The following is a 72089-nucleotide window of genomic DNA, read 5'->3' on the forward strand; positions in this document are numbered from 1 at the left end:
CGAATCGAAAAGCTTTTAGTGGCGAGGGTTAAGTTTATCATAAATTAATACCAAATGTGCATAAGCATCATAACCAAAAACAATAAAAACTTTTACTAAAGCAAAACCAATCAATAAATAATCCAAAACAGAAAATATACGAGTCTAAAAAGTATTCATCCAAATCCAGCCAGTATAACAGATTAGCCATTCATAATAATTGATGAAACACAGATAAAATAATTATTATGTTTTATTATAAAAGAAATTAAATTAATTGAGCTACTAACTTGTTTAAATTAATTGAGTTGGCTGTCTGTTTCTTTTTCTTTTTTATGTCTTCGAGCCCTGACTTTGAGAGCTGCCTGGCTGCTTATTTTTTTCTTCTTATGAACGGCAGCAGTCCAAAGGGGTGGACCCCCCCCCTCCCCCCCCCCCCCCCCCCCCCTTTTTACGTTCTTGATTGCCCAATTCCACGGCAACCCCTGGTTATCTCCTTTTTGCTCCTTTAGGTCATCTATTAAATTTTATTGTTAGTCGGTGGAAACCAAAACTCATGTGGGCCCTCATCTCTTCTAGGCCGAAACACAATTTATGTAAGAATAATATAAGGCGTGCAACATGAATCCTTCACCACTGTGCTTGTATGAGATGCTTTGGTGGAATGGTGGCCTATATGAATATCACATGCTATACCAACGTTAGTCAACATTTAGATAAATTAATGCATTCATACATATGATTTATTAATTTATACATTAATGCATTATATCACATCCAGACATCAATTTACATATATATAAGAAAATCAAAATATATAAATTTAGTAAAGGAATTACTCATCTCTAACCTTTTTAAAACAATTCATTTAGCTCGTTCAATCATGAAACAATTAAATTTAAATATGAACCAATTAGGCCAATCATTCAATAAAAACACTTCAAAAGTTACTTAAAAGTGTAAGAAATAGTTATAATAAATAGATATATTAAGCCCATCCAAAAAGGAAAGAGTAAAAAAGGGTTTGAAGACTGAAAAGTCTAAGAACCCATCAAAAACAAATATGAAAAGAGATCCTAACACTGCATTCTCGGGTTTTATTATACAAGGAAAAGAAATGATAAGATTGGATAAGGGAAGATAAGAAAAGAAATTATATACTTAAAAGACATTCTCAAGTTAAAATAAAAGAAAAAAAAAAGAAAGTGTTAATTACATTCTTGAGTTAGAATAGGAAGGAAAAGATAAGAAAAAAAAATTGTAACTTTACAATTATGCCTCATTCTTGAGTTTAATAGGAAGGAAAAGATAGGTAAATTAGTAATAAATAAACTTTTCCTTCACAATCCGGTCATATTTGGCAGGAAAGTTTTGGAGGAAAAAATGCGTAACTTTTCTTTCCATTCTCTTTCTTTCTTTTAACAAAAAAACTCAAGAATGAAACAGAAAAAATTTTCTTATTTTTTCTTTTCTAAACCCTTAAATAAAAAACTCAAAAATGCAATGTAAAGTAGAAATACCAGAGGATTTTGTTTGAAAATAAAAAGGAGACGGTCCAACAAATCTTCTAAAAACAAGAAACATGCTTTTGCATGGACTCCTAAAGACTGTTCTTCTGACCCTGAATCATCACATCACTTCATAATTTCAGAAAATAACATAACATTTGGTGATTTTTTCGTTAACCTTCCCTAGACAATTAAGTCTCGGGAAACCATGTTGTAACACCCGACCTTTGGCGTAATATGCCGGGGCGGAATTTGTCGGGGCGGTATGTACAGATTGCTCACAAGCTAATGACACTATTAATGTGATAAATATAATTACTTCATTTCATTAAATCACAAGTTTACAATTTGGCACTAATCAAATAACAATCAATAACTTTGAATTTCATTATAACATGTTTCTAAAAAACCTAATGGTCCAAATATCTGTTATTCAATCTTCAAATAAACTCAACCTGCAACACGCTTAAAATAATATATTTGTCAACAATAATGTTGGTGGGAATTCACAAAGTTTTGGCATATGTATATAATACAAAAAGTGTAAAATTCACAAGTCAAGATGTAATGTCTCAATCATAAAGTAAAAGAAAAGTAAATTGTAAGGCCCCGGATCCCGGGTTCCCTACTTTCACGCGGGTTGGATGTGACATTCGTCATTTGTCGTTTCAATAAATGTATTTGTTTATTATCCGTTTGTAATCAGATTTTCATAATTAATACGAAACGTCGAATTTATTTTTATTTTTATCTCTATCACGTCACTCGCATTTTGTCATTTGTTTACGAGGCCTTCAAGTATTGGTTATATATAAATTAACCCCTACAACAAAGATTTTACTTCTTCTAACCAACAACCAAACACAAAGGACCAAATTGCAAAATAACAAAACCTTTTTCCCTCCCTTTCTCCCTTCCCCCGTCATCACCGGCGACCCCCCCCCCCCCTTCCATTTTTCGCTTCGTTTGACCCGTTAAAATCAGTAGTTGTTGACGCTTAACCTCCACGCAATCGTCCTTATGGAACTAACGAGTAATTACCAACTAATCGAATCAATTATAATCAAATTCTTTAACTCGAGCCGCGGACTGAAATTCAACTTGTTAGCCTATAAATACTCGGTTTATAACGCAATTAACTTGTACCTCACACATTTCTAGCCCTTGTGAACCTAAGCCCCATCCTAATTGCAGCGTTTGAATCAGTTTCTGAACTCGTTTGATATCGCGTCGTTGTCCGAAACCCTAGTTCGTTGATCTCCTTCAATTCCTGCTTGTAATAGGTAATTAGTATATGGGTTAGGGTCAGATTTTGATGATTATTAAAACCCCTCTGTCAATTTTAATCGACAGAGGGTACAAGACCTTAATTGGGATTTTTTATATGAATTGGGGATTTTGTTTAAACTAATGGTTAAATATATTCGTTTCTGTTTCTGTAAACAAGGTAAGGTGCTGGTCCAGTGGCCAGTACACATGATGCCAACGTCAAACCCGGCCAGGGGCGCAGGTTCGAACCCCCTGGTCCAGTTTTATGCTTTTATTTCGAACCCCCTGGTCCAGTTTTTATGCTTTTATTTATTTGGTGTTATTTTATTAAAACCATACTAACTGGACTTGTATTGGTATTAAAAACTTATATGTACGCTCGTTTAAACGAACCGAAACCTAATAAAGTCCTAAAATAATTTTTTTTTCATATACAATTATATTTATATACATATATAAAAATATTTAATCATTTATATATCTATACTCTTTATACAACAACAACAATAATAATAATAATAATAATAATAAGTAGTAATAATAACAATAAAAAATGTGTTACTTCTCTTTGTTAAAACTATTAAAATGGATTACATTAAAATGTTTTTCGTATAGATAAATCGACATTTATATTATAATGGTTTTTACTTCAATAATCAAATTTGACGTTTCATTCTTTCCTAATAATTAATAAAATTTAATTACACTTTTATCAACATTCTATAAAATGTAACTAATACGTTAACAACCCCAAACCCGTTATAAACCCATTCCTTTGTGTCTTGCTCGTTACCTTAGTTTAAGTATTTATTTTATTTATGCCTTAATAATTAGGACAAATTGTCGGGAATTCTCGCGAGAACAACTAGTTTGCTCTAATCTTAATCGTCTTCTCGTTACCGTATTCCGCATTTCATATGAGTTCTTCATAACCCCATTTTAATGTTTTATATATTTTGGGGGTAGCACGTTACAAGTTTTTCTTTTGTTAGTTATGTGATTGTTTACAAACCGATTCACTTATATTGTACATGTTAATATTATTCATGCATATTGTTTATGATTATGCGTGAACTTGCTTGCAGTGTGTTTATTGTTTTTATGGTGGAAGTTACGCAAACGCAGACGCATACACATAGTGGGAGAGTCCTACGGGACGTACCCGCGCCGTCTAACGTTACGACTTCGGTTGTTTACGTAAGGTGGTTCTCATTTCCCCGACTTCAACGGCTTCGGCTAAATGAATGGGAGGACGACACTATTTGATTTCATTTACTTTACGCTTGAATACTTATTGCATTACGATTGTTGGATCGCGAGTTTTATATATATATGTATACGCAAAAACTTATGAAAACTCACCAACTTAATTGTTGACAAAATATATTATTTTCAACGTGTTATAGGTTGAACCGATGATGTGCTAAGGACGAAGATCATTAGTTTGCCTTAGGATATTTGAAATAAAGAACTTGTTTACTTTTTCGATGAAGTGTTATTGTTTTTCTTTTATTTATAAACAGTGTGTATTTTTTGATGATATGAAATGAATTAAATATAAATTAATGTCGCTTTAATAGCGTTACGAGCTATGAATGATCTGTACATTACACCCGGGCGTATTCCGCTTAAAGCCAGTGTGTTACATTGGATTTACTCATTCACATAATTCAGAAATCAGAGTTAATTAAAACAATTCGCGGAATATAAAGGCAACCATTTTTACATAATGTAAGTACTTGTTTAAATAAAGTAACATAAGTCTTAAATATTAAACATAATAACACGTGAATTTCTTCATAACGATGTCAGTCTTCATTTAATTGCCACGTGTCTTCATCAAGCAACCTGCCTCATCCTATTCACCTGCGTGCATACTAAAAGTCAGCTACGCTGAGTGAGTTCTAGTTAATCAATTAACATACATTACATTTACGTTCATACTTATACGCGTCCGAGAAGATACGTATTTCGTACTTTACTTACTATTTCTCATTCATACATATTTTACATACATACATACGTACTTACCTACTTTCGTTCATACTTTCCTATGGTATACCATGACTATCCTACTTCTACTGTCTCAGATATTATTAGGGCATGGCCCCTTTATCTCAGATATTTTCAGGGTCTGGTCCCTTCTATCTCAGATATTATTAGGGTCCGGTCCCTCTTTTCTCAGATATTATTAGGGTCTGGTTCCTCTTGCCCTCGATCTCAGATATTATTTAGGTCTGGTCCCTTCTATCTCAGATATTATTAGGGTCTGGTCCCTCATATATCAGATATATAAGGGTCTGGTCCCTTTATCTCGCATAACCATACAACCATCCATATCCCGTCAATCGTCCCTACATTTATGTCATACATTTCATATCTTTTAACTGCATATATAATTATATATATACGCACATTCACACAACATTCTATAGTAATAACATTCAATAACTAATCACACACATTATCATACACTTATCACTTAGGATAAGTGTATTAACTATCACATAGGTGTATGTGCACAGCCCCGAAAAACGTCACAGAAAAAGGGGCTAGAAACTCACCTGTAGACGATTCCTTTCTGAGTTAATCGTAATGCCTTTCTTCAACTGAGCTCGACTAACTGTTTATTAAATAGTGTACATGTATTAAATTTCTATTTTTAAGCTTCTTTATTTTCCTAAGTTAACGGAACCGAACGTATAAATTCCTTAAACCGATTATATTAGTTTAATGTACTTAACTTTATTTTATTAAGGAACTGACTTCATTAGTTACCATTCTTAGTGCTTTTATGAGTTAATGTTTCCTTAAGCGAGTTCGGGTTGCGGGTGTGTCGGGTTATATTTGATTCATGCTCGGTTTAAATTTCTCATATATATATATATATATATAATATATATATATATATTTGATTCATGCTCGGTTTAAGTTCTCATATATTTATATATATATATATATATATAGGGAGAGGATCAAGAGAAAACTCACCTTTAGAGAGAAAACTTAAAAACTCCTAAAGAATTATTTTTAATTAAAAATAAAAAAATATTTTCAAAATTCTGTTTTAACCATTATTCTTATATTTTCTTATATTTCACTCTAAAAATAAAAAAAAACCCGCTGTAATGCACATACGTATTACTGTGCGATACCGTTGTATTACACATGTGTATTACTATGTATTTTTGAGTTTAATAGTGTTTTATTGAATATATTCAATATTTGTATATGTGTAGTAGTGTTGTATTATATGGAAAAAAAATAATAATAAAATAAAAGTCGATGTGGTGCACATGTGCGTTAATGTTGTGTTACACATACGTACTAATGTGTATTCGATGTGTGTATTAGTCTTATATTGCATATATACAATAGTGTGTATCAAATATGTGCAATAGTGTTGTATTCTATGCAATACAAACACTTTTGCATATATGCAATGCACACTATACCGACGAGGTTACCGACAGGGTTTTTTTTGAACCAATAACGACATATAAGAATAATGGAAAAAAAAAAGAAACTTCAACAAAATATTTAAAAAAAAGTTAAAAATAGTTTTTTAATAGTTTTTAAGTTTTCTCTTTAAGAGGAGTTTTCACTAGATCCCACCCCTATATATATATATATATATATATATATATATATATAAGGTAAGGATCCTAAGAGAACCATTGGCAAATTGAGAACTTTGAGAACCATTTTGGACCACTAAAAAAACCCTCTAAAAAATATTAAAAAAATTATAAAACAAACAAAACGAAAATTTTAAAAAAGTAAAAAAACTAAAATTCTTATATTTCATTCCGGTTTCATTAAAAAAAACCGAATTTTTTTTTTTCTTTTTAATTCGTATGTATACCTATACACATATGTATACTTTTATTTAATCTCTAGTTACGTAATATACACATATGTACATTATCATTACCTTAAATTATACATATGTGTATAGGAAAAAACATGTGTGTACATATTATACATATATGTATAATAAAAAAAAACCAATTTTTTTTTCTTTTTAATTCATATTATATCTATACACATATGTATACTTTCATTTAATCTCTAGTTATGTAATGTACACATATGTACATTATCATTTATCTTAAATTATACATATGTGTATAGGAAAAAAACATGTGTGTACATATATGTACATATTATACATATATGTATAATTTAGCTAAACCGAGAATTTTTTTTTACGTTTTTTTTAGAAACCGGGATGATAAATAAGAACTTTGATTTTTTACTTTTTTTATTTTTGTGTTTTTTTTGTTTTATGATTTTTTTTATTTTTGGGTTTTTTGTGATCCAAAATGGTTCTCAATTCCCAAAAAGTTCTCACATGATCCTGATCCTATATATATATACTATATATATATATAGGATCCAATCGAGTTTAGTACACATCTGGATTTCGAGCCGATTCATCTAGTTCACTCGAGTTGGTGATTCCAATCGAGTGCTGCACTAGCTGAGCCAATGGCAGGGGTTTCAATCGAGTCTATCTATTTTTTATTAAAGACTCGAGCCGTTCCTCGTTTATCTCCACTCAACCGCCGCGGGACTCGAACCCTCTTCCCTTCTCAAGTCAAACGGGACTCGAATCCTTTGCTCAACCGATTGAAATCTGAGCCGAGCTCACTTCCAACCTTCACGTTTAGGGCTAACCCGACTTGAGTCGGGTCTCGTGGCCTTGCTTGAGCCGGTTTGGGTTCCATTTAAGTTTGGTTCAATTTGAGTACAACTTTAGCCATCCCGTTTATACACACGTCACAACGTTTTAAACCACAAATCCATGTTTACTACTTGGTTCCAAATAGAACTTATTGAGTCGGTTCGGTTCATTACGGGTTTAACTTTCCATATCCAATTGTTCATTTATTATAAGAACAAAATGAAAAGGATAACTTTTAAATCTTAAAACATACCTTATGGATTTGTTAGCCTAGATCTCGATTCCTTATAATCCTAGATGAGTTCCTAACGATGGGTGAATAAGAATCAACTTGTAGCTTTCTTAGATCTTGGATGAGACATGAGCAGGAAGGAATGCTTGTGTGTGCATAAGAGGGTGAAGAGCACGAATCTCTGAGGAAGATGATGAAATGAGATATTTTAGGGTTTAGAAGAGGTTTATGTCCTTAAATACTTTAGGCCCATAAGCTTAAGCCCATAATTATTCTTAAGCTCATATTAATCCTATCCCTATCCATTCATTTCATTTTATAATATTAATTCCATTAATATTATGCGACACAATAAATAAAATAAAACTCTCATTACTTTATTTATTTATTTATTCTTAAAATGAGGACGTTACAAGTCTTCCCTCCTTAAAAAGGTTTCGTCCCCGAAGCCTATCTATTACAAAAATAACTAAGGATAGAACTTCGCATTTCTTCCTCCACTTCCCACGTTGCATCCGCTCCTTTACGGTATTTTCAAATCACCTTTACTAACAGAATGACCTTGTGACGGAGTTGTTTATCCTTACGGTCAATGATTTCAACTAGCTGCTCGATGCAATTCAGTCGTTCATCTACCTCTATGTCCATTCACGGCACGTGAGACGTGTCGTCCACGAGACATTTCCTTAAGTGAGAAACACGAAAGGTAGAGTGAATCCCTTCCAGTTCTGCAGATAAATCGAGCTTATAAGCCACTTCTTCTACACGTGCTACGATTTTGAACGGTCCAATATATCTTGGACTCAACTTTCCTTTCTTCCTAAAACGAATAATACCTTTCCACTGCGAGACCTTAAGCATCACGTTGTCGCCAATGTTAAACTCGACCGGTCGTTGCTTGTCGGCATACGAATTCTGACGGTCTTGAGTAGCTTTCATCCTTGCCTTGATTTGATCAAACCTCGAGGAGGTTTCTTGCACCACTTCCAAACTACCGATCTCTTTCTGGCCAATCTCTCCCCAACATACTGGAGTTCTGCAACGTCTACCATACAACATTTCGAACGGAGGCATACCGATACTTGAATGATAGCTGTTGTTGTAAGAAAACTTTGCTAAGTGAAGATGATCATCCCAACTTCCTCCAAAATCCAACTCACAAGCACGTAACATATCCTCAAGGGTTTGGATAGTCCACTCAGACTGTCCGTTTGTTTGAGGATGATACGCCGTACTGATATTCAATCTCATTCCCATTGCTTCATGGAACCTCTTCCAAAATCTGGAAGTAAAGCGGGTATCTCTATCGGATACGATCGACAACGGCACCCCGTGCTTCATTACAACTTCCTTAATGAACACATTTGCTAACGTTTCTGACGAGATGGCTTCTCGTATAGGCAGAAAATGAGCACTTATAGTTAAACGGTCCACAATCACCCAGATGGTATCATGATTCTTAGCTGTACACGGTAGCTTAGTTATGAAATCCATAGTGATATGTTCCTAGTTCCACCCGGGTATTTCCAAAGGTTGCATCTTCCCATACGGTTTCTGGTGCTCTGCTTTGACCTGTAAACAAGTTAAACACTTGCTGACATAATCAACCACTTCGTTCTTCATACCCGGCCGCCGATAGTCTTTCTTTAAGTCCTGATACATTTTGGTGGATCCAGGATGAATCGAATATCGAGATTTTTGAGCCTCGTCTAGAATTCGACTTCTGAGATTCCCATGGCGCGGAATCCACATCCGATCGAATCTGATCTTTACACCCTGTGTATTATCAATCAACCCAGTCTGCTGCCCATAAATCCTTTCTTTCTTCATTAACCCTTCATCTGCAAGCACTTTTGTCTGAACCTTGCTGATTTCCTTAAAGAAATCTGAGCTGATAATCAGCTTGTAAGACTTCACTATCGCTATCACTTCTTCGTTCTTCCGGCTTAAGGCGTCAGCAACCACATTAGCCTTTCCCAGGTAATACTTGATATCACAGTCATAGTCTTTAATCAACTCTAACCATCTTCTCTGTCTCATATTCAACTCTTTCTGCTCGAAGAAGTATTTCAAACTCTTATGATTTGTATAGATAGTACACTTAGTACCATACAAGTAATGTCTCCAGATCTTAAGAGCATGCACTACAGCTGCTAACTCTAGATCATGTGTTGGGTACGTACTTTCGTGAGTCTTTAATTGTCTGGACGCATATGCTATAACCTTTAGTCGTTGCATTAACATGCAACCTAACCCTTGATGCGAAGCGTCAGCACAAACTACCAAATCCTCGTTACCATCGGGTAAAACAAGAATTGGAGCCTGCATGAGCCTCTTCTTCAATTCTTCAAACGCCTCTTCCTGATACTAACCCCAATTGAACACCACAGTCTTTCGGGTCATACCGGTCAACGGTGCGGCTATCTTGAAGAAACCTTGAATAAATCTCCTAAAATAACCAGCCAACCCTAAGAAAATGTGTATCTCAGTCGGGTTTTGCGGCGTCTTCCAATTCTTTATCGCCTCAATCTTAGCTGGGTCCACAGTAATCCCCTCGGGATTGATTGTGTGACCTAGAAACTGCACTTCACGCAACCGGAACGCGCATTTCGAGAACTTGGCGTACAGTTTCTCGTCTTTCAAAACTTCTAACACTTCTCTCATATGCTTAGCATGATCAGACTCGCTTTTCAAATAAATCAGTATATCGTCGATGAAAACGATAACCGACTTATCTAACATCGGCCAACATACCCTATTCATCATGTCCATAAACGCTGCGGGAGAATTCGTTAAACCGAACGACATCACGAGGAACCCGTAGTGTCCATACCGCATCTGAAATGCTATCTTAGGGATGTCTGCCTCTTTCACTTTCAACTGATGATAGCCCGATCGAAGGTCTATCCGCGAGAACCAGCTAGCACCTTGTAATTGTGACATTGGACCAAGGGGTTGGATTGTGACATCCCACATCGGTTGGGGAGGAGAACGAAGTCTTCTTTTTAAGAAGACAAATACCTTTCCCATCATAACGCATTTTAGGCACTTAATGGTAGTAGATGAGAGGAGAGCTCCACAGTTAAGCGTGCTCAGGTGGGGATAGTATCAGGATGGGTGACTTCCTAGGAAGTCTTCACCCGGGCAACCAAAAACAAATCCGTGAGGTGATGGTGGTACGTCCCGGCCAAAGCGGACAATATTATGATACGGCGGTAGCTGGGCTGTTACATCTGGACTCTCCTTCTCTCCAAACCTCTCACACATACAATATAAAACCGGCTACGAATCCAGATCTGCAAACAAGACGAGCTCCAAGAAACTTTATTTTCTTGAATCTTCAAACCTTATTTCCTAACACCAAACTTTATTTCCAAAACTTCAACAGATCTTCAAAACTTCAAGATATTAACGTCTCGGTTCGGGTAATCATGGAATTAGAACCCGAATATCAAGAAAAAAGTTGAATCAGTTAATTCAAACCCGCTCTGATCTAAGTGTAGGTCCCAAAACCGGATCTGACAAAAGAATGGATTTTGTTCTTGATAAGCGATCGAGACGGGTGCGGTGAAATCAAACGATCGAACGAAAATAAATAAAGATAATATAAACGAACAATCTCGTTATCGGATAAAAGATTTATAATATTAAACGGACCGATCCCCACCCAAGGTGAGCTCCTTTTGGGCATGTGAAAACACCATACAAAACATACATAAAAGTAAACAAATGTTCCCTATATATATATCTAAACAAAAATCTTCTAGAAGATTTCTCCCGTTGAAGTTCAGCGCGTGCATCGAAGCTCTCGTCTCGGGTCCAGAATTCAAGCTCACTTTAATTATTGACTTGACTATAAAATATTTAACGGGTTTCGTTCTTTTGATATCGTAAGTCACATTATGGTCAAAAGAACGAAATGAGCCTTAAAATGAACGGATCTTGTCTAAAGATCAGTCAAAAGACAAAGGAAAAAAACTAGTCGGCTTAAAAACGTCAACAAAGAAAATTAGATATCGACCACCGCATATGATGTTTTTAAAATTTGTTGTAACGATCCTTCCCAGAAAATAAGATTGAAATTCAAGTATACAAGAATGGAAAATAAAGAATTGTCCAAGTTCAATCTCGTTCAAGCTCTTGGATCAAGACAAGTACTAAATTTCAAGAAATAAAGATGAAACAAAGAACTTGATAAAGGTGACTCGACATACTCAATCTTCGAGGGAGATTTTAGGGTTAATATTCTATATTATTATTAGGATTGTGTATGTCTTTCAGTTTGCTTATAGTCGGTTTATTTCGTACTCAGTACGCTTATTTTTCACGGTAAAAGCCTATTGGGTAAGCCCACTTGGGCCCACAAAAGGAAAACCTAGGAGACATGGGGACCCTATAAAAGGGTCCACTTTTACTCAATCTCCATACAACTACTTACATAAAAACTTCATCTTTTTCTCTCCTATGTGATTGCAAAACTAAGATCCGAGTGATGCTAGTGATTTCCGCTAACTAACAACACATGTGAAAGCGTTATTGAGCCTAAGATCTAGTCGCAAATCGATACGTTAAGATCGTGTTCATTCAATACGTTAATGGAACAATACATTAGGCCTAGAGAGAATCCGGCATGGTAACGTTACATAAACATAAATATGGCACAGATCTCTATGCAAACTAACTATGGAAGGCCTATTTATAGGCAGGGACTCATTCGTTATATTGTATTAACGAATGAGGCCACTCATTCTTTAACTGTACTAACAAATAAGTCTTTCCATAGCCCCATTCGCTAAACCCTTAGCGAATGGGTATACCTTAACGAATAAGCCACCATTCGTTACATTGTAGTAACGAATGGGCATTACATTAACGAATAGCCTAGTCTCTAACGAATGAGGCCTCATCCGCTAAACATGCTTATCGAATGAGCGTTTATACATTAATATAAAGACTAAACTACCCCTAGCCTATTCGAACAGCTGCGGACACCAAATCCGTGCACTTACAGACCCCCTTGTCCGTAGCTGTCGAATGCTTTCCAATACTTTAGTCTTCAATACTTTAGCATCGAATACTTTAGCGACAAATACGTTAGCGTTGAATACGTTAAAGTTGAATACTTTAACCGTGAATACTTTATCTGCATATCATCAGCCGTACAACCAACCTCCCCCTTGACTGATGATTCTTGGGCTTGTGCAATCAGGCAAAATATAACTCTTTTCAAGCAAACCAACAACTTGTAGCTATTCGTATCAGATCTCCCCCTCAACTAAGCATCTCCAGGTGATCATTCCGATCATCCAACTAGCATATGATATGGTTCGATCATACGAATCAATTAGCAGCAAGTCATCGGCTATCTGTCACACCGGTAAAGTAAAAATATCTTTACGTTTAACCTCGTCACACATCTTCATGAACAACCCGATCACTCAATATCTTTCACTTAGGTCTTCACTCTCTCGATAACGTCTATCCTAAAATATAACTCTTTGAAGCTCTTCAACAGCCAATACGCTTGGATGCGATAATGCTTTGGGCATATTGATGTGCCTAAAAGTGGTATAAAAATAATGCAATAAATCAACCTAGCACAACGAGTAATAAAAACCTAGAATACCCTAAACCAAACCACTAACAACAGGCAAGTGAACCTATCGAGTGTAGAATAGCTATGGAAAGTCCGGGAATATCGAACCCTAGAGACACTAATTAAATTAACGAAACTAGATTCTATAAGCTAATATTAATAATTAATAAAATGATTATTTTTGGATTTTTTTATTATTTTTTATTTATTTTATTTTTAAACTAATAATTAATTAAACTAATTAATTAAGCTAAAGTGAACTAATAAATTAAACTTAAAATTCTAAGACTTGGATGAAAACCATTAATGAGAAAGACGTTACCTAGGTTTGAAATCCTATTTGTAAATCTTGGATGCTTATCGGCTATGGAAATTGTGATGGAACAGGGATCTAAAGGTACGACGCCCTAGACATCCTAGTGGATCCCTGATCATTCTCTGGGTGTCACCTAAAAGGAATACCTAAGGGGCGTATGATGCAAACCGGTTGGTTGGATTACCTCTCAGTCTCTCCAACAATATTAAAGTACTCTAATGACTAGATCACCTCTCAGTCTCACTAATCACAATACATCCGGGAGTGTAAGGGACGTAAGGAGTAACCTAAAGATGCTTAAAAAGACTTAGGATAGCAAAAATCAAAAGACAATAAGGGGGAAATCCACTCTCGTGTAATCTATACCCAAACCGCCTAATGAATAAGACAACCCCAACTATCTATTACCTCTCAGTCTCAAGATAGGTAGAACACTTAAAATCTCTAAACCCTCAAATAATAGTTCCTATGGATTATGTCGACTATAAACCATAAACTAGTTACGAACACACAGTAGGTAACCTAATATGCGTCTACACATGAAAGACTTTCACAAAGACACATATGGAACTATTAAATAAAAGTAATTTAATATTAACCATGCATATTCATCTTAAAAACATCAAAAAGTCTATTACAATAATATTAGTCCAACACCAATAACCCAATACCGACAAGCAAACCAAAAGTCAACAAATATTCATTCAAAGCCTAGGCAACTAAAAAGGGTTTAGCCAATAATCATGTTCAAAATAATAATAAAATAAATAAGTTCAATACCCAAGTTCATAATAAGATTTAAAAACAAGAGAACCGTATTTGAATGAGTAGGTATGAACCCGAACACCTTTAAAAGAAATTGACTTGTGGCTGCTTTCAAAACCCAAACAAATATAATAATATGAACGATGTCTGCTGCTGTGTACTTTGTTCCAAGTCTCACGAAAATAACACAAATTCTTCAATGGACTTCCGAATCCCAAAGCTCCTCCCGAAAAGAATAATAATATGTATTTGTCGACTGTCCTCTATAATGAATATATATGTGCAGTGGTTGCCGTGTCCTATTTCTTCTGCTCCACGAAAGAATCTCTCTTTTTTTATTAGGGTTCTCCACTCATGAACATATATCTTAGAAAGTGAATTAATTTCATATTTTCACAATAGCTCCTTCATGTTTCCTTTCATATTTATGTAGCTCCCAAAGTACTTTCCATTAATAGTTTCGTATGACCACTTTAATATGCGCACTGAGCAACGGCGTTTACGAGAATTTGGGGCGTTACAACACCAAGCTTCAATCATGTATCTTTAATGCTCCATAACCTGAAATTCAAAAGCATGCTTAAAGTACTCACTTTCTTACTAGTAAACTAAAAGAGCTAAATACAAAAATTATGCATGACTTATTCATTCGTTGGTTTCAAGTTTATTAAAAAAATTGTTTCATTTTAGCTCATAGTCTCTAGAAACCATTAAACTCGCATGTGAACCAAATATTAATAATATTCAATAAAAACTTGGCTCAAAAGCACTTAAAAGTAGGGAATATTCATATAATAATATGTATATTTTAGACCACATCACATATGATTTAGAGTTCCAACCTTCGTCAATCAACACCGAACAATCATATTCTTCAATCTGATAACAAGACCCGTATATTCTTTAATCAAATCAACCCATTCAATAATTGTCCCCTTCAACAGAAGCAATCCGCCGAATACTCGTAGCCAACATAGTTAGGATCAAAGTCCCTCAAAAAGAAGTAATCGGACAGACACTCGTATCCCACATAGTCAGGTTTCAATCTTGAACAAATCAATCCACAATCGAAGAACAATTGCAGTCTTGGACTCGGTCAAACGTAGCTTTCCAGTCACGTATTACCACCCGAATTGCAGTAATTTTTCAAGAAACACTTGCGAAGGTAGGAAGATAACGATCAAATAAACTCTTTAAAGTTTTTTCTCCTCATTTTCTTGACAAATTAGGCAAGATCTTGAACAAATCTTCAAGAAAATTCTCGTTAACTTAGTCGGTTACTCCCCCTCGGCCCCTCGATATGCGTGAAAAGTCGGCCGGAAAATATATCACCAAAATTTGCCAGAAGAGTGTCCCGCACATTTGAAATATCCTCGAAAAATGTCGTTTAAGAAAATATTCCGAAAATACTCTTTTTTTTTTAAATCCTCATACGTTATCCTGGTCTTCATTCGCTACAACAGTAACACATTCGTCCAGCAACCATCGACATTCGTTACTCATGAACGAATACGTCTCATTCGTTAAACCCCATAACGAATGGCTTATACATTAAACCCACATTCGTTAAATTTCTTAACGAATGTCTCATATGTTAATCACCCTTACATTCGTATGAACAGTACACGAATGATGTCTCATTCGTTATGTCACCAATTCACCATTATTAGCCATCATACTACATCACGAAGCTTCGGATTTTAATCAGGACCATGAATATGTCATCAATTTCATCATTCATCCCATAATTCTTCCAAAATCCGTTCAAACAGTAAATTACCATGAAGAACACGAACGAACGTATCACAAGCAACCTCCGGCTTTGATACCAATTGTGAATACGTTATTACGAGCCAGGAATCTAGCCGTAAATCAATACGTTAAAGGTCGTGTTCATACATTAACATAATACTTTATTGATCATGGATGATGAATACATTAGGTGAGGAGAGAATCTGGCAACATAACGTTACAGGTGATAAATATGGCACAGATCTCTAACACTATGGAAGGCCTATTTATAGGCATGCCTCATTCGTTATAACCGTAGTAACAAATGAGACCTCTCATTCGTTAACAAGGTTAACGAATAAGGTCTTTCCATAGCCCCATTTGCTAAACACCGTTAGCGAATGGGTATACATTAACGAATAAGCCATCATTCGTTACAATGTAGTAACGAATGGGCTCCTAACTTAACGGATAAGTCTAGTCTTTAACGAATGAGGCCTCATTCGCTAAACATGCTTAGCGAATGAGCCTTTATACATTAAGTATAAAGACTAAACTACCCCTAGCCTATTCGAACAGCTGCGGACACCAAATCCGTACACTTACAACACATATTATCCGAGTAAAGTTGTTAGATCCGTTAAATATGACCTACAAACAGTAACGGGAATTAGAGTTACTTATGAAGTTAGATACTCGCTACATGAAGATGATTCGGTTTTAAATTACTAAAATAATCATTATTAGATGAAACATTTTTATAAATCCAACATTTTGGTAATTAAAATCCGAAGAACTTTTGTAAATAAATATTATATTTTAAATAAAGTTTTCCGCTAAAAACAATCTTCAACTCTGGTATATTTACAAAATAGATACTCACTATTGATCACACACCTAGCTAGGCCCATATATGAAGCCGGAAGTGACAAGACATAATGACGGAAAAAAGACACAATTACATAATTTTTGTTTAATTTTAACATAACAAAGTCATACTAAAATTAAAGATAAAAGAACACTTGTTACTATGGTAACATTTGTTTTTTACAAAAAATATCTTATAAAAAAGTTATAGAAATTTAAAATGATAGAGTAATTGTCATGTTACTGACATGTGAAAGAAAAAAAATATATACTATTACTTTTGTTTCATTACCCCTTTGTTCTCCACAACATTTTTATAAATAAATATACTAGTTCCATGATTTCTCAAGTGTGTACTTGATATTCCAACACTCTCTATTTATTTATTTATTTATTTATTTTTTATTATAGTGTTTCTATTTTCTTCTCAAGTGTATAACAAATAACCCTAGCTTTTCGGGAATTGAAACTTAAAAACTGATTAACATTCCTTACAAACTAGTCATTATTACATCAACTACTAATAATTGTTTAGGCCACAGAAATCACAATGGGGCTCTTCACATGTAAAAACTTGCCATTAGACCATACTAGTTCTCCAAAAGCATGACCTCTAACTACACTTGTACCATCAGCTTTCATGGTCAGCTCAAACTTCTGTTCTTCACCCTTTTTCCCAAATGCAAGAATGTTTGGTTTCACATCCACTGATATCCCAGCCGGGCTCTTAACATGAACTGTGTATGTACCGGGTAGGCCCACATTCGTCAATCTTCTTGTTACGGTGACAGTACCATTAAGTTTATGGACAGCTATGGAAGGGTAGTTGAAGTGTAAGAGACTGCTCTTTCTAGGACATTTGTAAGGTTGACCCGAAAACTTCTGGATTATGGTTTTATTGTATCCTCTAGTGCATAGGAAGTCAAGATAATCATTTACAGTTAGATTGTAAACTAGTCCTGGATTTATGGCACGATCTGGATTAATCTCTCCAGCTCCACGGGTAAACGGATCTGCCTCATTTTTAGTTTCATCCATCATCGGGTACCCCCTATTGTCTCTTATACTTGCTGTACAAATACACCGCAATATATTAATTTTACTACTATATTAAAGCAAAATAATGTGAACGCATGACATTTTTCTAAAGTGTCCACATAGGATGACACATAAGTTATTTTTAAAATTAAACCTTATTTAAATCTATTAAATTAATTTGCTACATTTATTATTATTTTTTTTAACTTCCTATATTAAATTTTCATTAATTCTTATTTAATGTGATTTCCAGAAATAAGAAAACATTTAAAGTTTATTTTTTTATTACGTCTTTTAAACTAAATTTTTAAATACTTTATTTAAAAATATTATTATTATAAAGATCCTTTTAATTTGCGTAAAACAACTAACATATGCCTAAACTATCAAATGTCTCTTTTCGAACGTGTGTACACCTAGATACCTAGAATTTGCCTCATGTAAAAATTTAGTTAAACTTGGCTTGACTTTTGATTAATTATTTTATCATTTTAAAACTTTAAAGTTATCCTTTCATACCATTGAATAATTAATATAGGAAAACCACAATTGTTGTGTAGTGTACAGTGAGATATTTGAAGGTTTTATGAACAATTTTTGTATTTAATCTTTTTTCAAATTTATATATCTAACTTTATACTATTAAAGCAATATGATTTTTTCACATGACATTATTATAGGGCCTTTACATAGGATGACACGTAGATGCCATGCGAGTGGTTTCCTATTTTATCAAGCCAATCAATTATGTTATATTTGGAAATCCCAAAAAATAAGTTATAGAAATATTCTAGATGCCTTAATACATTTCATTAAATATCCTATTAGTATGTTATAAGTTAACATTTGTTTACGTTTAAATATAATGATCTTAACATTTCTCTTAATCGCACGGGTCATTATCCAATGTTGTATTTAAAGAGTTTTTTAGAGATTTATAATTTGTAAAATTTTATTTATCATTATTTATATCTTATTAATTCATAGAGTATGTTATTATGTATATTACTAAATTTAACTTTTTTCTTGTATTTTTTAAACCATCCGTGTATCACATGGGCTCTATCATAGTTAGTTATTAAACTAACATATCAAAGACTGATAATAACTAAGACATATGATCATTGTGAACTTCACCCGTGGTCATGATGGCAGATTTGATGGCTGCAGGGCTCCAGTCAGGGTGGACACTTTTGAGGAGACCACCAACTCCAGCAACATGTGGGCAAGCCATTGAAGTGCCTGATAATATATTATATGGTAATAATTTTTTTTATACGGAAATGCTGCTTGTACATCTTCGGAGAATGCTGCAATAATATTGACTCCAGGTGCTGTAATATCAGGCTGCACATTTTTATAAAATTAATGTAGTTAGTTTTCAACTAATACCCTGGAAAGATAAGTATCATTTGATAGATCAAACACCTTAAGAATCTCTGGTGTGATTGAATTCGGCCCCTTAGAAGAGAAGTAGGCCACAAATGGAGCTGGCTCTATGTCAATAACAGGTACAGGATGGGTTATGTACCCCAATGCAAATCTGTCAGTGACATATCATGTCAGAAAAGGGGGAAATATAGAGGTGGCAAAATGGGTAGGGTCGAGCCATGTTGAGTTGAAGATAGTTACTTGGTAGAGTTAAGGTAGGCATAGAGACGAAGCCCGTCAGCATATGTAATATGTATTGTGGGCAGCTCATAAGAATCAGCTATTATGTTGTCGGCACTTTCTTCATCATTGCAAACAATCATGCCAGCAGCACCAGCAAGTATAGCATTTAAGACTTTGGCAGGCGTCTCCACACGTCCACTCAGGCACACCAAGATCTTCCCTTTAACCTTTTGTGGGTCAAGTGTATCTTGATCGCAAAGCATTCTACACGCACACGCACATATATTAACCATCAGTATTTCAATAGAAAACCAAGAGAAACTAGGAAAATGTTTAAGGAAAATAAAAGTCCGTACGCATCCATCATTGTGGCGTTTATTACTTTAGCATTTGCAGCATTAATTAGAGTATAAAATCCAGAATGTGTCAAGGGTTTGGGCATGCTTAACCCCTGTTATTATAACACATAAAAACTAGATGTTATAAAGAAAACATGAAGGTAACTGGTAAAGTTAAGAGAATGGGTATGTAATTAACCTTCAAGTGAAGTCCATTAGCAAGGTGAAGAAAAGATCGAAACTCACGGTCGATTGTGCTAGCCCCTACGGTAATAACCCAAGGAGCCACATTAGAGACTGTTCCTTGTTTAGGTCCATAATTCCCGGCAGAAAACACAACAGTGATTCCTTTCATGACAGCATGGAATGAGGCAATGGCTAGACTATCATACATGTAATCAGTAGGCTCTCCACCAAGAGATGCTGAAATTACATCAACACCATCATGGATGGCGGTTTCAAACCCTTTCATTATATCTACCATGTCGCATTGAGCTCCTGAAGAGGAAGGTGGCCAGCAGACCTTGTAAGCAGCCACTCGGGCATGTGGTGAACCGCCTTTGGCAGTTCCCATCCGGACTCCATTGAAACTCACATTTGGAACAAAGTTACCACCAGCAATTGATAATGTATGGCTGCCATGGCCCATATAGTCACGTGCGCTATTCATTGAAGAATTTAATTTTCCATATGAGGCCTGATAACCTTTGTTATAGTACTTGGCACCAATAAGTTTACTGCAAACGTACACCATCAACATATAACTAATAATCTATCTTTTTTTTCTTTTAAATAAATTAAAAAAAATAATAATGCATCTTATATGCAAAATTGCATATATTCCCTTATAAACCTTATTAAAAGTATATATATCCCCTTATTTAATGATATTTTAAAGAATGACAAGTGTACCCTTTTGCTAAGTACCCCATAAAACCTATCAACTTGGTTGTGCGTCCCCTTTGGGTGAGAGGTCCAGAGTTCGATCCCTGGCAATGGCGGTTTATTGTAAATAGTAGGAGGCAAGCTTAAATATTCAAAAAAAAAAAAAAAAAGTTACTAATTTACTTTGTTGTTATGCTACATCGAACATTTTTGAATTGTTAAAAACGGAATTGTGTGACCAAACAGCGATTCATTACACATTTGCATTTGTTTATCAGATGGCCTAGTTAATTTCAAGTAACATAAAGACCACCAGTTTAACGTTTTAATGCCTTTATACTTAATTTTTTAATAATTTTTGTGAAGACTAGATTACACATAGACTTAGTAAATAAAAAAAACATGATTGTTAATGTCACTTCAAAAGAAGACTAAAGTCTACATAGACAAAATAATAATAATAATAATAATAATGAAAAACGCCAAAAAAGAAAGTTAAAAAGCAGGGCCGGCTCCGAGAAAGCAAAAATTTTTTGGGCCGAAGGCGAAAATTTTTTTGGGCCTTAAGTAAAAGGAGTATTTTGTTAAGTTTAAACAATTTAATTTTGATATGGCCTTATTTGGTTATAATTTAGGTTGTTTAAAAATTTTTTTGGGCCTTAAGTAAAAGGAGTATTTTGTTAAGTTTAAACAATTTAATTTTGATATGGCCTTATTTGGTTATAATTTAGGTTGTTTAAAAAACTTTTGTATAAAAATAGGGTTAAACATGTCTCAAATGAGACTAGAACTCATGACCTTTTAGCTGGAAGTAATAACCTTTTGCCACTATGCCAAACTAGTGATTATGTCATTGAGTTTAAACACTAAGTATACATATTGTTTTAATAAAAATACATATAATTAAAAAAATAAATAAAAATTCGGGCCTAGCGGGGTGTCGGGCCTGTGGCCTTCGACCACCCGGCCACACCCTTAGTAAAAATGCAAAAAAGAAGATTAAAAAACAAATATAAAACTCATTAACTAAACACAAAAGAGAAACACAAAAGAAAGAATATGGAATATCTAAAAAAAAAGAACTTTTAAAGAGAGAAGATAAAACAAAGATTCGGTTAAAAAAATAGGTAAATATAAAAATTTATTAATAAAGAGGTTTTGGGTTTAAATCCTATTTGAAACAAAAAAAATAGGGCTCAAGTTGGGTGAGGCTATCTCACATATGAGTTTTCTTCTAAGAGTGAAATGAAGATATAATCAACTTGTCCTTTATTCAAATTGGCCGATAAATGTAAAAAAAAAGAAAATGGAGAATTTTAAAGAATTATTAAAAGTAAGGAAAATATAGTGTTTCTTGTTGTTGTAAATAATTCACTTTGGCACGTGATCAAGTTTGGCGCTCAAGGTGTTTTTTTTTTTAAGGCTTAGTTTGAACTTAATAATATTAGCATTGTCAATATGGTTGTTATTGACCTGGTTAATAGGGTTGTTATTTTCCTTATTGTTTGTTTTGTTTACGTTAGGGGTCTGGCTATATATGCCGTATTTTTTTTCTTGGTCCATGCACTCTATGCATTAAGCATTAATCAATTGAAACCTTCGGATCATTCTCTTGTTCTTAATATGTTATTTTGGTCTTACTAAATCACTCTTGATCACCAACATTTATGGTATTAGAGCGGTGAAAGAAGACCATTTACAAGAACCACTAAGATGCAAGAAAATACAAGACAAGACAAATCAAAACCAAGTGAAGAGCACTCAAACTTGGAATAACAATTAGAGGGGTGAATGTTGGCCTTAATTGTGTGATCAAGTTTGATACAATGTTATGAGACAAATTTGTAATTAGTATAAAGTATAGTTTAGGGTGTTTTATGCAATATTTGTAAGTTATGAGGGTCTTGATGTAAATATTAGGTGGTTATTGGCGGTTATAAGTTAGTTATGTAACTAGGAGGTAGTTTATATAACCGCCATGGTAGTTAATTTACCGCTTATTCGTTGTGTATAAGCAGTGCGTCAGTGTAAACAGAAAGTCGTGCCTTGTAACAACGTTGTTCATATAATAAAAGTTCGTGTTTTGGGTTATCCCTTCTTGTGTTCATCTTCTTGTTGTTATGTTCTAAATTGTTGGTTAAATCATGATCTTCTGAGTCCTACATTTAAGCACAAGTGTTCTTTATTGGTAGTGCAGCCATCACTTGGAGTTCAAAGAAGCAACATATTGTTGCTTTATCAAGTACTGCAGCACAATATGTGGAGGCCACAAGTGCCATTTATCAATCAATTTGGATTAGGAGACTGTTGGCTGATTTGGTTTGGAAAGATAAGGCAGAAACCATTTACTATGATAGCAAATATGCTATTAAGTCTTTTAAATACACCAATATTTCACAACATATCCAAACATGCAGGGTTAAAATTTCGTTTCATCAGGACATGATTGATCAAGAGCAAGTAAGGCTAGAATATTGTGACACTCATGAGCAATTGGCAGAAGTGTTAACAAATTAAGGGCCTCTCTCAAGGAATTTTTGTCAACTTCAACTTCAAATTCAAGCTGGGAGTTATGGAATGTGAATTAAGGAGAGGTGTTAATGTGTTATTGTTAATTCACATGTTAATTGGTTTGTTTGGCACGTGATCAAGTTTGGCGCTCAAGGGCTTTTTTTTTTTTTTTTCAAAAAAAAAAACGCTTAGTTTGAATTCAATAATATTAAGGTTGTCAATAGGGTTTGGCTATATATGCCACCTTTGGTTCTTGTTTCATGTAATCTTTCGAATAAGAATTAAAAATTGAAAGCTTATGATCATTCTCATGTTCTTCATATGTTCTTTTGGTCTTACTATAAAGCTCTTGATCACCGACGTTTCTATATGTTAGACCCATTTTGTTATTAGTCTTTTGTATTAAATGTATTTATTTCTCTTGGACTTTAATAGTTTTTTTTTGTATGTAATGGTCCAAAGGAAATGACCCAAGGGAAAAACTTATAATCAAGCCCATTGGGCATTATGGAAATAAAAAAATCTCTCATGCATGCTCCTTTATAAATAGGGAGCATGCCATGAGAAGCATATCCTTTTGCCAATTTGACTAACTCACATATCTTTCCTTCTCTTACTTTCTCTCGTCTCTCTTTCTCACTACACCCGAAAATAAACTCTCAAGATCCGAGACCACCTAGATGACTTAATGTGATTTTCGCTAGCACTAAATTTGGTTAATCCAAAGATTGTTGTTAGATCCACCCGCGTCGGGACCTACAATTGGTATCAGAGCTTTGGCTCACTAGTTGAGGGTTTTTGGATCACAACCTTGGGTTTTGATATTGGGAATAGAAAAGAAGGGTTCTTACAAAGAAAGTTCACAAAAACTACAAAAAGAAGAAAAATACAAAAAGAATCGGGCAAAATCTTCATAATATGTCTTAGAATGTGTTCTTGGTGAAAAACAACAAGTGTACTAGCTTTAGATCCAAAAGGTTTGGGTTTAAAGTGTTAAGATTGGTGTTTACGGGTTTGAAAAGTGTTAAAACTAACAAGTCAAAATTTTCGCTTCTCATGGCATAAAAATCAGTGTACCAACCTTTGACCCAGAACTGACAAGTTAGGTGGAACAGATCCCAAGAAAAATTTCTTCTAGAAAATCTGAAATTTTTCGCATCGCCCGGTTTTTCGCTTCGTTTACTTTTTCGCTTCGCTTCACTTACTTTTTCGCTTCGCTTATTTTTTCGCTTCGCTTCGCTTGAAATGAGTTTTTCGCTTCGGTTGAAAAAATTTTTCGCACGAAAAAGTTGTCTGTATTGTTTTTTTTGTTTGAAGATTGTTAAGTGTTTGAGACTGCTAAAACCATGGCTAGTACTGATTCTGAGCCGTTGAAGGGTTATTTATTGTTGGAAAACCAAGGGTTATTTATTGTTGGAAAACCAAGTGGGAACACCTCAAAAACCTCCAAAGTACATGACCCTAGATGATAACTTTGCTGACTTTTAATGGAGATTCATGAACTATATCTCATTGACTGAAACTGATTTGTTGAGATGTTTTGAACAAGGTCCTCATGTTCCCGTGACTGTTACACAAGCTGAGGAACAACTAAAGGCTCCTGAAAATTATAAACAAAAAGATAGGGACCTGTTAGCACAAGATAAGAAAGCATATCTCATTTTGACTGTTTGTCTTTCAAATGAGATCACTAAAACTTTACGTGAACACAGAAGTGCGAAGGGTTTGTGGGATGCACTTGTTGAGAAGATAGAGGGCAATGCTGAGATCAGGGAAAACAAGAAAGCCCTATTGAAAGAAGAGTTTAATATGTTCAATCATCGTTAGGGTGAAGCTGTATTGGACCTGGTGAAGAGATTTGAGAAGCTAATGGTGAGAATAAGAGCTGCAAGTGTAAACATCACCAACTCCGAGGTCATTCACAAGTTGATGAATTCATTGCCTTATAGTTGGAGTACAAATACAATCACAATCAAGAGAACCACCAATCTGAATGCTATAACAAATAGTGATTTGATATCTACTATCAAGTCATTTGAGATGGACGAGCAAATGAGAATGAACAATCATTTGAGTTCTCTGAATCAAGTTGGGGTAAGTACTGCATCTACAATGCCAACTGCCTTTATCAGCACAACTCAGCAAAATGTGTACCCCGTGAACACTCCAAAGTACTCCTCAAGTGTTCCTCCACAGTCTGCTGCCTTTATCTCAACGGGAAGTCAATCAAGATCATCTGAGCCTAGCTCATTTCAGAAGGCAGTCGATAGTGCAGTTGAGTAAGCTTTGAAGGCCCACGGAATTTCATCATCATCAAAGAATCAGTCAAGTAAAAGCACCAGCTACTGTGAAGCCCTACCATTGTTGAATGACTCAAACATCTTAATCGTTCATGCTTTTCTGTCAAGCCATGAAGAGTTGATGCAAAGAAATCTATTGCCACCACAATTCGAGATAGGTGATATGAGAGACATCAATCAAAATGATCTCGAAAAGATGGATATCAAGTACCAAATGGCAATGGCCGTAACACAGAGCCACAAATTTCATGAAGAAGTATGGGAAAGATAGCTTCAAAGATTCTGACAGGAAGAGGATCGGGTTTGACAAGTCAAAGCTAAGGTGCTATAACTGCAGTGAGATGGGTCACTTTTCGAGAGAATGCACGAATCCAACAAAGCCAGCCAATGATATTCGTGTGACCGAGGTGACTGAGGAGGAAAACAGTAAAGCTGCCAAAAAGAAGCATGAGGTGCATAAGCCAAGCAGCTCAGCTCCAAGAATTGGTAATCATCCACACAAGGGCAATTCAAGTTCAAACACAAGGGCCCTTGTCTCCCAAACGGAGGTCCAGACTGGCATGGATTGGGATGATCAATTTCAAGAGCTGCAGAATCCTCTCAACATGGTAGGCATGGCTTTCACCTCAAACAATGAAGCATCCTCATCCACAGCTGCAAGTTCTGATGAATCACCCATTGATGAGGTAAATCACAATCTTTGCACTCAAGCCTGCATAAATAAGGTTACGTATTATAGATATCTTCAGGACGAAGTTTTGAAAGAAAATGCAAAACTTCGTCAATTAAATGCTGAATTTGTTAAAGCCGACAAGATTTGTGTTGAAAAGATAAAAACTCACCATGATGATGTAGCAAATCTTAAACTTAAAAATTTTGTTAAGGAGTAAGATATCATCTATTATAAAAATATAATCAATGAGTTAAAAGATGAAATTGAGAAATTGAAACTTGATGCTTCTGATAAAAGAGAAAAGGGAAAACAAATTGAAAGATTTGAAGCATCATCTGAGCAATTGGATGATCTTATTGGAGTCCAGAGAAGTACTAAAGTTAAAGCGGGGCTAGGATATGATTATTCAGCGGTACCTCCACCGATGAATGATAATTACATTAGCTTGCCCCACTTTAGCTATAATACTTTTCCAGACGAGGAAATGGAATACGGGGTTGGTAGAATACCAAAGCCTATGAAATTTGTTCTTGCTGCCTCTTAAACTGCTGCTCTAGTCCCATCATCTGATAAGTCTAACGTCAACGTGTCTTGTGTAGCAGGTGATGTAAATGGTGATTGTGGGAAGGTTAACCAGGGTTGTAAGACAAAAGGAGAGTTAGAATCCCGTTTTAAGTCTTGTGTGGGTCTAACAAAAACGATTAACAATCCTGTCTGTAATAAAATGTGTGAGTCAATGTTAGGAAACTTAATGTCGGGATCCAAAGTTGTATTCTGTGAAACATCTGGTGATGACAGTTGTATAAATGATTGTAATGAAAGTGAATGTTCTTCATCTGATTCAGAATGTGAAACTATTTTTGATGAAACAATCGTAGCTAAGGTTGATGAACAGAACAGTCCTAGCTGCTCATCAACTGATCATCATTTTGAGAATTTGACTAAAGAGAAATCTAGTTTTGAAAATGAAAAACCAAGCACTTTCTGTAAATACGTGCCACCAAATAAAACTTCATTTTCTCAAAATACTTATAATAACAGTAGTTCCTAACATTATGATCAGTTTGATAATGGCTACTACTATTCTCAACAAAATCTGAGGCATTCAAATCTTTATGCTTCAAAATTTTCAAATGTTCATCATTATCATACAGATACTGGTTACACACACGTTAACCCTACTGCATCACCCTATCCCACATATCTCAGTGACCAAGATATCTATAAATGCATCCAAAGAAAATGTTGCTTCGTTTGTGGCAATCCTTCTCACCTTGCAAGACATTGCAAAAACTGGCACAAGCAACAAAGAGATTCAAGATGTAAGTTTGGTCAGACATTTCCTATGTTTCATGCTCAAACTAAGAAAATGCCTAACCACAGTGAGATGGATTTAAGACCCAAAAGAACTGAAAAACCCAAGAAACCTTTCTGGCTAACCCAAAGGGAACCAAAACCTTACTCCACGACTCACCCGAATCCAAGAAAACCAAAACCTTACTCCACGAGTCACCCGAATCCTCACCCAAACCCACTCCAATACACTAACCAATATCGACCTTCCTACTCCAAATACCACCCTCACCACCTCAAGACCAACCACGACCATCTACACCGACTGAACCCATTCAAACCGAATCCATAACCACACCACCTACACAACCTACCTCAATTTTCACATCCTCTATCTTCAGCTCACCAATCCAAACAACCAGCTTATGGAGCCAAACAGTTATAACTTCACCACCCCAATTCACAACACCACCTGCCAAACAACCAACACCACCCACAGTGTCCATCACACCTCCATCCACCATCATCTCACCCAAACCCATTGCCCGAGGGAAGTCTTTGACACCTCCAGTATACGCCGATCCTATCCTCAATAGGATCGTCGCACTGGAGGAATCCAACGCAAAAAGGGCGGAACGAGAAATAATGCTCCTCAAGTTCATCAAAGATATGAAACAGAAGGCGATTGAGGATGAGAAAGAGAAGACAGCTCTAAGGGAGAGGATAAGGGTATTGGAAGAGCAGAAGGAGGCAAGCGATGCACTTGCTGAAAATCAAAGATTGTTGACAAATACTTTCCATACCCGAATCCATAATCTGCAAGTGCTAATGAACCATGAAGCCTCTGAAAACGCTAATATGAGGGCAGACCACTCCAGGCTTGTTGACAGGTTGGCTACACTTGAGAGAGATTTTCCAACTGCAAGTGCTCTCAGAACAAGTCTCAATAAGAAGATCGACGATGCAACAAGGAGATGGGATGTTGAGAAAGAGGCTACGAACTCCAGAGTTTCACACTTAGAGAATCAACTAGCATCCTCTGCCTCCCTTGATACACTCATAGCTGAAAATGCAACACTCAGAGCCGAGATGGAGGCCATTCAAGAAAAGGTGAAGGAGCATGATCGTCTCAATGAGCTTCAATTGAAAACGAATGAAGAGTTGGTGAGCAAGTATCAAGCGGCCTCAGACCTTATGGGTATTCATGAGGATGACTTTCATGGTCCGGAGGATCGACTTGATACAGTTTTCAGAAGTTGGAGAAGGTCTGGTGAGACTTCTCGGGCTGGTGGATCACAGCCTACCGTAGGTCCAAGTGTGGCTATGCGAGGAGTACAGGTTGTGGCATCTGAAGGTGAGGCGACTGTTGGATTTATAGTACAACAGGGTGGCCAAGCTGAGGGTGGAAATAATGAAGATAATGATGAAGATGAAGAGGATGATGATGAAGATGAAGAAGACGACAATGTGCATGACAGCTTTGATGAAGATGATGATGAAGATGATGATGGTGATGGTGGAAAAGGAGGAGACGGAGGGGCCAGGGCAGCAGGATGTGGAGGTGGAGTTAACACTCAATCACCTCCACCCACTCAACATGATTATGAAGACCCTGCTGCCCATGATTCAGCTGGCAAAGTCAGGGAACACGACACACAGATCAGTGACATGTACAAAGAGATATTCCCTGAAGGTGATTTTGTAGGTATGTTGGAAGCCTTTATTGAAGCAGGAGAGGACTTGGAGCAGTACATTACAGCTAACACGGAGGAGGCAGTAGAAGACGACTACATCAACTACTCGCCAAATCCAGATACACCTCCAGCTCAAATTCAAGCTTCAGAGACTTCTGCCGCTGATCCCGTCTCCAATCCAACCGCCGACTTGACACAGGAACCACCAAAGAAGAAGAGAAAGACTCATATCGTGTCAAGTCGTGCTTGTGCCCGCGTGATCGTCTACGCGAAATATAATAAGGAGAACAGTTGTTGGGCAATCAGAAGATACAGCGGCGATCTGATCTATCTTGACCACCACGAGCTGAAGTCGTTACCAGAGCTTGACATTAATTATCTACGAAAAGCTCTAGGTCATGGTGCGTTTGGGAGTACGTTAGAAAGTTGGGTCCCCAATTATCTACCTCGTCAAGCGAAAGTGGACTACAAAGATTTCAAGTTGAATAAGGGTCGCAAGTACAAGAACCCAAGGGAGATAGACCCAGCCACCGGAGAGCCACGAACAATGTGGAGATACAGGGCACCAAAGGATTGTCATTTTATTTATCATGGAGAGCCCTATCTTCCCAACATTCTCCGAGATTTCATTGGTTGGGAGTTTGATAATACAACCGGTGAGGCCGTCATCCACTGCCGTGATATGCACGAGATTCGAGTGTTTGACGAGCATGAGCTTATGGGTCTACACATTGAGGATGTGAAGAAGCTCTACAACTCACCGCTAGGAACCGTCGAGGATCCAGGTCGTCTGAATACAAATCGGATAGTTGAAGTCTTCAACAAGTTCGTACGTAGACTTGTTGAACTTCAACTAACCGAGGATGAATGTTTGGTCTACGACACCGACGGGTTCCAATACTAAGACTAGAGGGAGATTGTTAGACCCATTTTGTTATTATTAGTCTTTTGTATTGAATGTATTTATTTCTCTTGGACTTTAATAGTTCTTTTTGTATGTAATGGCCCAAGGGAAAAACTTGTAATCAAGCCCATTGGGCATTATGGAAATAAAGAAATCTCTCATGCATGCTCCTCTATAAATAGGGAGCATGCCATGAGAAGCATATCCTTTTGCCAATTTGACTAACTCACATATCTTTCCTTCTCTTACTTTCTCTCGTCTCTCTTTCTCACTACACCCGAAAATAAACACTCGAGATCCGAGACCACTTAGGTGACTTAGTGTGATTTCCGCTAGCACTAAGTTTGGTTGATCCAAAGATTGTTGTTAGATCCACCTGCGTCGAGACCTACACTATAATTAACTTTTATTAAAGTAAATCAAAATAGGTACAAGTGATATTTTTCATATTAAGGGTAGAGACATGCAATTTTATTTTTGGGTAGGATACATATGCAATTAACAATTTTGCAAAGAGAAATATGTGGTTCCTGTATTTTAATGTAATGCAAGCCCACAAGAACAAAGAAGTAATATGCTTACTTGTTACAAGGAACTAAGGTTTCGTTGTCACATCCTCCCTTCCACTTAGATGGAATGGGCCCATAGCCCTTGCCACTAAAGCTTTTTGATTCGGGCCAGACACCTGTTAGATTGATAAGCTTAAAATATTTAACATACAACACTCAAAATGGATTAGTAAGGTACAAAACAAGTTACCAGTGTCAATATTGGCGATGATGATATTTTCACCATAGTTTGCTTTTGGCCACAAAGAAGACGAACTTACGAGTCTTAAGAAATCCCAGGAATGGGTTGTATGTAAATATATGCCTTTATTCTGGATCACCGACACCACGTTCGGATGCTCTACATGTTATAAATGTAACTTAAATGCACATTAAAAATTTATGGAGAATAATTCATATATAAAACCGGACAACAGCACTAAATCGGGACGGGAGCGTAAATTTGGAACAGGAACTGATATTGTACCGTCCATTATACATGTTTTATATGCATACATTGTGTGAAAACCTAACTAATTATCATTCATATTTAATAATTGAAGGATTTTGGGGCTTCAAAGACAAAAGGAGCAATAAAAAGCAAAAATAAGCAAAACACAAGCGAAGTTGGGGAAAACCCTGAAAACTCGTAGTTGAAGCAAGGCCATATACATGAAAAACACAAAAGCTGGCAAACAAAGACCAGCATAGCCGTGCACACTAAGGCACAACCGTCCCCACTAAAGACTAAACCTTGCATAAAATACAAAGTGCAAAACATTCTAGAGACAAAAAAAACTGTCACTCTTTGTACAAGCACAGGTGTGCTTACTGACATGAAGGGACAAAAGGACTCGTCAATGGCATATTAGTTACTCGGAATAATTTGGAAGAGATCAATAATCTCAAGACTTTCCTGTATAAGGAATAATAAGGAATAATAATATTGGTGAATAAATCTCGGTCAAGTATATTTTTAAAATGTATATTTGTGATTGCATTCAACCTTGATATTAGCTAGATCCATATGTTAAGCCTTTATTTTATCTCTTTCCATTTTGTAAATGTTCTATATTAAGCTTTGTATCCTTGGTATTGAAATTATCAATCACACAATTTTATACAATTTCATCATTTGTTATACCCTGAACTCAACTTTCAAAATCAAAGATCTGGGAAGCCTCAATTATTTTTTGGGTATGGAAGTTCTTTACACTACCAAAGATATTATCATGTCCCAATGAAAGTTTGCTAAGAACATGCTTTCTGAATTTGATACTTCCAATCTTGCTGTCACAAACTCACAATTGCCTCATCATTTACAACTTAAAGCTCATGAGGGACTTGTTCTTGATGACCCTTTACAATGCAGGAAGCCTGTTGGCAAACTTAATTACCTTACTTATACTCAGCCTGATCTTGATTTTATTGTTCAGTTTATAAGTCAATTCATGCAAGACCGGAGGATTTCACATTGGAATGCAGTGCTTCATACCCTCTATTATGTTAAAGAAACTTTATCTCAAGGATTATTCTTCAATAATAATTCTTCCTTTGATCTGCAAGCATTCTATGATTTAGACTAGGCAACATGTCCTAATGCTTGCCGATCGGTTAGTGGTTTTTATATTTATCTTGGGGGCTCTTCAATTTCTTGGAAATCTAAAACGCAACCAACTGTTTCTTTGAGCTCGGCTGAAGCCGAGTACGGATCTCTTCGACGTGTGACTGCTGAACTTGCTTGGTTGACAAGACTTCTCTCAGAATTAAATGTTTCTAAAGTTACCCCTGTCACACTTAATGTGATAGTTAGGCTGCAATCTATATTGCCAAAAATCCTATTTTTCATTAGTGAACTAAACACATTGAAATAGATTGCCATTTTGTTCGCGAGAAGTTACAAGACGTACAGTCTGGTGACTTTAGTGTATACCAAAATGAAGGATCAGCTTGCTGATATTTTTACTAAGAGCTTACCAGCACCTCATTTTCACTCGGTGCTATGCAAGTTGAGATTTTCTCAACCTCCAACTTGAGGGGGGAAGTGAACATATACGACGTATATGTATGTATGTATGTATATATATATAGGGGATGGTTCAGTGGAAAAATCATATTAGTGTGAGAAGTTGGAGAAGTTAATCTTGACCCTTAATTGTGTTTAATATATGGTCATAATTAAAATGGCAAAATTGTAAAATTGATGTCTTGTATTTAATTAATTTTAAAACAAAAGAGTAGTTTAGTATTTTATTGTGCAAGAGTTATTTAGGAAACATTCCTATTTTAATTGTATTCCTATTTTTGCCCAAAATATTAATCAACATAATTAATGATTGAAGATTCACATAGGCTTCGGATGAAATTAATGAATTTGGTGCATTATATTTTATAGTATTATCACATCAAATGTTAAGGTTCTTGTTTATTTTAAAATCTTTTTTCTTTTTAGGTTTTTGATTGTATATTTATTTGTATAAGTTGTTTCATGATCCTACAACCTACATCACTTGATCTTCTTTTTCCGTATTTTAATTGCTATGCTATTAGTGATTTTTTTTGTTTCAAAAACAAAATATTGGATTGATAACCGGTTTGTGTAGTTAAATAATATATGTTGATGCGTACCAAAACAAATGGATAATATATAACATATGTTAGGAATCATGAGTGTGGGTTTATTGTAGATGTTGGATATTATGAAGATTATATGTAGTAAATTTCTTTGTGTTTTAGGGTTCGTAGTGTGTACTTTGTATGTTAAAAAGGTTTGAGTGTAGGATGTTATATTGTTTATGTGTATGTTGGCAAATATTTATTGTGAAAGGTGTTTATGGTGCATGTTGAAAGGTTTTTATGTAGGATGTTTTACTATTTTTGTTTATGTTTATTAGAAGTTTAATGTTGTGTAATTTATAGGTGTAATATGTGTATGAGAAAATGTTTACAATGTAGGATGTTGTATTTTTTTTTTTTTTTTTTTGGAAATTAGTATTGTGTAGGTTAATATATCGTTGGAAAATCAGTATATCGTTTGTGTAGGGTATTATTAAAATGTTGTGTAGGGTATTTATAGAACGTTGTTTGTTCGGTGCCATATGTGTAGGCTATTTTGTGGTAACAAAAATATGTTTTTTTTTGTAGTATATCGTTTGTATATGGTATTATTAAAATAATGTGTAGGGTATACAACTGTGTAACTCTTGTGCCACATGTATAGGCTACCTCATGGATGGAAAACAATCCAAGTTTATTTGTATAGGTTATTTTGTGTAAGGTTTATCTTTTTTTCCCGAATAAAAACCTATATAAAAAACAATTGTGTAAGATTCTTTTCAGCTGTGCAGGTTATTTTGTGTGGGGTTCTATCAACTTTGTGTAGGTTGTTTTAGTAACATTTTCTTCTGTTGATTTTTTTTTTTGTTTTAATGTCATGGATATGGCTGAATTAAAAAAAATACTCTATACAATTTGGTATAAAGAAAAATGATCATCTAGGTTGGTGCAAATATATTAAGTCCTATTCTATGATTGAATAGAAATTCGGATTGTTTTGACTAATCAATCTCGTCCTTTTTTCTAGTGTTAACCTATTGTTAAAATTATTATAATAGGTTAAATATGAATTTTACGGTACCAATATTTTATTGAATGATAAAAACAATTTGTGATGAAGAAGAAAATTGGATAAATAACAATATGTTAGAAAAATAATTACAAAGATAAATAAATATAGGCTTATAACTTTACTATAAATAATGTTACTAACCTAAATTAAAACTTAAAAGGTTTTACTAACCTACCCTTATGATTTAAGAAAATAAGAAATAAAAAGAAAAAATCTGATTGGTTTAAAGGATTTCTCCAACTTCTCACACTAATATGATTTCTCCATTGAACTCAACTCTATATATATATATATATATATATATATATATATATATATATATATATATATATATATATATATATATATATATATATGTATGTATATATATATATGCGGCGTATATACTTACGCGCCGTATATGTTAGTCTATATATATATATATATATAACACAAACACATACGGCGCTTAAGTATATACGCCGCATATAGAGACTTAACATGGCCGGCTTAGAGTATGTGCGAGCTAAGCAATTGTGCAGGGTCCGTTGAGGTTTGAGGCCCATAATTTTTTAGTTTCTTTGAATATATTTTATATATTATATGAGTTTTTTATTTCTTTTAATATATTTTGAGGCCCATATTTATAATTCGTGCAAGGCCAACAAAGACCATTAAGCTTTTGGGGACGGCCCTGATAGAATATATATAGTTTGTAATTTTCCTTTTTGTAATTTTTCATTCTGATTGAAACAAAATTTCTAGTTTTTTCTCCGTATGTATTAAAACCTTTGTGTGTTTCCTTGTTTATGCATGCAATCATAAAACTATTATCTTCTGATTTCTAAGTTTGTTAGTTTATAATTCATCGAATAACCACCATGATTTTCATGCAATATATTAGCCAAATAAGAATATAATAAACCTGCAAATTGAGATGCATGTTCTTCGTCGAGAATCGCAGCAAAGCCGTTAAACTGTTTGTTGTACGAGTAAATCAAGGCCTCGTCAACCCTTTCTTTGCTGTTCCAAAACACATGAAGGAAAAATAAGTCACTTTGATTGAAAGTAAAGTTGTTATGTTTTGTTTTTGTATATAGATATAGCATTTACCTCCCTAATATTGAACCAAGAAACTCAAAGTGAGAATCTTTAATCTGAGATGCTTCGAATTCATGATCTAACCCTCCCAAGTAGACTATATAAGACTGCGAAAATCATAATTTATTGTTAAAATAACTTGAGATAAGTTCAATTCAATTGATTAGACTATTAATGTACTACTGTAGCTAAGTTGCGGAAGTTGAAGCTTAAAGGACTGAAGAAAAGCTTGAGGACAAGAGTCTATTGAAATATAATTCAAATTAGAAGTAGTTGCAGCACCTACTTTCCAGCTAACTAAGTTGAATAAAGACGTTTACATTCTGGTGTAGAAGTCCTAGTTTTTTGCTTATTTTGTGGTTTACGTTATCTTCTTTGGCTATTTAAGTTATTTGTGTTTTTCAAGTTCAGTATTCACTTTTCAATCATTAAAAAAACTTTCAAGCATTTGAGTTATCTTGTTCCTTGATTATTCAATTGTTGTGTTAATTTCTGCATGCTCATACCAACAGAGTCTGCCTTCTTGATTCTATGATAGCTAAAGTAGAACTTTCTTGACCCAAGACCCCTAAACCCCATTAACACTTTCTTGATCAACTACTATTAGGTTTTATCCTCCATTGTTGGAGTTCTAGTTGTATGAGATTGAGTGTTACTGGTCTTGGTGATCAGTTCTTGTTGTCTGTATTTTCTGTTTCATCTTATAGTAAAGATTGTACGTGTTTTTATCAGATCTCATTTTAGTGCAATTAATACTGCGGGTGGGTACTTAATTTGTGTTTCTAGGTATGATTCCACGTTTCATGACACATACATAAGAAAAGTTAATTTCAACAAAAGAAAAGGCAATGATGAAACCACTTCCATACATACACACATTGAAAACCCTTTCTAGCTGTGAAAACCTTGAAAAATGAAAACTATGCCACATGACATTTTTAACATTTTATTATGTTATATTCAAAAGGGCACATAGGTCATTTTGTATATTCACATCCCCCCTCTCCTTGTAATTTGTGCCCATTATCTTCATACAATTTCTATCCACTTTCTATTTCTACTTTCTCTTTTCTCTATCTATCTCTCACCATTATCAACTACCTAAAGACAACAATGGTATTAAGCATCAACATAACTTTGCTACCAGAAAATAAAATTCTAAACACGTTGATTGCCGCCATCATAGATTTGAACCATGGTTGTTCTAGTAAAGGATTTTGTTCCAACAATGGTGTGTTTCGGCCAAGAGTTGTAGCTTGTATGTGTGTCTCAGATTTGAACCATATTTGGTCCGACCAATGGTTTGTTCTGGCTAAGTGTTGCAAGTTTGTTTCGGGGAAACAGTTTGATTGTTCGATGGTGGCCGGTGGTAATGAGTTGCAACTCAGTCTACCATTGTGATGAAGGGTGATTAGTGGTTTCGAGTGATGTCCGGTTAAGAAATTGTTAGAATAATAATATTTTATCGAAGATAGTCTCAAATTATTAAAATAAACATACGTTATATAGTCACTATGGGGAAAGTATACGCTGAAAAAAAAAACACACGTTATATACTAACTATAAAATATGTTTGTAAAAACTAAACATACTTTATACACCAACTATGACATATATTTGTATAAAATAAACATAAGTCTATAAAATAACATACGTCTAACACGGACATACCTATAACTTAAAAGTTACTTTTAAAAGTACTTTAACCAAAATAAAATAGTGTTTCATATTTTTGGTTTCTTCTTCTTTACTCGACAAGCTTTGACAACCAACACCAACAAGTTGTAGCTGGACACTTCCTCGCCGACGCATATACATGACGAAAAACTCGAACAAACGCATCTACCCAACGGAAAACACTCGGTAGCCAGAAACACGAGATATTTTCTCTCTCTAAACGGTCGGACGCCGTAACGGAAAACTCGAACACCAACAAAAAATTGTAGCTTGACACCTCCTCACCGACGCATCTACATGACGGAAAACTCGAACAAATGCATCTACTCGACAGAAAACGTGTACTCAGCTCGAACAAACGCATCTACCCGACGGAAAACGCTCGGTAGCCGGAAACACGAGATCTTTTCTCTCTCTAAATGGTCGGACGCCGTGACATAGATGGTGATGGTTCAACATTTTGTCATGATCATCATCATGCTCTTTAATTTGTTTGATTTTTGAAAGAGATGATTCAACATTTTTTTATTTTGAAATGAAAAAACTGGAAAATTCTCAAAATAGGCCATTTGAGGAGGATGAGTCTCAAAATAGGACACAATTTTCAAAACTTCCATTAATAATCCACCGAAATCCATTTCCGTCGTGACATTTGGTTTTCCGCCGATGATTTTCGTCCCCCAATGAAATAGTGACACGTGTAAAGACGTTGACCCCCACCCGTGAGATTTCAAAGGAAATCCGTCTGACTCGTGAGATTTCAAAGAAAATCCGTCTGACCCATGAGATTTCAAACCAAAACAGTCTCCTCCGTGAGTTTTTGAAAAAAATTAAATCCACCTCATTCCACCATTGATTCACCACCGCCGCCGCCACTTGCCGGGAAATGGAGAAGACAACGTTACCATTGATTCACCACCACCACCACCTGCCGGAAAACGGAGAAGACGACGGAACCATTAATTCACCACCCCCACCGCCAATTGTTGGGAACTGGAGAAGACGACGGAACCATTGTTTCACCACCACCACCACCTCCACTTGCCGGAAACCAGAGAAGGCGACGTGATGCAAATATGTTGATGTTGGAAGACGGCGGAGTTGATTCACCGAGAAATTGAGGCTAGCACAAAGACAACGGTGACCGGGTATGTTGATGTTGGATGGTGAAGGTGACGGTGGCTTGATATGGTGATGTTGGATGGTGAATACGACGGTGGGCGAAGATGGTGAATGCGACGGTGGTTGGAGATAGTGTAGTCGATGGTGGCTGGAGATGGTGATGTTGGATGTTGAAGGACGGAGATGGTGACGAAGATTAATCGGGATTATTTCAAAGAAATGAGGTGGTGGTGGTGGTGAATCAATGGTGGATAGAGGTGAATTCAAACTTTTTCTAAATCTCACAGAGGAGATGGTTTTCAAGGAAACGGTTTTGGTATCAAAATTCACGGGTCAAACGGATTTGGCTTAAAATCTCACTGGCCATACGGATTTGGCTTGAAAATCTCACGGGTCAGACAGATTTAGCTTGAAATCTCACGATTCAATGGATCATTATAGGATTTTTCAAAGTTTTTCGTCTAAATTAGGAATTTCTCCCCTCACTTGGTCTATTTTGAAAATTTCCCCAAAAAAATTGGAAAGATAAATGGTTATGAGGGTAAATAAGGTGGGTTTATTATATTTTCAAAGTTGATTTGATGGGTATGACAAAAAGTATGTTCAAGTAAAAGAAAGCAATAAAGCAAATTTACACGTTTACCCTCATTTGTACTTTAAATTGTTTTTTAACTCAAAAAGTAGTTGACTATTAACAATCTTTCAACCGTTGGATTAAAAGAATCTACGGATGGTATAGGATTTCGATGGTTTTAACCACTTAATTGGGTTTTCATTTTAATTATACCACTATATATTTCAGAAGTTTTTTACAGCGAGAAGTATGAGAAATAATCACAACCAATCAAATTTTTTCTTTTTATTTTATATTTAAATTATATATACAGGTATCATTGTACTCTCTCCGAATATTATTTTTGATAACTAATAATTGTAGGGGGTTACAAAATATATTAATTTTTTATATTTGTTTGTTATTTATGTTTAAATTAAATTTAAAAAGAATCATATTTTTACAGATTTACAGTATTATATTTTTTAATAATTTTTTTTTTCAAATTCTATTATCATATAAAAATTTATTTTTTTACTTTATCAACAAACCAAAATTCCAATAATTTAAACATACACGTACAATTCGAAATACCACCAACACAGTATATAAATTAACCTACACATGATAAAATTTACACTTATGCAATTCAAAATATCACATACACAGTTTATATATAAACCTACACACGATTTAATTTACACATAGACAATTTAAAATATATACCACCTACACAGTACATATATGAATTTACACACCCAACACACCCTACACAGTAAAGATTTATTCCTGCATACCCTAAATAGTAAACAAAATTATCCTACACAACCAACATATAAAGTATTTTATCCTACATACTCTACATAGTAAGCACAATTATCCTATACACGTAATATTAGTTACTTGTTAGTGAACATCAAATGAACTAAAAATACCTTGACATTGAACTAATCCCTACATGGTATAATATATGTGCCTACACAATACATAATTCGAAATACCACCCTACATCGTAAATAATAATTCCTACATATCACACAATACACTACTATATAAACATTTATCCCCCCCCCCCATGTACAAATTTGAATTCAATATGTAACTACACTTTCACAAACCCCCCTACACAAAACTGTATGTTTCTAATTTTTCTATGTAGGTACTATATGAAAAATCCATAATATACAACATTAAGTTGAAAAAATTATGTGCTTTATAAATAAATCCTAAAAATAAACAAACAGCTTACACAACCATAAATTAAAGAAAAAATTACTTTATTTGCAAAATTTTAATGAGAAAAATTAAATAGTATTAGTCATCTTACGAGCATTGATTATGCAAGAAAAAATAACCGCTAAATACATTTACGCCTGGTTTAATGAAGTCAACACCACAAAAGACATATATGTCCTTTTTAATTAAAAATATGTCATAAATATGTGTCTTTATTTACGATAATGTCATTTCTATTGTTGACCATTGATTAAACACAATCAATTGTCTAGATTCAATTTTCGCACTTCTCGTTATAATATCACTTCTCACGCCATCCCCTGTGATGGATCATGCGAGAAGTCAAGTTATAGTGAGAAGTGTGAGAAACCAATCTGAACCATTGATTAACATTGGCTATGTATAATCAATGGATTAGATTGATTAAAGTAAACTTATAATTACGAAGATATCAATTTACCAAGAATTTAATGAATAAGGGTAGTTAGGTCTTTGATTGTGGAGTGTTTAAAATGAAACTTAAGTCATTAATATCATTTAATTGCTATTATTACTAACTAATTGAAAGTTACATGTAAATTTTTTATTTTTTATTTTTTAATTGATACAATTAATTAAACTAATGTTAAACAAATATAATTTTAATCAAATACCATAATGTCTTCAATTATATTTATTCAAATGCATCAGATATAATGTATTTCCTACGCATATTCATATATTGTGTAGGTGAAGTCACAAATGTGTACGTAAAAATTTTACAATTGTAAGCTATTAATATGATACGTTATTTATTATATGTACCTTAATGTGAAAAATAAAAAAAAATAGTTCATTTTATATTGTGTAGGGTTTATATATGTATTGTGTAGGTAGTATTACGAATGTGTTTGTGAAAATTTTACAAGTGTAGGTTATTAGTATTATCCGTTATTTATTATATATAGTTTAATGTAATAAAGAAATGATTATTTTGTATTGTGTAGGTTCATATATGTACCGTATAAGTGATATTTTGAATTTTGTATGTGTAACTTTTATCGTGTGTAAGTTCATTTATGTACTATGTAAGTTCATTTATATACTGTATAAGTGGTATTTTGAATTGCTTGTGTAATTTTATCATATGTAGGTTCATATATGTACTATGTAGGCTCATAAATGTATCATGTATGTGGTATTCTGAATTATGTATGTGTAATTTTTATCGTATGTAGGTTCATTTATATTCTATGTAGGTGGTATTTCGAAGTGTGTATGCATAATTTAGATAAAAATTTTGAAATTAAAAATAAAATGAAACAGATGTATATTTGTTTGTTGATAATATATAAATAGAACAATATCGATTATGGGAATTTGAATTATGAATATATTATAATAAAACTTGGTTAAATTCGAAATTAAAAAAATGGTTGTTTGTTTGTTATAAAAACAAAAAAATAATAAAACGTAGATTTGTTTGTTGATTTGTTTTGATATGTGTTTTAACTAATGTATGAGGGGTTAGAACATTATGAGGTTGGATCAAATTCAACGGTGTTAAATAATTTTGGAGATAAAGATAAATAAGAATTTTAAAAATTCGTTTTATGTTACTTTTCATGAACCACATAAGTTTGATATGTGTTATACTTATTTTAAAATGTTGGTTTTCATGTACAACATATATAAATAATTTCATGTTTTAATTGAGTAACCTCTTGCAAATATTTAAGAAAAATAAAAATAAATTGTTATTTGAAACTTCCTACAACATTTACTAGTTACCATATACACAAATTTATGGAAATTATAACTATACCCTTATATATAAATTAAAGATAAAATAAAAATTATGATTGGTTATAATGACTTCTCGCACTTCTCTCCTTAAAAACACTTCTGAAATGAACCTAATCATATATATATATAGGGGAAGTATAGAATGAAAACCCATTTGAGTTGCGAAAACCCTGTGAAAATCCTATGTAACATCGTTTTTTTCACACATAATATATGTTGTAACATTTAATGCAAAACATTGAAAAATAAAAAAAAATTGTTTTGCTATTTTTTAACATTTTTTACTAATTTTTATATATGTTTTCAGGAGAGATAAAAAGTTATATTTATATTTACATTTTTTATTCACTTTAATTGTGGACCACAAGATTTAAACTTTAATTAAAAACATATGGTTGAAAATGAGTTTCTAGAGTTTTCACAACTTAAGTGGGTTTTCATTCTAACCATCCTATATATATAAAAGCAAAAACTTCAAAAAAAAGTTTATGCTAAAACTAATTTTTTACATGCAAAAAGCATGGTCCTTAGTTCCTCGCTTTTTTGAAGTTCCCCATTGAACCTTCTCCAATATATATATATATATATATATATATAATGAAAACACATTTTAGTTGAGAAAACCCATGAAAACCCTATGTAACACTGTTTTTTTTACACATATGTAATATATGTTGTTACATTTAATACAAAACATCGAAAAAAATTTTAAAAAAATGTTTTGTGATATTTTTTACATTTATTTTTTTACTTTTAAACATACTTTTCTAGAGAGAGTAAAGTTAAAGTTACTTTTATAATTTTTATTAACTTTAATTGTTAATGACAAGATTTAGACTTTAATTAAAGACATGTGGTTGATAATGAGTTTTAGAGTTTTCTCAACTCAAGTCACTTTTTATTTTATCATAAGACCGTGTGTGTAGCGCATGGAACGATAATGGAGGCGTTTTACGCCATGTGGTGTCACGTCACCATATGAGCTTTTTGATTAAAATGGGTTTAGTGGATGGACCGTCTTCCCGTCATTATCTCTTTATTATTAATATTGTTATTATTGATTAAAAATAATAAAATAAACCAACTCACGAATCAAAACCAACCTCAGCTTTGTAATTATTGGCTAAAATGTGTGTGTATGCATGAATTCTGGCAAGGAATAAGAATATGTTTATACCTTTTTGCTTTCGATTTCCAATGACGACTGCAACACACATACAGCGATGACAACGCCTAGAAGAGCACTAGACAACTTCATGTTCTGCATTTATAATAAATTGATGCAAGATTAGTTATCTAATGTTAATCAATAACTGGAATTTTCAACACTAAATAATAATTATCTTGTAGATAATGCCTAGCTATATCTATACTTAGTAAATAAATTATTTTTCAATGTTTAAGCAAACATAGGACTATTAACAAGCCCGAGCCAGTTTGGTCTGGGGCGTGGTTCATTTATTTTAACAAGTTGAAGTGTTGAGCTCAAGCTCGACTCGTCGAATTTATAGTCGAGGTAGCTCGTTTCTTGTTTATTAAATTTAATATTTTGCATGAGCTAGTAAAAGCGAGAGAGATGGCCCTACTGGTGGCAATTACTGGCACCCACCGGCTGTCTCGTGATAACCACAAATCTGGCACCACCGATCGAACTCTCAACAGCAGTGACCTGATTTAGCAAATCGAAACCTTGTCTCCGCTGCTTGAACCAGTGCAGGAGCAACTATACAGGCGGTTTGGAGAGATCTAGAGGAGCCCACACTTACAAAAGAAAACATGCAATTTTCTACCTCGTGTTTTCCCTTTTTGTGAGCTGTGGGGATTGATAAGCTAAGCCACCTGCATATTTATAATTTCTTATAACCAGGCATCAAAACAATAACAGAAATTTATTTTATTCATATGATCAAATCATTTTGTTTACACTAATTAATACAAAATATACGGCATTTACTCCCATTTAGTCAAATCTTGTATTAAGTACTAACAATCGCAATTTTTAGATTAATTAATAAAGCTACAACATTTATAGCATTAGATTCTATTGTATACCATTTTATCATAGGATTATGCTCCCTGTATTTCAATTCCTTTTAGCATTAACACTTTTATTTGATGTTACCCTCTCTAACATTCTTTTCATTTTATAGTCCTTTTCAAAATATTAATGAATAATAGTATAATGTCTTTATAAAACGATAAAAAAAAATTCTTTATTTTTTTTTTATAAAACATATAATAAAAAACAATGGTATAATGTCTTTATAAAAGCAATACAAAAAGTATTACATATTTTTTCTTTAACATATGTCTCTTCCCTCATACTAAAAAAAATCAAAACAATATGAATTCTTTTCGTTAGGTTCGTGTGCATGAGAACGTAACCAAACTTATTGATTAAGTCATTTTTTTTAAGTCATATATTATTTAATCTTTTTTTATTTATTAAAAACTAATACAACTTTTTTTAATGTAAACTTTCAATTTATAATTACACTAATTAATGCAAAATATATGGACATTTACTCCCATTTAATTGCGTCCGTTATAACGAAATTAATGCGTTACTAAAAATTTTGTGTTAACAACCGCGATTTTAAGATCAAATAATAAAACTAAAACATTTACATCAATAGATTCAACCCTATATATATACCATTTTATTGTTTTCTTTCTTGAAGCATCTACTTATACTATTAAAACAAAATCATCATTTCATATGTTATTTAACTAGGTTATTGACCCGTGTTTTACACAGACAGAAATATAAAAAACCGTCCAAGTAAACGTATATATATTTTCAACCGAAAACATTTTTTTAATATGTATTTTGAGACAACTGTATAATTTATAATTGTAAGTCATATTCAAACGAAAACATAATATTGAAAAACATGGAATAACAAAAAATGATATTACATAGTAGAATGTTTACAAACAAAATTTTAAACTTTAAAACATAAACTTCAAAGGCTACAAATTTTTACTTATAAACAATATTTTTTACTTTGTTTGCAACTTTCTCTTGCTTATCTAAAATAAGTATTTATTTTTTGTTCTTCTCTACTCTTCACTCTTGATAAATCTACATAAAGTTGACCATGTGTAAAACGGGTCTTTTAAGTATGCCAACTCTTGCTAGAGATTGGCCTAGATTTTTGTTGATGATCATTGCAAAACCAAACTATAACAGGAAACTGCCTTCTCTAAAACATAACATTTTAAATAAATGTTATGTTTGTCCTTAACTCACATATAAAAATGCATTTTAATAATCACAAAATTAATAATTCATTTTAATGAACATAATACCATCTGCAAATATATATATATATATATATATATATATATATATATATATATATATAATGGCTCTTTATTTTGTTTCATTCACTTAAACATTTTTAAATTTTCATAAAATAGATCGTTTTACTTTGAATAATTAATTTGTTACGAAAAATAATCCTATTTATTTAATTTTGCGTGATATAACAATATTCATAAATTAGATCATTTTATCTCGAATAATTAATTTGTTGTAAATACTAATCCTATGTATTTTATTTAATTTACTGTGTTACAACAATATGTGTTAAAAATTCATTTTATGACATTATAAATTTTTTAAACTAATTTCTATTTAAACCATCATAAATATATTATGCCAAATAAACGTGGCTATTTTATATATTTAATATTAATATTAGTGTAATTTGGAAGAGATGATGGTTATAGTAGCTCAAACTTTTTTACTAAAAGAAATAGACATATTAGATTTTAACCAATTTAAGAAAATATAAACAATATATGATACACAATAAAATTATCATATATTATTGACCAAAAATAATGTCTTTAATAGTATTTATTATATAAATTAAATGTTTATTATAATTTTAATTTTGAATTATTTTATTAGTAACAAAGTATATGAGGGCTTATTATTTTTTAAATATAGTAAAATCAACTAATAAGAATGGGGACAAAATGAATCTTTTTAATAGTATATATAGATATAGACTAGAGTAGCCAACTATGATGCCAACTAATATTATTATCATTTATATGACTACTAACAAAGTTATAAATATAACTTTAAATGTTGTATTAAATGAGGTTTTTACATATTTATGAATTATAAAATTTTATTTAACATTTTTTATATCTTATGAATCCATAAGGTATGTTTTTATATATATTACTAAATTTAACTTTTTGTTGCATTGTTTTAACCATCGTGTATTACACATGCTACATCCTATAGTTTTTGAATAGTTTTGAACATTAGATTTGAAAACTAATTAATGTGAGATAAAAAAAAATGAAAAGAAAGAAAACTTAGTTGCAATCCATTTGACATGTCAAAAATTGACATAACCTAGTAATTATCCTCATTGTGGGCTTGTGGCTTATGGTAGGAGGCTTTGGTTTTCCAATAGAAACTCAAGCTTGATTATTACTTGTGTCATTTTAGATGGATATTAGCAATAGAAGATTTGAGCTAGATCTTGTACAAAGGTAAGGTAGTCAGTTTGATCCCCGAGCCCACCCTGGTTTTTGTCCTATCGTGTCTTACGCTAGAGAGTTTTGCTCTTGTGGTGACACAAGGATTGTCAAGTGGCAGTCAGCGGTATGGTTTCTAGGGGAACGCCAAGCCAAACTCTGAAAGCCAGTGTTGGCCCGATTAAGACAACATAGTCTGACCAGAGTGAGCAACGGACTCCCTAATTTGAATAGTGTGGCAGCCTAAATATAAGAGAGTCGCCATTTTAAAATTAAAAAAAAAACAACCTAATAATTTGTAACTACAATATTTAATGCAAGATATAGGGACATTTACTCCCATTTAATTGCGTCCGTTATAAACTAACTAATACGTTAGATTTGAACACTAGTTAATGTGTAGTACAAAAAAAACACACAAACTTATTAATGCAGTCTATTTGACATGTCAATTGACCTAATTAATGCAAATCATTTGTAATTACACTAATTAATGCAAATTATACGGGCATTTACTCCCGTGTAATTTCGTCTGTTATAATTTAAGGGAAAAATTTTCAAAATTGCCCATACTAGAGAGAGAATCTCTAAAATAGCCAAAAAATGTTGATTATTTCAAAAGAATTTGTACTAAAGAGACACATTAGGAGAAGATCTTAAATATGAGAGAGCAGACCAAACTCTTAAAAATATGAAAGGAGCAGACCAAATATGAAAATAATGTTGATGGAAAATGCCAAATTTTTAAAAATATTGAGGGACCAGGTCATATTTATTTCTTAACTTTTCTTCTCAAAAGACTGTTTCCCATGCTGTTTTTTTATATTTTCTACCTGGGCCGTATATATTTTCAAATTTTAGGAAAATGTGTTTTTTTTTAATTTCGTCTTGAAATACGCATTAAAGAGACATTTGTTTTTAGAAGACGAGATTTTTGTATTTCCTTCCTTGTCCGTCCAGGTCTTATACTTTTATAGGATATTTTGCTTCTTCATCATTTATACATTCAATCATCTTCTTCATCATTTATACATTCAATCATCATCGGATCATGGAGTGGTTGATGTTTGAAGCAAGACTGACACTACCCCATTTACAGTTTATTGGAACATAGTCACAGATTCCATTATTGTTTTGCCATTTACCACCATAACATTATCAAATTCCATGTCTTAATCAAGTAACGTTGAAGAAATTGAAGAAGAAGATGAAGATGAAGATGAGGATGATAAATAGATGTATCAAAATATATTAAGGAAAGAAAGTTACTAATCAAAATCTTGCCGATTTAGATGGATAATAGTTAAATCATGTCGGTGTGGACGGAATTTAAATAAATATTGCCGGTGTAGACGAATAATAGTTAAATCATGTCGGTGTGGACGAAATTTAAATAAATATTGCCGGAATGGATGGAATTTGAATAATCCAACTTATAAGAAGAAAACAAAATCTCGTCTCCTAAGAACAAAGGTCTCTTAAATGCGTCTTCGAAAAAAAAACATAAAAAAAAACGCATTTTTCTCGTCTCCTAGAAAAAGCACATTGTTCTAGAATTTGAAAATATATACGACATAGGTATGAAACATAAAAAAACAGTCTGGGGAGACTCTCTTTTGAGAAGAAAAATTAAGAAATAAATATGGCATGCTCCCTTAATATTTTTAAAATTTTGGCCTTTTCCATCAACATTATTCCCATATTTGGTATGCTCACTCCATATTTTTAAGAGTTTGACCTGTTTCCTCATAATTAAGATCTTCTTCCAATGTGTCTCCTCAGTACAAATTCTTTAGGAATAATCATTACTTTTGGGCTATTTTGAAGATTCTCTCTTTAGAATGGACTATTTTAGTAATTTTCCCACAATTTAATGCTTTAGTCAAAATCTTGTATTAACAATCCCAAATTTAAAATTAATTAAAATACAGCATTTACACCATTAGATTTACATGTATACCATTTTCTCTTATTTATTTGTTGAAACTTTTTGGAACATTTATATCATAGACTTTTTATGATTGATATTTCGAATATTTTAGGCTTATAAAATTGAATTTGTTAAACCCGTGTTGTACACGGGTACCTAACCTAGTATATATATATATATATATATACTAGGTTAGGTACCCGTGTACAACACGGGTTTAACAAATTCAATTTTATAAGCCTAAAATATTCGAAATATCAATCATAAAAAGTCATGATAAATAAATTTGGGTATTAAATATAAAATGTAGAAATATACATATATTATAGTTAAATAATATACCTTTTTACTGATACATTACTCATAAACATGCAAAATATTATATGATCGAGCACAATATAAATGATACATTATAGTTAAATAATATATTTTGTTTAGTAATACATCAATCATTGTCAGCTAGTGTGGGCTTATAAATAAAGTAGCACTGATTCTCCCGAAGATGTTCTTTCAAACTTAGAAAAATAAGTTTTAAACATGCTAGCTTACATCTTCGTTCCTTGAAAGTTTAATATAGATGTGATTGCTGAATATTAAAAAAAATAAAAAAAATAATGTTAAATATTTAGCTCCTAATCCATTATAACATTTCAATTCACCAAATTTCGTTAGGGCTCTTGTTTGGTTTTCTCCATAGTCTAAGAACGCTAGCTTTGATCGTATAGTATGCTTTGTTAGCATCAAGGTCTCCCAGCTTAATCAAATTTTTTGGCTCCATTATCCTGTGTATTAGAGACAGACGTTGATTAAAAGAATTAGTCGTGGTATTTAATAAAGTATAAGTATAATAGCAATGTATGAAAATAAAAAAAACTCACTTGGATTTTAGTGAAAATAAAAAACTCACTTAGATTTTAGGATCCTGGTGTGAAGAAATTGGTTTATCAAAAGGAGAGCTGATAACTCAATTCGATATGAATTTAACATAATATTGTGGTATTTATAAGATTATATAATTAGCAGTCATTTAATGTGTTAATTTGTTTTTTTTTTAATCTGAATAATAATTTTGACCCGTTATCAATCAATTTTTAAATCGTGATTGAGAAATTTAAATTTGAGAAATAAATTAATTGAAAAGTTTACAATTATACATTTTTGTTTTTGGTAATGGAAACTAATTTAAACAATTTTCTTAGTTAAACTCAAATTAAATGAATCCATTTTGATTAAATGAGATGAATAATATACGGTTTCTAATAATCCACTCCAAACTTATAATGTACCTTTTGAATAACAATTTTGTGGTTTACCATTCATAATTAGCTTCAAGAAACCAAAATATATAAAGTTTATTAAAAATGACAAAGTAAATAATAAATGAATTATATACTTTTGTAATAATAGAAAGTTATAATGGACGTACCTTTTGAATAAGTTTTCACCAGGTTTAATGCATGTGGCATGCTCACAACAAACAGCACAAAGATATTCGTTTAAGTAAACTGCATAGAATGTTAACCAATAAAACAACACGAGTCATTACTTAGTGCAATTATCGACAATATATATAAACGATTTTGGGAATAAGGTTTGAGGGTATGAACATTAAGGGGCACAAATCATTTAGCGAACTTCAGCAAACAAACGTATATAAAACATAACATTACTTCAAAATACACAAGTACTAATGAATTTGACAATTTACCTGAACGGTTTGAGGAAACCACTTGCTTTGATTAGCAATTGCTTTATCAAGTTGACCCGCCATCATCAACTTCAAGAAAGAAGAATATATATTAATTAAAAACTAAGATTTACAAATTAGCAAGAGTAGAAAACAAATAATGCTATTACTTCAATAAATGAGGTCTACATCAAGAAGTAAGGTATACGATTTGAGTAAGATCCAACTACAATTCCAGATGACTCAATAATAAAAAATAAAAATAAAAAACACTCGAATATCAAATTCTAATGTTAATTTAATAAGATGAACATAACACGAAGCGTGAATATTCAATCTACAGCATGCTGACCATTGTAAATAAATAGTAAAAAGAACTGAGTACCTAATCATAGGAGATGACACTATAGTCTGAACGCAATTGCCATTGACACATTCATGCATTTCAATAAAAAAAATGTTCTAAGTTATAGTACCGGCTACTGCAATACCATATTGTATGTCATATAATAATAATGATATCTAGAGGTAATATTGGTACTCACACATATCAAATTGCAAGTGTCATATAAATGGCTGCAGAATTGCAATTATTTTAGGAAATAAATTTGAAAATTTGGTTATTAATAACAATTTGCATGTATATATTGAAAAAATAAGATAACACGGATATTTTAAAGTTTTTACTAACAATATATATAAGTTAATGATAACAACTGGCTCAGAATTTGAACACAAAAATCACTAAAGCATATACTAAACAAATGTACAAAACATTTATTCAAAGTGCACGACTATTATGATTTTTAGAAACACATATCACTAAAGCATTTACGATAAGTAATTAATTCAGCAACTTACCTGAACGGTTCTAGGATACCACTTGTTGAAAATTTAGGGGTGTTCATGGTTTGGTTTCAAACCGTGAAACCGCCCAAACCGGTCATTGGTTTGGTTTCACGGTCGATTTTTTCTTTAACTTTCCGGTCGGTCGGATTAAAAAATTCTAAACCATAGTAAACGGTTTGGTTTACGGCTTATATCATAAACCAACCATATGAAACCACCGGACCATAAGATTTGACTATATATATATATATATATTGTTGAATATTTAACTATATGTATTATTTTACATTTAGTTAAAAAAATCTGGGCCAAAGTGCCAAACTCATCAAATACTTAAAAGTCCCACGAACTTTAATTAGTTAGCTGCTTTTTTAAGTTCCATCATTCTGAGTTCATATACAGAGTTTGTTTATAACAAATTACCATTTCTACAAGCATACAGAGTTACTTAAAATTTGTATATTACTTCAGTTTTAATATTCAAACTACATCAATAGCATACGCAAACACATTTTTATTACCAAATTCAGTTTATCAAGTAGTAACCTTTTCATTTTATATATTTTTATTGAGGCTTAATAAGTTCAAACCGTGAAACCAAACCAGAACCAAACTTTTAGTAATGGTTTGGTTTTAGTTTTCAATGGTTTGGTTCGGTTTTAGTTTTCAATGGTTCGGTTTTGGTTTTGATGATAAAAAACCGTAAAAAACAGTTTGGCTCACGGTTTGACCAGAAAATCGTTAAAACCGGACCGTGAACACCCCTAGTTAAGTTCAAGAAACAAAAAAAATATATAAAGCGTTAGTTCAAAATACATGACTACAATGATGTATAGAAAAAAATTCACCAAAGCATGTACGATAACTAATGAATTCGATTTTTAACCTGAACGGTTTCGGGATATCACCTGTTTCGATTACCAATTGCATCATCAACTTGACCATCCATAACCAGTTCCAAGAAACAAAAATATAGTAATCAAGAACATGGAGGTGAGCAAAATATAACAAAAAATTGCAAGTACTATCATAATCAAAATTTTATTGTTATGTGTAACACATAAATAGAAATTATATATAATCCTAATAGTCAATTAATATTAGTGTATTGATGAATTGTTCAACATCCAGTATTGGAATATTAATAAAAACAAAGCACACAAAGGGGGTTTGTAGACTCTAAAGAAAGCATAAATCAATATAAAATATAGGTTTTAATGCCTTAGAAAGTTACAGCAAGTTAAAATTAAAAATACTGGATTAGAAACTTATACCTATCTACAGAGTGGCTAAAGTGAAAAGGTGTTAAGCACTATTTCATGCATTTATCTATGGTGAATTGGCATAAACTAAATCATGGTTATGAATGATATATGTAGAAAACCCGAATTCAGACCTCACATAGGCAAAGTTACGAATACTAAAAAAATCGAGTCGACACCCTCTTATTAATCAATTAGATAGCCACGCGTATCTCCTACTAATCAATTAGATTCAGTAATTAACCCTAATTGGAAAGGATGAACTAAAGTTTTGTTTGTGGTATTTAGGGTTTACGATATGACAGAAATCGAGCAGAGTGTAAAAAATTACAAAATAAATTAGTAAAATACCTGTAGCAATTGAACAACAATGATTGGGAACATGATGATATGGACTTGTTTATGATATTTGTAAATATATTATGGTTTCACAGAAGAAAACGAAGGAGAAGATAATGAATTTAGGGTTTCTGAAAGCATAGAAGGCGTAATGGGATGTTTGACATCAGAATTGGGTCGGGCAAGGATATGCGGCTGATTGAAAAGGGGTGTGGTGGTAGGCGGGAACTTGAGAGGAAGAATGGGGTAAACAAAGGACACGTGGCTTAAAAAAATCCTTTATTTATTTAGTATTATATATAGGGTAAGGATCCTAATATAACCATTGGCAAATTAAAAACTTTGAGAACTATTTTGGAACACTAAAAAACCCTTTAAAAAATATTTAAAAAATTATAAAGCAAAAAAAAACGAAAATTTTAAAAAAATAAAAAACCAAAATTCTTATATTTCATTATGGTTTCATTAAAAAAACCAATTTTTTTTCTTTTTAATTCGTATTATACCCATACACATATGTATACTTTCATTTGATCTCTAATTACGTAATGTACACATATGTACATTATTATTTACCTTAAATTATACATATGTGTATAAGAAAAAACATGTGTGTACATATTATACATATATGTATAATAAAAAAACGATTTTTTTTCTTTTTAATTCGCATTATACCTATACATATACGTATACTTTCATTTAATCTCTAGTTACGTAATGTACACATATGCATATTATCATTTACCTTAAATTATACATATGTGTATAGGAAAAAACATGTGTGTACATATATGTACATATTATACATATATGTATAATTTAGCTAAACCGAGATTTTTTTTACTTTTTTTTTAGAAACCAGGATGATAAATAAGAACTTTGGTTTTTTTTTATTTTTGCGTTTTTTTTGTTTTATGATTTTTTTTTATTTTTTGGTTTTTTTGTGGTCCAAAATGGTGCTCACAGTTCTCAATTCCCAAAAAGTTTTCACATGATCCTGATCCATATATATATATATATATATATATATATATATATATATAATATTACAATTTCCTCTAACTTGGTGCAATATAGGTTGTAAATTATGCTTCTCATGTTTGTACTTTGCTGACCTCGTTCTCAATTCCCAAAAAGTTCTCACATGATCCTTGTCCTATATATATATATAATTGTAACATCCAACTTTTTGTTAAATATTAAATGACGGAAAGTTTTGTTATTTAACTGTGTGTCATTAAGTTAGTCGTGTGTTAAGTGTTTGGATAATATTTGGATTTGGAATTGTGAGTGGGTTGTGGGGCCCATGGCCCCCTATATAAGCCTAACCTCTCCATCATTTTCACCATTTTGTTACCTTTCACCACACACACACACACTCAAGAACACACACGCCTTCTCTCTACATTCCGGATCCAAATCCGTGTAAAAAGAAGGAAGAATCTCGTGTGTAGACATCATCAAACAACAAGAATCACGTCCAGATCTACGTATTGTCCGGATCTGAACTTGAACCCGAAGCAAAAGGTAGGTTTCGGTTTAAATGATTAAATTTTATAGTTAGAACCGGCATGCAAACAGATATAATAATAGATCGGGTTGTGAAATGTAAGAAAAATCTAAACTTGGTAAGTTATAACCTTTTGAGTGCACTTTAAGATAAAAAGGTGGCGTTCAGACTATGAGAGAGATGGGTTCAGGATCAGGTGCATGGGGACAGAATGTGTCGAAAGTTGGGAAAGAGTAAAAATGGGAAAGAGTAAAAATCAGGTCCTGAGGAGGAGCCACGAAGTAAAATGGCTTTAAAATGGAGAAAGCGAAGAAAGGAAGGCATTTCGCTTCGCTCAGCCATGAGAAGCGAAACAGTCATTTCGCTTCGCTCAGCCATGCGAAGCGAAACAGTTTCACGCGAAGTGAAATTCCATGCATGCGAAGCGAAATTCTTCAATGCGAAATTGTATAAAATTCATTTTTTGATGCATTTTTGTTAAAGGACTGTTAATGAAAATAAAATTTTTTCGAGCTCAACCCCAGCCAGGGGCGTTGCCCCTTGGACCCTGCTAGGGGCTGCCGCCCCTAGACCCCGCTACCAGGGGCGCTGCCCCCGGACCCCCGTTAGTTGAGGGTGTCATTGACTTAGATATAAGAAGTAGTAGTAATGGATATTTGACACTCGTAATGCGTTATACAGTTAGCCGTGCACAGCTAAAGAAGGGCATTACTATTAACGGCGAGAGAAACCGACTTCAGGTGAGTTTCTAGCCCTTTTATCCGTTATGTTTTTGGGGCTGTGTGCATACTTCTTTGTGATAGTTGTTAATACACTTAACTTAAGTGGTAAGTGTATGATATGTGTATGATATATGTATGACTAAGTATTGAATGTTATTATGGAATGTTTATACGAATGAATATGTACATATACGTATATACATGACCAGAAGATATGTAAAGTATGCATGAATGAAAATGAATGTATGATCGAGTGATGTGACAAGTATGGTTATTGGAGACGAAGAGACCAGACCCTAATAATATATGAGACAGAAGGGACTCGACCCTGATAATATCTGAGACAGAAGGGACCAGACCCTGATAATATCTGAGACAGAAGGGACCAGACCCTAATAATATCTATGATGGTAGAGATAGAATAGCCTATGGTAAATCACAAGGCCTTATGAAAGAAAGTATGTAAGCGCGTGTGCATGTATATAAAGTTTGTATGAAATAATTAAGAGTAAATAAGGTATGAATACGTATCTTCGGATGCGTATGAGTAAGGATATGAATGTATTGTATGTTATGTGACAATCGTCAATTTCAGGTTAACCTCGTTAACTCAACTCCGTCAATTCAAACTTTAAGATCGTTGAATCTTTAACGCACACTTCATTACAGTTAAACTAGGGTTTAAATGACGCTTAACACTTACTACATGTGTAGTCTTTCGGGATTTGCACCGAAACGCAAACGAGTTAACGCAAACGATTGACAAATAAACGACAAACGTCAAGACACTAATTATATGATTAATATGTGTTAGGATTATGTGCTATGTGATAATGGTATGGTCATGTTATCTTATTGTTCAAGTATGATGGAATATTCTAGAGAAAAACAACAATTGGAAGTTTAGGGACTAGAATGTAACTTGTTTGCTTATAAATATAACTTAAACTCTAAACCCTAACTATTATTATTATTATTAACCCTACGATCGGCTCTCCCCTTGCTCCCCTATCCACGGCTGCCGTCCACATAGATCACACACACACACATCAATTCAAGTCCTTGATCCAAGAACTAGGTGCTAGGAAGGTATACTTGATCACCTCTTACCTCCTTGTTGTGTAATTTTTATGTTTAATGGGTTATGTGAAAACCCTAAGTCAGCCGATTCTTGCATGTATATGATTGTGATGATTCTTGTTAATTGGATGATAGATTGATAACTAGTTTGATAGTATTGCATGTTAATTGTTGTGTCCTTGATTGAGAGTGTAAATAAAACCCTAAGCTTGCATGTATGTGGGATTGATATGCATGGATAGTAGTTATAGGGTCTAGGGGGTTATATGGATGCATGATAGTTCATAGGTTGTGATTATGTTGAGTTTTGATGTGAACAGATTCTGGACAGAATGTATATACGATGTTTAACTGACTGTAACGAAGTGTAAACGTGGAAATTGATTGAGATTGTGGGTACTGCAGTAAACTAGGTTGAGTCTAGTTTCTATGAAGTATAAATTCGTAATTTTTGGATAAGTGGAAGTATACTTTTATGATTTTACAAAAACGTGATGCAAAGCTGAGCTGTTAGACCTGCTGTTAGGTTATGTTGTAAATGTTATATCTCATGAACCACGAGACCAATTGGGTTGGTTCCACTTCTGGAAGTTGACTCACTGAGTTAGGAACCAAACCCAAGTGGTCTTGCATTTATTGGATTTTTCGTTTAACGGGAATTGCAAATAACATTCTGATGTGCATGAATCTGGCTGATAAAAGTTAGCTGTAATGTTTTGATCATTGTGAACAATCTATATGGAATAAAAATAAGATAAAATATGTTCTGGAAACCAAAGACATGTATGTTTCTGTGGTAATTTTTGGTGAATTAATTGGGACGTTATAATCGGTGAACTAGTACAATCTTTCGAGTAGAAATTCTGTCATAACGAAACTAGCTGCTGAGTTGTATAGGAATGCATGAAATATGATAGTTTCTATATAATTGTTGTAATTTTGACCAAAATACCCTTGCGGGGAAATAGTTGCTAGTTGATTGCCATGAATTGACCAAATTACCCTTGCGGGAAATATTGGTTAGTTAGTCTTTGTTTGTTGACCAAATTGCCCTTACGGGAATTATTGCTAGTAAGTAGGTTATTAACACATGACACGGAAGTAATTGCTCACTCATATGTCGTATCACGATTGTACTTGTAGAGTCATACACAATACACAAACGAAACACGAAACATGTTACGTGCATAGGTATTATGTGCCGAGTCTAGAGACTCGTTAAACGTTCCGATACTTAGAAAATCTCCTTGTTGTTTTAGAACGCTAGAGAGTTTTCTACGACGCGCATCACTCGGTGATCTAGATCGGATATTCTTCGCAAACAGTGAGTTCACTTACCCCACTCTTAAACTGCTTTCAAATGTTTTTCCACTTGGGGGAGATAACATACTCCGATAAACATATTTTCTGAGATAAACGCATATGAAAGATTTTGTTATAAATTATATATCACTTGTAAAGGCTAAGCGGCATTTGTAACAACTTGAAGTCCCACACATCGGACCGGTTAATATTTGGAATAGCGAGTCACTTTTGGGTAGTACTACTGGGTTTGACAAACCCCACCCGACGTTATAGCTCAACTGGAGGTTGAGTGGGTGTAAATTTGGGCTAACACATACCATGGTCTGGATGACCTGGTGACGGGCACTTGATAAACAGTCAGCTTCGGTCGCGAACCACTTAGCAATACTTGTTGTATAGATTAGCTACCTATCGATATATAATTTAACATAACACTATCTGGTAATGCAACACTTAAACGTTGTAACATGGTTACACGCTCAAACGTCGTAACGAGGTTACGCAATACTTAAACGTTGTAACGTGGTTACACACTCAAACGCCGTAACGAGGTTACGCAACATTTAAACGTCGTAACGAGGTTACGCAAAACGCTAAACAATTTATCTTATCTTACTTGTGAACTCACCAACCTTGTGTTGACACTTTTAGTATGTTATTCTCAGGTAGCCGAGGCGGGCGCGCGGTTTAGGAGCATGCATTATTGAAAACACTTTTGTTCTGCAAATTTAAACTTAAACAGTTACTTTTGGTTTTTAAGTCGTCCTGCGTGACGCAACTTTTGAATTAAGGTTTTACGCTTCCGCATTTACTTTCATTTAAACGTTTTTCTTTGGTTTGGTTATAACTAATGATTCCGATCCTGCCAGTTCACACCCTCTGACGGTAAAACTCCGTTAGTGGATTTTGAGGGTGTGACAGATTGGTATCAGAGCCATTGGTTATAGCGAACTAGAAGCCGCATGCATACTAGACTATAACCGCGACGACCCATTAGTTATAATAATACGCACTGCATAGGTTTGTGTAGTCTTGAAATCTTATCTCTTTACCTCTTTCGCTCATACGCGCGCGCATACACGGCTTACCTGTAGGAATGTCGACGCCACCCTCATCATCATCCGATTCGATGACGCATGCTCACGGGAAGGAACCGCAGTTACCTACTGCCTCGCCACCCCGTGTAGTCCCGGAACTCGAAGCTCCCGCACCAAAGAGGTACCCGCCCATCCGGAGGCCTGTATGATAACGACGTTAGCTGGGAATGGTATCCCAACATGATCAGACGTATGGTCTACCGTGAACAAGTTCCCCCATTGCCTCACCCGAACCACCCTGGTTACCCTAACACTTTACCACCCATAACCGAACCTGTGGAACGAGTCCTCGCAGCTGTCGTTTCTTGTTTGGAGCGTGATGTGGGTTACATGCGCTACACTAGAGAAAATGTTGCTAGACTGTTTAAAGATGGAACCGAGACTCAAGAGGAGATTGCCCGCATGACAACGGCAATGAAAGAAATGCAAGAGACTAGTGAACAACGAACCAAGGTTATGATGAAGATGCAAGCCGAGATGATAGACTTGCAAGAACAACTCCAAGAAGCAAGGACCCGAACGGAAATAGCGTTAGAACGTTGCGATATCCTACAAACGCAACTCGATCAGAACGCAGCAGAACCTGAGGCCGAGCCCGAGGCAGAGCCTGAAGTAGAACCCGAAGTAGAACCTGAAGAAGATCCCGAAGAGGAGCCTGAGGAAGATCCCGAGGAAGATCCCGAGGAGGAACCCGAAGAAGAACCGGAGGAGGAACCGGCTGAGGAGGAGGCACATTCAGAGGTGTCCTCAGATGACGACATCTAGTGATGATGACACTTAGATGGAGGGGTTGTCTCCATCCAAACTATTATTTTTCTACGATTTTAAGGATTGATTGGAAATACTTTGTAGCGAATACAATGGTTTTAATCAAAAATTTTTATTTAGACTAATATGTGGTTGTGATGTGATTTTTTTTTTCTTACCTACCTTTTATTACATGTATGGTGTGTTGTATATGAAAGAAAAATTCATGTTTAACATTTTATACTGTGATTCTAGGAAATGGCCGGAAGAAACGCTGGACGAGGACGAGGTAACATCAGCATGACTGCAGCTGAACTCCAAACCTTGCTGAATGACCATGTTGCTGCCGCTTTAGCTGCACACAATCAGAATCAAACAGGAGGTCCAAATGGAACGTGTACCTTCAAGAACTACTTAGACTGCAAGCCCAGTACGTTTAAGGGCACTGAGGGAGCTATAGGCTTCCTGCGTTGGGCTGAGAAGGCCGAGTCGGCCTTTGAGATGTGTAACTGTCCCCATGCCAATAGGGTCAAGTTTGCTGCTGGGACACTCGAGGATTCCGCCCTCACTTGGTGGAATTCGAACATCCAGATCCTTGGCTTGGAACTGGCAAACGCGATGAACTGGGAGGAGTTCAAAAACATGATGCGAGAGGAATACTGTCCGAGGGAAGAAATTTCGAAGTTAGAGTCGGAGTTTTGGTCATTGAAAATGGTGGGTTCAGAGATTGAAGCCTACACCACTCGTTCGCACGAGTTGGCAGTGATGTGTCCGCGGATGGTGGATCCGCCGAGCAAAAGAATAGAGATGTACATTGATGGGTTGGCACCACAGATTCAGGGTATGGTGACGTCTTCCAGACCAGCCACGATCCAACAAGCGATCCGTTTGGCTCACAAACTAACGGATCAGGCTGTGACCCAGGGTGCGTTACCACCAAGGGGTTCGACTGTAAAAACCCGTGACAACCCGAATAATGACCATGCCAGCAACAGCAACCCGAACAGCGGGAAAAGAAAGTTTGACAACACCAGATCTTCATCCTCAAACCTCCCACCGCAACACTACCGGAAGCCCGAATTTACTCGGAGTTTCAACACTCAGAATCACAACAACAACAACAACAACAACAACAACGGTAACGGGCAGGTTTCGAGCGGGTATGCTGGGAAACATCCAAAGTGCAATAGGTGCAACTTTCACCATGTTGGGCAGTGTGACCGTGTCAAGTGTCAAAGATGCGGAAAGATAGGTCACCAAGCGAAGGATTGTAGAGTTGACCTTGTGGCGAAGGGTGCTCCTAAGCCACCGATGATGACTAAGGGATGTTATGAATGTGGACAGGAAGGTCATTTCCGGAAGGACTGCCCCAAGCTGAAACAGAACGACAATAACGGGGGTAATGGGAGTGGCAGTAACGGTGGAGGAAATGGCAAAGGAAGAGCGTTTGTGATTGGATCAGGTCAAGCCCGCAGAGATCCGCATGTGGTGTCTGGTAAGTTCCCTGTAAACGATTGTTTTGCTTCTGTTTTGTTTGACACTGGAGCTGATAGGAGTTTTGTGTCAAAGGCCTTTAGCAAACTTTTAAACCTTACTCCAACCCCGTTAGACGCTAAGTTTCCTGTTGAATTAGCTAACGGTAAAACTGTAATAACAACTCATATACTTGCGGGATGTAAGTTGAAATTGTCAGGTCATGTCTTTGACATCGACCTTATTCCTTTTACGCTTAGTAGTTTCGATGTCGTTGTCGGCATGGACTGGTTATCTGAGAACCGAGCGGAGATTATATGTCATGATAAGATCGTCCATATTACCACCCCTTCAGGCGAGATCATTTCGGTCCGAGGCGAGAGAAGCGGCATGACCACCAGCATCATTACCATTATGAAGGCACAGAAGTATTTAAGAAAGGGTCATCCGGCAATTCTGGCGCAGATTGTTGAGAAACCTGTGGAGGAGAAACGAATTGAAGACATTCCGGTTGTGCGAGATTTTCCAGAAGTCTTCCCGGAGGATTTGCCCGGACTCCCTCCTATTCGTCAAGTCGAATTTCAAATCGAGTTGACACCCGGTGCAGCACCCATAGCACGAGCCCCGTATCGGCTCGCACCGGCGGAACTTCAGGAGTTGTCCACTCAGTTGCAAGATTTGTTGGATAAGGGTTTTATCCGACCTAGCTCATCGCCATGGGGAGCCCCTGTCTTGTTTGTCCGAAAGAAAGACGGGACTTTCCGGATGTGCATCGACTACCGGGAATTGAACAAGGTGACGGTCAAGAACCGTTATCCTTTACCCCGAATTGATGATTTGTTCGACCAGCTTCAGGGATCGAGTTACTACTCGAAGATCGATTTACGATCCGGTTATCACCAGCTGAGAGTGCGCGAAGAAGATATTTCAAAGACGGCTTTCAGAACACGGTATGGTCACTACGAGTTTTCGGTTATGCCTTTTGGCCTAACCAACGCACCAGCCGTATTTATGGATCTCATGAATCGAGTATGCAAGGCGTACCTCGACAAGTTCGTGATTGTTTTCATCGATGATATTCTCGTCTACTCCAAGAACGAGACTGACCACGACGAACACTTAAGGATAATTCTGGAACTGCTGAAGAAGGAACAACTGTATGCTAAACTCTCGAAATGTGAATTTTGGCTTCGAGAGGTTCACTTTTTAGGACATGTGATAAACGAGAATGGTATCCATGTCGATCCCGGTAAGGTAGAGGCCATCAAAAACTGGGAAGCACCTAAGACTCCGACTGAGGTGCGACAATTCCTAGGACTGGCCGGCTACTACCGGCGTTTCATCGAGGGATTTTCAAAGATTGCTCAACCCCTAACCGCTTTGACTCACAAGGGCACTAAGTACAACTGGGGTGACGCGCAAGAATCCGCTTTTCAACTGTTGAAAACCAAGCTTTGTAGCGCCCCTATTTTAGCCCTCCCCGAGGGAACGGAAAATTTTGAGGTACACTGTGACGCATCTATACAAGGTCTCGGTTGTGTGCTGATGCAACTTGAGAAAGTTATAGCCTACGCCTCTAGACAACTACGGGTTCACGAGAAGAACTACACGACCCATGATTTGGAACTCGGAGCTGTAGTGTTTGCTCTTAAGATATGGAGGCATTACTTGTACGGTACCAAGTTTACCATTTACACCGACCACAAGAGTCTCCAACATATCTACGATCAGAAAGAGCTGAACATGCGACAGCGTCGTTGGGTCGAGCTGCTTAAAGACTATGATTGTGCCATCAAGTACCACCCTGGCAAGGCCAATGTGGTGGCCGACGCCCTTAGCAGAAAAGAAACAGATAAACCCAGACGGGTGAGAGCATTGCAACTCACGATTCATGCCAGCTTACCCGATCAGATTCGCGATGCGCAACTGGAAGCTTTGAAAGATGATAATCTCCCATCGGAACTCATGCGGGGCATGAGCAAGCAACTTGAAACCAGGTCGGACGGGGTCCGATATTTTGAGAACCGGATTTGGGTTCCACGATACGGAGAGTTGAGAACTCTAGTGATGGACGAAGCTCACAAGTCCCGATATTCTATCCACCCCGGCTCAGATAAAATGTATCATGATTTAAAGGAACTTTACTGGTGGCCGAACATGAAAGCCGACATTGCAACCTACGTGAGCAAATGTTTGACTTGTGCCAGAGTCAAGATAGAATACCAGAAACCATCTGGTCTACTGCAACAGCCGGAACTCCCAATGTGGAAATGGGAACAAATCTCAATGGACTTTATTACGGGTTTGCCTAAGACACCGACGGGATGCGATACCATCTGGGTGATCGTTGACCGGTTGACTAAATCGGCACATTTTCTAGCGATTAAGGAAACAGACAAAATGGAAAGACTGACTCGTGTCTACATGAAGGAAGTAGTGTCGAGACACGGAGTGCCTGTCTCCATCATTTCCGACCGAGATTCTCGTTTTACCTCACACTTTTGGAAGTCGCTGCAAAGCGCACTGGGCACACGTCTCGATATGAGTACCGCATACCATCCTCAGACAGATGGGCAGAGTGAACGGACTATCCAGACCCTGGAGGATATGTTGCGTGCATGCGTATTAGATTTCGGAAAAAGTTGGGAACCCCATTTACCCTTGGTAGAGTTTTCGTATAATAACAGCTACCACGCAAGCATTAAGGCAGCGCCGTTTGAAGCGCTGTACGGACGGAAGTGTCGATCACCACTCTGCTGGGCAGAGGTGGGTGATAGCCAAATCACTGGTCCGGAACTGGTACTCGAAACTTCGGAAAAGATTGTTCAAATCCGAAATCGCATGGCAGCAGCACGAGATCGACAAAACAGTTACGCCGACAAGCGCCGAAAACCTCTCGAATTTCAAGTAAACGATCGAGTGTTACTCAAAGTCTCACCTTGGAAAGGTGTGGTTCGCTTTGGTAAGCGAAACAAACTTAACCCGCGATATGTTGGTCCGTACCGGATAACTGAGCGCATTGGTCCGGTGGCGTACCGACTGGATCTACCAACAGAACTCGGTGGCGTACACGATGTATTCCACGTATCAAATTTGAAGAAATGCCTATCTGATGAAACCCAAGTAGTCCCTTTGGAGGAACTACAAGTTGATGAACAGTTACGGTTCATTGAGGAACCAGTCGAGGTTTTGGATTGGGAAACCAAAACGCTCAAACACAGCAAAATTCCAATCGTTAAGGTTCGTTGGAACTCGAGACGTGGACCGGAGTTTACGTGGGAACGCGAGGATCAAATGATGAAAAAGTATCCTCACCTTTTTGAAGGGCTAACCAAACACCGGAAACCGCGAAACCCGGCAAACCGTCAAACATCACCGGAGGTATGAACTAAATTTCGGGACGAAATTTCTTTCTACTAGGGGATGATATGACAAACTGAAAATTTTTCTTACTTTTTCAGGCTCTCATCACGACTTGACTCAATTTTCGGGACGAAAATTCTTTAACATGGGAATGATGTGACAATCGTCAATTTCAGGTTAACCTCGTTAACTCAACTCCGTCAATTCAAACTTTAAGATCGTTGAATCTTTAACGCACACTTCATTACAGTTAAACTAGGGTTTAAATGACGCTTAACACTTACTACATGTGTAGTCTTTCGGGATTTGCACCGAAACGCAAACGAGTTAACGCAAACGATTGACAAATAAACGACAAACGTCAAGACACTAATTATATGATTAATATGTGTTAGGATTATGTGCTATGTGATAATGGTATGGTCATGTTATCTTATTGTTCAAGTATGATGGAATATTCTAGAGAAAAACAACAATTGGAAGTTTAGGGACTAGAATGTAACTTGTTTGCTTATAAATATAACTTAAACTCTAAACCCTAACTATTATTATTATTATTAACCCTACGATCGGCTCTCCCCTTGCTCCCCTATCCACGGCTGCCGTCCACATAGATCACACACACACACATCAATTCAAGTCCTTGATCCAAGAACTAGGTGCTAGGAAGGTATACTTGATCACCTCTTACCTCCTTGTTGTGTAATTTTTATGTTTAATGGGTTATGTGAAAACCCTAAGTCAGCCGATTCTTGCATGTATATGATTGTGATGATTCTTGTTAATTGGATGATAGATTGATAACTAGTTTGATAGTATTGCATGTTAATTGTTGTGTCCTTGATTGAGAGTGTAAATAAAACCCTAAGCTTGCATGTATGTGGGATTGATATGCATGGATAGTAGTTATAGGGTCTAGGGGGTTATATGGATGCATGATAGTTCATAGGTTGTGATTATGTTGAGTTTTGATGTGAACAGATTCTGGACAGAATGTATATACGATGTTTAACTGACTGTAACGAAGTGTAAACGTGGAAATTGATTGAGATTGTGGGTACTGCAGTAAACTAGGTTGAGTCTAGTTTCTATGAAGTATAAATTCGTAATTTTTGGATAAGTGGAAGTATACTTTTATGATTTTACAAAAACGTGATGCAAAGCTGAGCTGTTAGACCTGCTGTTAGGTTATGTTGTAAATGTTATATCTCATGAACCACGAGACCAATTGGGTTGGTTCCACTTCTGGAAGTTGACTCACTGAGTTAGGAACCAAACCCAAGTGGTCTTGCATTTATTGGATTTTTCGTTTAACGGGAATTGCAAATAACATTCTGATGTGCATGAATCTGGCTGATAAAAGTTAGCTGTAATGTTTTGATCATTGTGAACAATCTATATGGAATAAAAATAAGATAAAATATGTTCTGGAAACCTAAGACATGTATGTTTCTGTGGTAATTTTTGGTGAATTAATTGGGACGTTATAATCGGTGAACTAGTACAATCTTTCGAGTAGAAATTCTGTCATAACGAAACTAGCTGCTGAGTTGTATAGGAATGCATGAAATATGATAGTTTCTATATAATTGTTGTAATTTTGACCAAAATACCCTTGCGGGGAAATAGTTGCTAGTTGATTGCCATGAATTGACCAAATTACCCTTGCGGGAAATATTGGTTAGTTAGTCTTTGTTTGTTGACCAAATTGCCCTTACGGGAATTATTGCTAGTAAGTAGGTTATTAACACATGACACGGAAGTAATTGCTCACTCATATGTCGTATCACGATTGTACTTGTAGAGTCATACACAATACACAAACGAAACACGAAACATGTTACGTGCATAGGTATTATGTGCCGAGTCTAGAGACTCGTTAAACGTTCCGATACTTAGAAAATCTCCTTGTTGTTTTAGAACGCTAGAGAGTTTTCTACGACGCGCATCACTCGGTGATCTAGATCGGATATTCTTCGCAAACAGTGAGTTCACTTACCCCACTCTTAAACTACTTTCAAATGTTTTTCCACTTGGGGGAGATAACATACTCCGATAAACATATTTTCTGAGATAAACGCATATGAAAGATTTTGTTATAAATTATATATCACTTGTAAAGGCTAAGCGGCATTTGTAACAACTTGAAGTCCCACACATCGGACCGGTTAATATTTGGAATAGCGAGTCACTTTTGGGTAGTACTACTGGGTTTGACAAACCCCACCCGACGTTATAGCTCAACTGGAGGTTGAGTGGGTGTAAATTTGGGCTAACACATACCATGGTCTGGATGACCTGGTGACGGGCACTTGATAAACAGTCAGCTTCGGTCGCGAACCACTTAGCAATACTTGTTGTATAGATTAGCTACCTATCGATATATAATTTAACATAACACTATCTGGTAATGCAACACTTAAACGTTGTAACATGGTTACACGCTCAAACGTCGTAACGAGGTTACGCAATACTTAAACGTTGTAACGTGGTTACACACTCAAACGCCGTAACGAGGTTACGCAACATTTAAACGTCGTAACGAGGTTACGCAAAACGCTAAACAATTTATCTTATCTTACTTGTGAACTCACCAACCTTGTGTTGACACTTTTAGTATGTTATTCTCAGGTAGCCGAGGCGGGCGCGCGGTTTAGGAGCATGCATTATTGAAAACACTTTTGTTCTGCAAATTTAAACTTAAACAGTTACTTTTGGTTTTTAAGTCGTCCTGCGTGACGCAACTTTTGAATTAAGGTTTTACGCTTCCGCATTTACTTTCATTTAAACGTTTTTCTTTGGTTTGGTTATAACTAATGATTCCGATCCTGCCAGTTCACACCCTCTGACGGTAAAACTCCGTTAGTGGATTTTGAGGGTGTGACATGTTAAATGATTAATTAGAACCCACTCAGCGTAGCTGACATTTAGTATGCACGCAGACAAATAGGTTGAGGCAGCTGGCTTAAGAAGGGACACAGGGCATGAACTGAAGAGACTGGCATCCATGATGAAGTGTTATGACCATTTTAATTAATTATTTATGAAAAGACAATTTGTATGTTAAGACAAGAATGAATGTTTTGTAATGTGATGTTTGAAGTTTTTAATTTACTCTGATTTTAGAACTATGTTTATGAGTAAATCCAACACCAAAGTAGGGTTACCGGGAACGGGGCCTTACAATAATATTACAATTTCCTCTAACTTGGTGCAATATAGGTTGTAAGTTATGCTTCTCATGTTTGTACTTTGCTGACCTCAGCTTACATAGCTGGTGTGTTGACATCTGTTGTGCTATAACACGCGTTCGGCCCAGGTTTCTATCTCCTTTCAATTTGCCCAGTTTGCCAAAAACCACCTATTTGTGGGTGGATTTGGATCTACTAATCTGATTCCGTTAAAAAGTTGACGAGTCGGGTCGTTGGTCAATTGGGATCATCCGTTAACAAGGCCGGTGGTTTTAAACTTTTAATTTGGCTTGGGTTATACACACCAGGTAGGTTATTCAAACATCATGAGAGCTTACACAACTCGTATAAGGGCTATACGAGTCGAACATGCGAGAGTTATGTCCTTTTCTGGGAAAGTTGTGCATTAAGAGTTGTAACTCTTGCTTAAAGGGTGTATTCTGCTTTGTTTATTGTAACTTCTGCAGGTCTGCTGTAACACGATGGGATTGGACCGTCCTTTTCCACACACACTATCTCTTCATACAGACCACCAGTGTCAGTACTTCATCGTTTCTCTCTGCACTTCAGCGTCTCTATCTTCGATCATTTCTGTCTCTTTTCTTTTGAGAGATCGGATGAGAATCGATGTTTTTGTTGGTGTTTTCAGGTTGATTCGTTGGCAAACCACCGTTTCATGTACATCGCTATTGATGTTTTCTGGAGATTCATCGTCTATGATTGTGGCCATCATGGTATAACGTTGTCGGGTTCCCATTCGGTACCGTAGGTGTTGGTGGTGGTGGACTGTTGTGGGGAAGTTTCTTTATCGATTCATTTGTCATTACCGACTACCATTTGGGAATTGTAGGTGATGCAGTGGTCCGGTGGGCGGCGTTGGCGTTGACATGGTGGTGGGTTGCCGAGTTCTATCTAATCATTAAACGAACAAAGTCAATATCGATTAGCTAGGAGCAAAGATGATACTTACAGATAGAAATTCAGGAGACTCCGAACTGATTCAACGTACACAGACTACGCGCCTTCTCTTTTACATGGTAATTTGGTTTGTTTGATTGTATGTGTTTTGTTTGATATTTATATAAAGGTACGTAATAGAACAAAACTGACCATTTTGGATGATGTTAGTGGGATTATTGCTTTATTAGACCAGCTTCAAGGTGCAACATCAAGTCAAACTGTTGTTTTGGCACTTGGCAGTACTTTTTGATCCTCTAACCTTTGGCCCCTGCTGGAAACCCTAGGAATCAAAGAATCATTACTGGTACACAGATCGTTTTGTGATAATGCAGAATTGTAGAGTTAACATCATGTCATCCAAATAATAGGAATGTGTATTTGTAATGATAAGCTTTCTTTTACTAAATCCTTCAATTAACATCTACAACAGTTTAGCAAGTCTAATGCCAATTATATGGAACACCAATATTTAGTAGTCTTGATCTATATTTTGTGTGGATTATAGAATGACTTTGGAACCAAATGGTGTATCTGTTTTTACTATAAGTAGTACAAAGACTACTACTACTAATTTTTCATTACATCATTGAACAAACTTAATAAACTACTGTTTTATAACTCTAATTACATGTTTTTTTTTTTGCAGATCAATGGTGTATGACTCGGCTGTATATCATATGAACGAAATCCACTAGAGTACTGTTGCTGTCTTTCTATGCCGGCGGCGGATCCACAGTTCCGAATCGAGTGTATCCTGCACTCTTTGAGGTAGTAAACTACTTTTTAAGCACTGTAGTTTGATTTTATTTAGTCTTCTACAAGAGGCTTTGTTATCATTAAAGCTCGGATTTTGATTTGGTTACTTGCTTCTTGCGGCGTTGTGTAGTTTATTCTAAAGGGTATGATGATTTGTTTAAAGTTAAGGGGATGAAGATCATTGGATTCATGTCGTGGCATGGCAAGACTCGGATGGCGTGGTTATGGACTATGCAAAGATTGATATGCAACCAAATCTGTTATCTCACGTACTCGCCGTTAATGTGAATTATTCCAACTTTTCACTTATTGACTACTAAAAGTAAGGCTTACTATTTTGTTTACGGATTATAATTCATTTAACTATAGTTGTTGAAGCTACTAAGTGTGTACTATTCCTATGTAGTTTTCTATAAAGGCTATGATGATCGGTTTAATTAAGGGGACAACGATCTTTAGATTCATATCGTGGCATTGCAAGGTTCTTACACAAATATCACTATCCGTTTTTTTTCTAAGATTTCCTTATGCAGGTTTTATTAGTAAATGCTTTAGAGGAAGACCTCAGGTTTATGATTTCCAAGCTGATATTCATGATCATTAGACTATGGACAGTTTTAAGCTTTTGATGGGTGCAATTCGTCGTTAGTGCAGGTTCTTATTTCTTAGCAATAGGTTTTTTATGACATGTTTTCCTTATGTTTACCATTTTACACTTCAATATATTTAGTGTTGGCAAACATAGCTAGACCTTGGTTTGGCCAAAATGGTATTGACTGCACTAATTCAAAAGCTTTTTTTATTTCAATTTTCTTTAAAGTGTTACATTGGTAAATCTAGATAACCTTGAATTCTTTTTGGAGTTATGGTCATTTGTTTTACAGAAAAAGTAGAATGCATTTAAATATTTACATACACACAAATTCTGATGTTTTAATATACAATTTTCCCTTGCTTGAACGTATTTGTTGACGTCAATTTAGGTTTCTGCATGCTATAGTCACTCTTAATTAACGACATCTATTGACAGGTACTGCATTACCGCAACAATTGCCAACGAGTCCCTATTGGCCACCGTAGTTTAATTCGACGAGACGATGATATCATTGGTTGGCATCGGGCCAAATTAATTCACCAGGTACACACATAAATAAACATACACGTACATAACTTTTATTCTTTTAACATGCAACTTACATAAACAACTATCTAATATATGTGTGTATTTCATATGCAGATACAAGCCAAAGTGAGAAAATGAAAGGATGAAACACATTAGGCTCAACGAAAAAGCCAACTCTTTTGATAGTAGAGCAAGACTACAACGGCGCATAGAGTCACCTGTTGTATAATTTAAAAATTGAAGTGTTAAGGCACCACTGCGAAAGTTTTTTGAAACACACATAATATCAAGAACAACTTATATATAAAGGTTTAAGGACTATGGCCATATGATGGTGTAACCATGGTTTCAACGTCTAATAAGTTATATGGTCACAAACCCAGCGCAACGTGCTGGTTGTAATAACTAGTTAGATTTGAAAATTAGGAGTTCAATTCACAAAAAACATTTTTTACACTGTAAATGAGCCTTTATTCTTAATATGCTTATATCATAGCGAGGCTTGATTTATTTTTAGCCTAATATCACAGCGATATGTTTTTTTAACGGCCAACAAGTATAGAGTTTCTAAGTGTTTCATACAGGATGGCCCAATGGCAAAAGACCTTCACCAGCTGGCCCAACCCAGCCGTATGAAGCCCTTAATCGCCTCCAAATTATCTTCAATTCTAGGAAAAACCCACCGCCCGAATGTTTCTAAATAACACTCCAATCTCCAGTTTCAGAAAAAACCCACCGCCCGAATGTTTCTAAATAACACTCCAAGTTATCTAGAGTTTCAGGAAAAACCCACCGTCCGAATGTTTCTAAATAACACATGCTTCCTGTCACAATAATATGTTTCTAAATAACAAAAACTATATTCTTTAATTATATTAGTTTTTTTAGTTAGGATAGAAACAGATTTACAAAAAATTCAAATAACTTAATAAATTCAAATATAAATAGTGTGTGTATATATATATATATAATCTTAAAATGACTTTTTTTAAATTGAAAACATTGAGAATTATTTTGGACCATTTGAAAAAGAAAAAATTCTCAAAATAGCCCATTTTTAGAGAGAGATTCCAATATCCCTCCAAAATTCAAATTGTTCATTTGTCCATTTACTAACTCGTCTTCATCTCTACGTTAGAAACTCGAGACGACATTTTTCTTAACTCGCCGTCTCTCCGCCATATTAGCTCACAACCCGTCGCCTCCCTGCCATATTAGCTCAAAACCTATCGTCTCCTCTCCATGTTAGCTCAAAACTCGCTGCTTCCCCATCGTGTTATCTAAAAACAAAATTCTACCATATCTATACTAAAAACATGGATCCAAAACGTAATTAAAAAATATTTGAATATTTTAAATTTTATTAATTTTTAAGTTCTTGTATATTGGATTTTGGATGATAATATGATTTAGAAAACTCATGCATACAATCAAATCATTTTATGTGTAGTTTGTTTAGATATAATTTTTAAAATAACAAGATATATTAATATCATATTTAATTTTTTAACCAACACAGCATGGAAGTGACAAGTTTTGAGCTAACATAGAGGGGAGACGATGGGTCTTGAGCTAACATAGAGGGGAGACGATGGGTTTTGAGCTAACATGGCGAGGAGGTGACGGGTTATGAGCTAATATGGCGGAGAGATGGTGAGTTAAGAAATATGTTGTCTCGAATTTCTAACATAGATGCGAAGACGAGTTAGTAAAGGGACAAATGAGGAATTTGAATTTTGAAGGGATATATTTGTAATCTTTCTCTTAAAATGGACTATTTTGGGAATTTTCCCTCTAAAAAACCCCCTTTAAAAATATTAAAAAAATATATATAACAAAAATACGAAAAGTTTTAAAAAGTAAAAACCAAAACGTTTATCTAGTATCCCGGTTTCAAAAAAAAAGATGCATATGTGTATATTATCATTTAATCTCCAATTACATAATATACACATATGTACATTATCATTTATCTTAATTGTGCATATGTGTATAAAAGTTAACATGGATGTACATATGTACATACGTGTTTAAAATTGAAAAATAAGTATTATACATAGATTTATAATTTAGCTAAACCGAGATTTTTTTTAAACCAGGATGCTACATAACGTTTTGGTTTTTTTTACTTTTTCTACTTTTCCATTTTTTGGCTTTACGTTTTTTTATTTTTTATTATTTATTTATTTATTTATTTATTTATTTTAGTGAATTTTTTATGGTACAAAATGGTTATCAAAATTCTCAATTTTCAAATTGCGATTCCAATCATATATAGGGGTTGGATTAAGAGAAAAACTCATTCTTAAAGAGATAACTGGAGAAATAATAAAGAAATTTTTTTGAGTTTTTTATAAAGT

The 72089-nt window shown here is 34.8% G+C and overlaps 1 pseudogene; it reads right to left on the minus strand.

Moving 5' to 3' along the window:
* Positions 1-17481: 17481 nt before the first annotated feature.
* On the minus strand, positions 17482-50033 carry LOC143597858 (subtilisin-like protease SBT5.4; annotated as a pseudogene).
* Between the last annotated feature and the right edge of the window lie 22056 nt (positions 50034-72089).

The sequence above is a fragment of the Bidens hawaiensis genome, unplaced genomic scaffold (genome assembly GCF_021521415.1).
Source record: "Bidens hawaiensis isolate Kalapana, Puna unplaced genomic scaffold, B.hawaiensis_p1.1 tig00049150_1, whole genome shotgun sequence".
Taxonomy (NCBI): Eukaryota; Viridiplantae; Streptophyta; class Magnoliopsida; order Asterales; family Asteraceae; genus Bidens; species Bidens hawaiensis.